Raw genomic sequence first — 72,089 nt, forward strand, 5'->3', positions numbered from 1 at the left:
GTCTCCTCAGAAGTGGCATGGTTTCTTGCTCTCTGAACCATTTAAGCTATTAGCTGCTGCACGGCCTCACACACAGATATATTTATTTTTTTTCTCGGGACTGTGGTTGAAACTGAGGAGCCTGAACTTCTCAGGGAATGTGTTTTGATGGAACTGGTTTTTGGGGAGAGTTTTGTGACTAACTTAATCTCAGCTGCTGGAGAGATGGGTGCAAGCGCCAAGATTTACAGCGCTGTCAGTTTGGACGTTGGTCTCACGCTATTGCATCAGCCCGCCTGCAGCCTGACCCCGCTACAGCTCATCGTTTAGGGAGACAAACAGGCAGGGGGTTACTGCAGAAACATTTTCCACCTGACAAGAACTGTTGCCGTGGATAAAGGAGAAAAGAAAAATCATTTCCTCTTGTTTTGCCAGGGAATTCAAATGCTTTAAGATTTAGTGTAACACAGGATCTGTTTAAGCGGTAATTGTTCTTTGTTTCAGACTACATCAATTTACAACTGGAACACTATGGCTGTCACTGAAAATGCTTTGTAAATTTATTTACAGGCTGCAGGAAAGTGAAGAAGCACACAGACTGCATTTTAAATACAAATTGCTTCAAGGTACAATTTGCTCAAATTGCTGTAATGTGCATTATGAATTTAATTTTAGTATATTTCTGCTATATAATAACCTGATTTGAAAGTATAAATGCAAATTAAATTTAAATAACCTATAATTTTTATGTGATGTGATGTTTCATAAATATTTACTATGGGCTTCTTATTATTGAATCAACTAGTCCTTAAACTGTGTAGATAGTAATAAAGGCAAGGTCATCTCTTACTTGTATCTATTAAACGTGTAATCGGCAGTATCTGTTTGTTCTTCAGCTCATCTGTCTGAAAAGAGATAATCACGTAGCATCTGAGTGCCTCGCAGTCTTTAATGCATTTATCTTTCTGCTTCTCCCTGGGATCGGGAAGTGCTTTTATCACCATTATACTTACTGGGGAGGGAGGCACGGGCAGACGGCATTTCAGATCATTTAGGTGCCCAACGATCGCGGGAATCGATGGCAGTTAGCACTAAAATATATGTGAGGAGCCGTGTCCAGGTACCCGGGCTTGGATAAACAAGAGGAGGGACGCGGCAAATTGCCATCGATCCCAATAGCAGCTGAAGGCTTGCGTGATCTCAGATCAACACATTGGCTGCACGGATCCTCACAAACCTCCCCGGCCGCTGGTGCTGGCATCATCTGAGCTTGCACCCCAGCCCTGACAGCGCATGCGTTGCTGCTCTGCACCCCCAGTCCAGACAGCGCATGCGTTGGTGCTCTGCACCCCCAGCCCCGACAGCGCATGCGTTGCTGCTCTGCATCCCCAGTCCCAATGGTGCACGTGTTGCTGCTCTGCACCCCCAGTCCCGACAGTGCATGCGTTGGTGCTCTGCACCCCCAGCACTGACAGTGCACATGTTGCTGCTCTGCACCCCCAGCCCTGACAGCGCATGCGTTGGTGCTCTGCACCCCCAGCCCCGACAGTGCACGTGTTGCTGCTCTGCACCCCCGGCCCCCCCGGCATCTGACTCCTGCAGGCAGCACGTTCCCGGCGTGCCTGGGCTCTGCGCTGGGCAGGACTTTGCGCAGGCGTACGCACAGCAGCCAGCGGTCACAGCACCTCCCTGGGGAGCAGGAGTGGGGCAGTTCGGATCCCTTCTCCCCCTCCCCAGGAACGCGGTCAGATATGCAGAAAGTGATGTCACTGAGCCGAGAGGTGATCCTACAGCCGCGTGCGCTCGCCTCGAGCTTTGTACAACGCTTTTCACCGCTTGGCCAGACAGAGCAAGCAGGTCCGGGGCTTTCTCAAGGTGGGGATGCCCAAGAGAGGTTTAAACGAAGGGCAGTAAGAGTTAATTGGTATTAGATAATAATGCGAGGAAACCTAACCTCGAGGGTGAGGCAGGATAATATTGACTAACCTGGGGTTTAATATATGATAGTCTTCTTTAAGAAAGCTTTTATTGAGAGCAGAAGCTTTAGCATTATAGCACTGTTTAGACTGCAAAGAAGTTACTCGGCCACCGTGGGTTACCTTCTGTCAGGGACGGTTGCCCACTTCTGCTGCGTAGCTGCTAAGTTACACTTTTCCCTACTCTTAATATAAAGGCTCTTGAAAGAATCTTAAATGGAAGGTCAGCTTTGATGTAGTGCCTTTTAAATGAATGAGACAACTTTGACTGGTTGAATATTTAACCTGTGATTGAACAACAAAATGGAAGAATAAAATGATAAATTGCTTACTACAAACAAAATAACAAATGTTTCCATAACAGCTGATTTAGCAGACCGGCGTTATCCTCTTTGGCTGCAGAGGGAGGGCACGCTTTCTCCTGACCCCCCATCATTTCTAGCAATGCAACCACGCAGCAGTTAAATAAGATTTATCTTACAGGTGATGTTTGCAAAAAAGGGCACAATTTGAAAGAAATTGTGAGTGTTTTTCTAAACTTAATGCTGACTTTTCAGAAATGACAGGAATCTTTTCTGGGGTTTGTGACTGGAAAGACTTTTCTGTCTTGCACTTTAAAACGTAATCATATCAGGCCACACGTTCTCCATGGGAAACCTAATGTTTTAAAACAAGGCTTTTTTGTCTCTTTTTTCTTTCTTTTTCTTTTTTTTTTTTCCCCTTTGTGCTGTATTCCCATTGCAAATCTGGGAGTGGAATTAAAGCCGTGTAAAGAGAGAATAATGAAGTCCAGTGACCAGATTAAAAACATGAACAAAAAGCCCCGTGAACTGCCCCTCCACTTCTGCTCATTTCTCCATCAGCCGGCAAGCCTTTGTTCGGCCCGCTGAGAAACCCAGTTGTCTCTGCTGAAGGTACCTGCAGGACAGGAGCCAAAAAGGGGATAATTCCTAAATCCATTGATCCGCCCGGGACAGCGCTGCTCGCCTCGCTGTCTGCAGGGGCCACGTCCCCCCCCGTTATCTCCCGGAGCAGCAGCCCGGGGTGCGCGCGCGACATTGTGCTGCAGCCGTGACGAGCGCTTCATTAGCATTAATTGCAATCGAAACAATCGGGTGACAAATGGTGCATCGCGCTGGACGAGCAGCCTGGTCTCGTTTGCTCAGATAACAGTCGTGTTTGTGTAACCAGGCAGCCTAACGTAAAGAAATACCTTTCCCCAAGCGCCCAGAAGTCATGAAGTAGGAATTATCCAAGAGGGTCTGGGTGTGAGAAACGCCCTTTCTTGCCAACAAAAATCAAGGTGAGGAGAAGGGCCAGGCAAAGAGCGGGTGGGGGTCCTGCCCGAGCAGCCCTGCGAATAGCACTCGCTGCCCGGAGCGTCCAGCCCGGAGCTCCCCTTCTCTCGAGTCACAACGCTGTAGGTACAGGGAGTACTTTGAAGAGGCCACCCACAGAAATGTGACGTCCACTCCATCAAATTATTACAGCAGGTGTTAAGTGCTACCTAGAACATTTGGAGTGTTTCTGTAGAGAACAAATAGAGGAAAATACCAAAGGCGTATGTTTTGTGTCATCATGGGCTAAATGTGTCTTTAAATAACGCACAGCCATGCAGGAATAATGAATGACATAACCTTTCAGCATTTTGGTTAAAAGGGACATGTTTTTCCTCCCTTGGAGTTGGAGGCTGAGCCTTATTGCCCCAGATATCCTTTCTGCTGGAAGCCGAGAAGAATTAGAAGCGAGAATGGGAGTTCGGATGAATGCCGGGGCGATGGTCTCCGTTCGAGCAGAGGTGATGACCCCTGCAGAGGACGGAGCAGGAGAATCGATTTCCACCGTCCCCAAAGGTTGGGCACTGGCCCTTGCGGCGGCAGCAGTGCCAGTCTGGATGCTGATGGCTCTTGTTTGTTTTGGGCTTATCATCCACAGATTCAGGAAACTCCCTCAGGCAACAGTTACTGCATTCGGTGATCTGGCCGGTTCAGGAAAACTGCTGTATTTCTGTATTTCGCTCAATGTCTCACTCCGGTTATGTCTGCCCTCCAGCGAGGGCTCCTCTCTTGCATTCCTTTTTTTGTTGTTGTTTTCCTTTTTTCTTTTTCCTAAATGTATGCCCAGGAAATTTAGTTAAATATTCACATTTGTAAATTCCGCAACCTTGATCTCATCCAGCTATAATTTCTTACCAGTCCTCTTAGTCTCTTCCAGAACCCAAAGCTCTAACTGCCTTCGCCTCAGTTATCTTCCCCAGTGACCGCGGCTGAGCTGTCCCACGGTACCGCCCTCGTTGCTGCACAAAGACAGACAGAAGCTCCACTGCCAGCCCCCAAACTTCCCGCTCTTCTGGGAGAGGAATGAGAGCAATAATGGAATTGGTATAAAATGTCAGCTTGGGGGACAGGCAGCGTTCAAGGAACGTAGTTTAATTGCTGGCTCAGATGTCATGATGTGGCTTGTGTATGGAAAAGAAATATATTCCCTGAAAAACTGCAGCACCTGCAGCACCTGCAGCATAAAGCAGCACCTTCAGCACCTACAGCACCTACAGCACCTACAGCACCTACAGCACCTACAGCACCTACAGCATAAAGCAGCACCTACAGCATAAAGCAGCACCTGCAGCACCTACAGCACCTACAGCACCTACAGCATAAAGCAGCACCTGCAGCACCTACAGCACCTACAGCACCTGCAGCACCTACAGCACCTTCAGCACCTACAGCACCTGCAGCACCTACAGCACCTACAGCACCTACAGCATAAAGCAGCACCTGCAGCACCTACAGCACCTACAGCACCTGCAGCACCTACAGCACCTTCAGCACCTACAGCACCTACAGCACCTACAGCATAAAGCAGCACCTGCAGCACCTACAGCACCTACAGCACCTGCAGCACCTACAGCACCTTCAGCACCTACAGCACCTGCAGCACCTACAGCACCTACAGCACCTACAGCATAAAGCAGCACCTGCAGCACCTACAGCACCTACAGCACCTGCAGCACCTACAGCACCTTCAGCACCTACAGCACCTACAGCACCTACAGCATAAAGCAGCACCTACAGCACCTACAGCACCTTCAGCATAAAGCAGCACCTGCAGCACCTGCAGCACCTTCAGCACCTTCAGCACCTTCAGCACCTACAGCACCTGCAGCACCTGCAGCACCTGCAGCATAAAGCAGCACCTACAGCACCTACAGCACCTACAGCATAAAGCAGCACCTGCAGCACCTACAGCACCTTCAGCACCTTCAGCACCTACAGCACCTACAGCATCTGCAGCACCTGCAGCACCTGCAGCACCTGCAGCACCTACAGCATAAAGCAGCACCTACAGCACCTACAGCACCTACAGCACCTACAGCACCTTCAGCACCTTCAGCACCTTCAGCACCTTCAGCATCTGCAGCACCTACAGCATAAAGCAGCACCTTCAGCACCTTCAGCACCTTCAGCACCTTCAGCACCTTCAGCATCTGCAGCACCTACAGCATAAAGCAGCACCTACAGCACCTGCAGCACCTGCAGCACCTGCAGCACCTACAGCATAAAGCAGCACCTACAGCACCTACAGCATAAAGCAGCACCTTCAGCACCTACAGCACCTACAGCACCTACAGCACCTACAGCATAAAGCAGCACCTACAGCACCTGCAGCACCTGCAGCACCTACAGCACCTACAGCACCTACAGCATAAAGCAGCACCTTCAGCACCTACAGCACCTACAGCACCTACAGCACCTACAGCATAAAGCAGCACCTGCAGCACCTGCAGCACCTGCAGCACCTGCAGCACCTACAGCACCTACAGCATAAAGCAGCACCTACAGCACCTACAGCACCTACAGCACCTGCAGCATAAAGCAGCACCTACAGCACCTGCAGCACCTGCAGCATAAAGCAGCACCTACAGCATAAAGCAGCACCTACAGCACCTTCAGCACCTTCAGCACCTACAGCATAAAGCAGCACCTACAGCATAAAGCAGCACCTGCAGCACCTACAGCACCTACAGCACCTACAGCACCTACAGCATAAAGCAGCACCTACAGCACCTACAGCACCTACAGCACCTGCAGCATAAAGCAGCACCTACAGCACCTGCAGCACCTACAGCACCTACAGCATAAAGCAGCACCTACAGCATAAAGCAGCACCTTCAGCACCTTCAGCACCTTCAGCATCTGCAGCACCTACAGCATAAAGCAGCACCTTCAGCACCTTCAGCACCTTCAGCACCTTCAGCACCTTCAGCATCTGCAGCACCTACAGCATAAAGCAGCACCTACAGCACCTACAGCATAAAGCAGCACCTACAGCACCTGCAGCACCTGCAGCACCTGCAGCACCTACAGCATAAAGCAGCACCTACAGCACCTACAGCATAAAGCAGCACCTTCAGCACCTACAGCACCTACAGCACCTACAGCACCTACAGCATAAAGCAGCACCTACAGCACCTGCAGCACCTGCAGCACCTACAGCACCTACAGCACCTACAGCATAAAGCAGCACCTTCAGCACCTACAGCACCTACAGCACCTACAGCACCTACAGCATAAAGCAGCACCTGCAGCACCTGCAGCACCTGCAGCACCTGCAGCACCTACAGCACCTACAGCATAAAGCAGCACCTACAGCACCTACAGCACCTACAGCACCTGCAGCATAAAGCAGCACCTACAGCACCTGCAGCACCTGCAGCATAAAGCAGCACCTACAGCATAAAGCAGCACCTACAGCACCTTCAGCACCTTCAGCACCTACAGCATAAAGCAGCACCTACAGCATAAAGCAGCACCTGCAGCACCTACAGCACCTACAGCACCTACAGCACCTACAGCATAAAGCAGCACCTACAGCACCTACAGCACCTACAGCACCTGCAGCATAAAGCAGCACCTACAGCACCTGCAGCACCTGCAGCATAAAGCAGCACCTACAGCATAAAGCAGCACCTACAGCACCTTCAGCACCTTCAGCACCTACAGCATAAAGCAGCACCTACAGCATAAAGCAGCACCTACAGCACCTGCAGCACCTACAGCATAAAGCAGCACCTACAGCATAAAGCAGCACCTACAGCACCTTCAGCACCTTCAGCACCTACAGCATAAAGCAGCACCTACAGCATAAAGCAGCACCTACAGCACCTGCAGCACCTACAGCATAAAGCAGCACCTACAGCATAAAGCAGCACCTACAGCACCTTCAGCACCTTCAGCACCTACAGCATAAAGCAGCACCTACAGCATAAAGCAGCACCTGCAGCACCTACAGCACCTTCAGCACCTGCAGCACCTGCAGCACCTACAGCACCGCTCCCCTCCATGCGCAGCAGGGAGACCGGAGCCCTTCTGTGGAAGGAGGACCTGCCGACACCCATGTTACATGAATCCGGAAAACATTCCGCTCCCTGTTTCTCTATGGCGATGTTTGTTTACCTTCTGGTTGCTGCTCAGGGATGGTTTTTTGCAGCTAGTTTCTTTACCATATTTAAAATGCTTCACTGTCTATAAACTCCATCCAAGTCTACTCTTAGCTTTGACCCTACCAGGCTGTTCGAAGCTCATTAAACAATGAGGTTTGCTGTGCAGAGCAAATCATTTTGGTTTTCAAATTCCTCTAAATAGTGTTAAAGCAGCAGGGGCTCCAGTAGCACATTGCATGCCACTGCTCGGATTTCTACGGCAAGCCACATACTTCAGTGTGATAGCCTAAATAAAACCCAGCCCTGTGTGAAGCACACAAAATCTTTGATATTATATTGATGGGATTGACAGTGGCTGGTATTAGGCAACCAAGAGGTCTCCAGAATTTGAACTTTCATGTCCCCGATCCATATTGCTGCCTCCAGGACTTTGGGAATATTTCAAGAAGAGAGTGATTAATGAGCTCTCAGTGACTCATGCCGTAGGGTCATCATTCATTTAACCTGATGCATCTTCAGGCCGGCATGGCATGAGGGTCTCGCCATGCCCCTAATCCCAGCTGGGCATTCCCCAGCTCTTACTCGGAGCTGGCTCTGGCACGGGGGCTGTCCTCGGGTGTGCTGAGCAGCGTGCATGGCCCCCAGACCCTTTATGGGTTGCGAGGTTAGTTCTCTGTCCGATCGGCACCCGCCAGCACCTAGCAATGGAAAATGAAGGTGGTGGTGATGCCCCATGGACGAGGAACTGGTCCACGGCTTTGGATGCTGGTCCCTGGCCCAGGCACAGGCACGGCTTGGATGCTCAGCCCGGTCTGCCCAGCGCTCCATCCCTTCCAGCACAGACAGGTGACTTTTCTGGTACAGCATCAGCAGCTCAGGTTTAAATTAAATGCCCTAAAAATGGCATGAAGTCATGTATAATAATGTAATTTATATATATACACACACAGAGTATATAATAGACCTTCCTTATAAATGGATCATAGTCCAGCATAATCTTAAAGAGTTTTGTCGACAGACCCCCAAGTTTTGAAGCTGCTCTCCATGTTTGGACACGACAGATTCACACCCACACAGGACAACTTTTTGCCTGTGAAACCCACTGTAATATGTAACTTTTTCTACTATTTCTCCTTTTATTCCTAATATTATTAGATGTTTTATTTTCTTGTGCATTGTTAGAATTCCTGCTTCTGTAGTTTCACTCCTTTGGGGACATTTTCTTCCAGCACAGCTCACCGCTCCTTTCTACGCCAGCACCTTCAGTCGTACGGCGGTGCTGGCGTAACTGTGCCGGGTCCTTGCACTTTTGCTGAAATCGCGTTCTCTTGCCTGCCCCTTCGGCACGTTCATTAAGATTTTGCAGCGCTCTTCCAGGCAGGTAGCTGTTCTCACTTTTGGCCTCTTCTTTCACAGAGGAAAAAAAAATCTGTTTATAACTGTCACCTGTTGTTCAGATGAGCTTTACCTTGGCAGGTGAGGAGAGAAAATTGCCGAATGCAGCAAAGGTAGGAAGAGCAAGGCAGAAAAGGCTGGAGGATTGGTGGGATTCTGGTAAAACTCTAGATGTGCAGTCAGGAGCTCAGGCCCTTCACGAGGAGGACAAGGGATGTGGAGGCAGGTGAAAAAAATTCTAATTTTCTTTGATTTGTGGCTTCACCTGAGAGTTTGTGGGAGAGGTTCGGAGGCTCTGGGGTGATTCACTGGGGTAGGATTTGTCTGCAGGGTAGACAAGGAACATAAAACTAACACGGCTGATAAAAACCACACCAGAACAGATGTTACTAACCAAATGACATCACCGTCATGGTGCAACGAGTGCCAGAGAACTGTCCCTGCTAATTCCTGTGCACTGCCTATAAGCACACCTTTTTCAGAGAGCGGTCCCAGCCTTGTTGTAAAGACTTTGGGTTATCAGAGACTCTACTAGACCCCGAGTGAAACCAGAGTAACAATCACCTCTGCGGTGGAAGCCCTTCACCTCGAGGCTAGCCACGCTGTCCCTACCCTACAACTTCCAAATCCTGCCCAAGAAAACTACTTTGAAAGGCAGGTTTTCCACACCTATGGTGATGGCAGCAGCCCTTTCCTGAACTTCTGGTTTGTTGACATTTTTCACGGTTTAATATCAAAATTGACCTTATTAATGCTGCTTATGATAATAAAATTCCCCTCTACTCTTCTTTTCTGTTCATTATTCTAACAACAGGGGAGGCCATATGTCACACTGGGAGCAGCAAATGATGTCCAAGCAAGCCGCGATTACCAAGCTCTCTACCTTGTTTTATATGGCTGACTTGCCCTTGTCCTTTTGCCAGAAATAATTCTGCGCTCTTCCGTGTCATTGGTAAAACACTGAAGAAAACTGGTCCAACATCAAGCTTCTGCTGTAAAGAGAAAGCTTATGCCGCACAGTGATTTTTCACTTAAAATGACTGCCAGCTGGATATTTTTGAATGCGTTTAGTATATGATGCAATGATTTGAATATAAAAATTACAATTTAAGAGAATTAAATAAAATTATAATAAAAGATAATAACATTATAAATATTACAACATTTATAAATTAATATTTTTTTAATTCAACTATATTATTGCCAAAAGTTAATAATCCAATAACAAGTCAGTTACACAATAGTACTATTAATCAAATGAAACAACAACAGTAACAAATATTAATGCCTACAGCCACACCCCCAGGTCCCCCTCACTCGCACACGACCCCGTGCAGTTCCTGCCATCCGCAGCCCACGCTGGCCCGCAGGGCAAGGGGACAAAGATTTTATCTTTCGGGTGCAGTCAGGTCATTTAAGTGGATTTGAACAGCTCTGTCTGTGCATTCAGTATTTCATCTATTTCTGGGCCTGGAGCGAGCGAAGCCCAGCCGGAGGTCTGAGCTGCGAGGTGGGGAGCTGCGTCTGAAGGGTTCTCTCGTTTATAAACCTGGCCTAGAAATCCTATCGCAATTTCCAAATTCCAGATTTCCCATTGAGTTCCTACCTATCTGTCTGTCTGTCTGTTCATTTATTTCCAGATGCACACGCGCGCACACACAGCTGATGACTCAGGAGGAGGACAAGCGCGTCCCTAGCAGCCAAAGCTGCGTAAGCGGATTCGTGCGCAGGCAGATAGGAGGAGGACACCGGAGCGCGCGCGCAGAATGACCCGAAGCAAGCAAGCTGTCACGGTGTTTGTGGAAACAGTGCGCTACTCCGTACAACGCATCCCAGCGGAGGCGTGAGTCTCTCCAGGGAAAGGCCAGAGACGTCCATGTGAACAGAGCTAAATAAATCAATCACAGGAGCGCTGCTCAAGACGGGGAAACAGAAGCGTGCGCTCCCCTCTTCCATTAAGCAGGTATGGTTTAATGGACTGGAGACTTTATCCCTTGCTGTAACTGCAGTGCCAACAATTTTACCATTTATTGTTGCATTACAGCGCAAAGAGACTCAACGTGCCCGTGCAGAGGCTGTGGAGATGCTGGAAGCTGACGCAGTTCCCATCCTCATCCCTCAGCCCTGGTAAAGCCCATCTGTGCCCCAGTGACTTTAACAGAGTGCCCTCCCTTCCACCGCGCCGTCTCCTCTCAGCTCCGTCCCGAGCACGGACTGATCTGCGCTGAAGCTGAGCACTGACACGCTGACGCGTGTCTCGGACGAGAGGGGGGAGTGGGGCTCGTGCAGCCCCGGGTGCCGCCCACGCCGTGCTGCATCGCGCGGTCGGTCCGTGCAGCGTGGAGCGGGTGACACAACGTGCTGCCCGCAGTCCCAGGGCGTAGCCAGAGAACGTGGCCCTGGCTTGTTGCAGTGGTGACCACGGCTTCATTATCTCAGGTACCTGAGTCACCGCTGTCCTCGGCTCTCTCTGGGTTTCTCCGGGAGCTGATGGTTTTGCCCGGAGCCCAGATGCGGGCTGGCAGGAGGGAGGTCTCCTCGGGACTGGGACCGGTCCCAGGCTCCTTCCAGCCTACCTTATTCTGGAAATAATGCTGGATCAAATGATGGTGAACTCAGAGTTGGTACTTTGATTTTGCTCCCGCAGCTGATAGAAGAGAGGCTGAGGACATCCTTGATGCCACAGGCAGCATCTGCAAGGACCCATCCTGGGGTACATGGGTGGGATTGCAGCTGTAGGGTCAGGGGACTGCTCTGTGGGCACTGACTTCACAGGCACCTGGAGTCCTTTTATTGAAAAGACCGAAAAAAGAATGAACTGTACGTACTGAAGTGGGATATTTTCCTAATTTCACTCTGAAAGTCTGTTCGTTGCAGCAGTTAATTAGGTGCCCTGGCGCAGATTTTGCACAGGGATACGTGCAAGGAAGTCACTGCTGGTTCACCCTCGCCACGTCCAGGCGGGCAGACTTCAGACACAGCTAACAGCAGACGTGCCCCACTGGTAACAAGCTCCCTAATAAGCTGCTGACGTCAATCCCATGGGACCATCTCCCAGTTTGCTGTCTGGCTGCCTGCAGCCCGGGGCCTGGGTGCCTTCCAGAGGTCTGGGGGATGGCCATGGAGGAGATGGCTTCGTAGGGGCTAAAGGACCACGGGCAGTGGCTTGAAATGCGTGGTGCCTGGCGTGAGCAGGCACGGTCGTTTCGGACGCAAAGGGACGCTGGGTACAGCTCACAGCAAGGCAGCTCCTCGCTTGATGTCCTGGCGTGGTGCAGCAACCGTTTCGTGGCAGGACAGTGGATGTCGAGGAGATCAGACGTCAGTCTTCAGCCCGACTTTCACTGCTTCAACCTGGGTCTGGAACAGAATTACAGTAAAAAATCAAATGCAGGTTTGGAAACCTAGGCTGGAATATCTGCTTTCCAGCTTCTCAATGCCCTGACAGCTGGGTGCTTCCTGGGGAGGAGCGGCTGGTAATTAGATGTTAGGTAACATTTGGGGGAGTTTGTTTTTCAGATTTTTTTTAAGCTACTGCAGTTAAAAATAAATAAATACTGAAGGGCAATTTTAGCAGCGTGATTCTAATTTGTTTAATCAGATTATGTTGTTTTCTTCTCTGCTGCCTTCTAATTTGGATATATGAAAATGAAATTAATATTAAATTCTCATATTTATTCAGACTTAATGAGATGACTGGAATGGCTTGCCAGCACTTAGTTGTCTTTTAAATGTGGCCAAACATTACTTCCTGAAAGTTGTCTTTCATAAGGACTTTATTACCATCTGAAGTTTAGGAAAATGACCCAAAAGATCACTTTTATTCCTAATCATGTCAGAATGATGACGTCAGCAGTTAAGACAGACAAGTATTAAGCAAGATCTAACAGGATTAAAGAGTAGTACAAGGAGCAGAGTTTAAAAATAAATAAATAACTTGCTGCCACACGTCGCAGCAAGGAAGAAGAAAACCTTGTTTTCCCCAGGGCTTGGCTGCGGATGACTCGGAAGCAGCTCACCCTGCGCCCCCCAACCCGGCCCGCTGTCCGCTCCCCGCGCTTCCCCCAGCCCCCGGCCCGCAGCCCCCAGCCCCAGCTGCCCCCAGCCGCCCCCAGCCCGCAGCCGCCCGCAGCCGCCCCCAGCCCCCAACTGCCCCCAGCCCCCAGCAGCCCCCAGCCCGCAGCCGCCCCCAGCCCCCAACTGCCCCCGCAGCCCCCAGCCCCAACTGCCCCCAGCCCCCAGCAGCCCCCAGCCCGCAGCCGCCCCCGCAGCCCCCAGCAGCCCCCAGCCCGCAGCCGGGACCCGCGGACGGGCAGAGGTCCGAGGGGCTGGGGCCCGCAGCCTTGCAGGCTCCTGCTTCCCCGGGCGTGCCGGGGGCTGGGTCGTGTCGCCGGGGGTGCGGGGCTGGGGCTCTGGGCGGGAGTCGCCCCCCCGGCTCTCACGGGCGAGCCCTGCCTTTGCGCCTCTCCGCCCCGCCCCGCGGCGGTGTGCTTCCCTCCGCATCGGGCGGTCCTGGGGCAGCGCTTCTTCCTCCCGAGCGGGCATCGTCCCCACCGAGCTGCGGAGCGGGGTGCTGCCTTGCTCCCCGTTTCTGACACTGACCCTTCTGCCGTGCGAGGTACTGAGGCCCCGGGACACGGGGACCCGGCGCTGGGCGGCAGGTGGTCCTCATCTCCATCAGCCCCTCTGGCAACCTGGCACAGGTCTGGAGCTCTGAGGGAGAACGTTTAAGTTCTTCAAAGATGTAAATATCTTGAAAGCGTGTTTTCTGTTGGACACGAGAGTTTTCTGTTTCCTTTCTCGGGACTGAAACCCGAGTACCTGGCGAGGCAGAGCCACCCAGGCAGTGGAAATTCTTGTTCCTGGAAGTCGGACAAAACAGAGAGAAGGGGAAAGTCATTAAAGCGGTTTGCACATTGCAAAATTAAAGTGTACCTGCTGGTAACAACTGTGTTTGAATTTGGCCAACTGCTTTAGACTAAGTGATAACCAAATTATACCTGCTTCAGGCTGATGCAAATTCTGCTAGTAGGGGGTAGGCTGTAATGGATTAGCTTACATCCCATTTTGTGTGCATCATTAGAAGGTCTGGGTTCTCCAGTGCTGATTTCATCTCTCTGCAATGCAGCCTTGAAATCAGGAGAGAAAGATGCTGGGTTTTCTTCAAATGATTCACTCTTCTGTCACGTTTTCTTATCTCTGGGTCTTGCGTGTTTAACACTGGCAATATGCAGCCATAAACAGCAGGTTTATAGCTGCAATCAGATTCTTCCCGCTGGAAAAAAATATTCCAAAACTTCAAGGGTTGAGCTCTGTCCTCCCAGGCATGTCCTTGGCTCAATGATTTCATTGCAAATGGGCATATGGAGCCAGAGCCTGGGCTGGTACATCCAGATTTATGTGAAGCACTACACATCGTTCTCCAATTTCAGCCCGAGCGCTGCAGATCTTGGCACAGAGCGTCCTGAAGCAGAAGGTGGTGGTGAGTGACAGCTTGATGCATTCCCGTCATGGGCTGCTTTTGCACATAGGCTCGATTTGGAGGAAGATTTGTTGGTTAACTCTGGGTATATTGTACCACTCTGCAGACACACTGTGGTAATTATTTTGGGTATTCAACAGACTTTTTCTTTTTAAAATCATTGAGTAGTACTTTACCTGATTATCTCCATTGTGAATCCAACCTTGTCTATATGATAAGATTTCCCACTCAATCAACACATGCCTCTAACTTGTAATTATCTTCGGAAATGTTTTCATAATGTACAACCCTTAACCTTTTTTATGTGTTGATTTATTGCCTCCGAGTTAAACCTTGATGTTCAATTTCCTGGTGTTGTTATTAACATCTCCTGCTAGAGAAAATAATTTAACTAAAATTTCATGGGCAAATGAATCAAAACATGATGATATTTACATGCGGCCTTTTAATCATTTCAAACATGGAAATTTTTTTTTTTATTTAAAATTACAGTAATTTTATTTCAATTGTTCTTGGTATTCTCCTCAGACATAATTAGGAATATCCACATAATTAACCAACTGGCAGCTCCTTCCATGAGCAGTAAATACCTAAGATATAAAAAAATCTCAAATGCCGTTTCAGATACTAAGTTTTTACAATATTTTAGTAACAAAGAATTTGGATCAACGTCCTTCGCTTTTTGTTTGGCGTCACGAGCATCTGCAGAGGAGCGGGGCTCCCAAGTGCCGCTTGGCCCGCAGCAGCGTGCGGGGTGCCAGCACACATCCTAACCCCCGGGCTGGACACTCTCCACTTCTCTTCACGATGTTCCTCTGCGTGAAGAAAGATTTATAACACACTGAACCCCATCAAGGGAATGTTATTCTGTAGGCTGACATTTACGCACCTAAAATATGCGACAGGAAAGAGGTATTGGGGGTCTGAAGGCACCAAAGGACATTGCTGGCCCTGACCCATCTCCCCTGGGACCCCCATCCCTGTCCCGAAGGGCATTTTCCTGATCTTATCTGAAAGATCCTTCTTGCAAGTAGGCAACTGTGCTGCCAGTGGTATGGAAATCGGATTTTTTTTTTCCATTCAGCTGCTTTCTCAAGCAGCGTTCTTTGCCCATCCGCTCTGCTCCCCGACGAGGTCTATCAGGTCAGGATCCATCTATCCATTTGTCTGTCTCCTGGGTCTGCTGTGCATTTAGAGTTTGAGTGCTGCTCTGTGTGCAGTCAATGTAAACTCAGCTGGTAAGGCTTCATAAAAACTGAAACATGCTCAGCTCATCCAAATCTCAATCAGCTTTCATCATTGCTGCACCAGCGTGCTAAAATGGAGCCGGCGTAGGGCCCAGTACCTATCAAAGCAGAGTTGGATGGATGACCCTCATTTTACCATCTACGAATCTAATAAAAAAAACGCTGTTACACTTTAACACATTATCTGTCATGATAATGAAGTTTTATTTACCATTTCCAAGAACATTTTCACTTTTAGAGACATTATCAGAACAAACAGCTCAGCCGAATCGCTGGTGCCCAGTGAAAGCTGCCAATCAGCAAAGAAAACTCTCCGGTATGGACGTTCGTCTGCTGGGATACACCGTTCCTCCAGACCCACTGTGCTATGGGTTTGTTGGTTTATTTACTTCCCGGTATGCAGCAGGGCCTGCTGAAGGTTCAGGGAGGTGGTGCAAAGCTGTCCTCGTGCATGTCGTGCATGTCCTCGTCTACACCCCGCGGCTGCTGGGGCCATGCCCTTCCCAGGATGCGTCTCTGACATCCCGATCCCAGCACCCGGGGCAGGGTCCCCACCGCGCTGGTTCTGGGTGCCACCACAGCATTTCCCTTCCCCAGAGAGAGCTTCTCCTCTCCAAACCCATCTTCTGGCAGGAGCTGCAGGAGCACACTTGGCAGCCCAGGTAACTGGGGCTGCTGATGTCCAACGAGACTTCCCATGGAGTCTGTACGCTTCCCAGCCAGTCCACTGCCTCCCACTCCGTCCCATGCCTTCGCTTTCCTGCCATCCTTTTCTGTCTTCTCCTCTTCTCCACCACCAATTCCCACTCTGTCTCTGCCTAAAACATCTACTGGTTCGTATGACAAGTTTTCCTTAACTCTGCCTGGTGCCCTTTAGGATGTGCTTTTTCTATTGCGTCTCCCTTCCTCCCCCAGTATTTCTGTACCCTTTTCCCAGTTCCAGCCTCTTACTTAATTTACTCCATCGCATTTTTAAATAGCCCATCATGGTTTGTGTTTATACAGCACCTAACGTAACGCACCATCCCCTGGGCAACCTCCAGATGGTACTGCGACGCAAGTTTATGGTCATAACCGATTTTACCCCTAACGGTTACAATACTGTTCAACAATTTATCCTAAGACACAATTTACTCTTCTTCTTCCTAGTAATCTGCCGACGCACTGATCCATAAAACTTATTAGAAATATTTATAAAGGTGACAGCCCTGACATGGGGAATTAAATCACAATACAAGAATGTGCCAATTTAGTAGCTTATGAAGTTCAAGTAAAAAAACCCCACAAAAACAGATGAAGAACTGTCACAGCTGAGAAAAACAAGCATATGAGAAAGAATTAGAGCTACAGATTTCCTATATACGATAAAGAAAGAGGATAAATTTGTGTCAGGTGACAGGTAGACAAGAAGTGAGTGGTAAGCACCATGTTACAACATCTTATACATGAGCAATCCTTACTGCAACAGCTGTTCTTTAGGAAGGGAGAAGTGCTTCTGTTGTAGCACAGAAAATAAATGATGAAGCAGCAAAAACAATGCACCAGAGGCACTTTTTTTTTTTTTTTTTCCTGGCATCAGATAGTATAAGGATTTGGTCACTTGAAAAGATAGGCCCAGCAAAGCGTCTGTCTCGCATTCATGATCAGCCTGTGCTCTCCTCCCATCCTTGACTGCACAGACCTTCTGCTGTGGTGAACGAGGTTCATTCTGGTAGCGCTGTAGCAGAGCAGCATTTACACAGAGATTTTTACCAAAAGAGATACGAGCATGACAGACTTAATACCAGCAGTGTGGTCTTCAGCATACCTTTTATCCGGAGTCCTCTACTTTCTTCGGTAGCTGAGACACTCTCTCAGGTTTCCGTGATTTTAAATTGTTTTTATTCAGAGTTGTATATACAACAGACCAGAGAGCCCAGAGCACATTATAACTCATGTGAAAATAAAGAATAATGACTGATAACATCTTTGGGAGAAAGCGCGTGTTTCCACTGAGAGGTTCTCCATCAGTTACCCCCACTGTGAGGTACCAGGGAACAAAGATCTCTTTGGTTTAATATGTTGTTTGCTTGTGATGATGCAGCTAAAAGGACTGTGAGTTCTTCAAAGGTGGAAAAATGGTCATCGCAATATCAAGGTGATAAGTCTAAGGTGGGGGTATTTCTACAATGCATTTTCCTTTTTAAGAAAAAAAATGTAATTAAGCCATTGCATCATGCCAGGGCTTGCAGCCCTTTCCGTGCTGTTTAGCACCAGCCCCCCTTCTCTCCTCCCCCCAACAGTTCGGTAACTCAGGGATCAAGTTATGGCCGGCAGCGAGAACCTGAGTTGGCACCCCTTGGGCAGGATGCTCCAAGCAGGTAGCAGTGGCTGTCCCACGGGTGGGGAAGCACAGGGCGACCTCCTCCTGGGTGGTGCACGTCGTGCTGCGAGGCAGGGCAGGAGATCAGCAGTCAGTGCCATGCTTGTAGGGCCCAGATGTTTATTTTCTTTAACTCTCTTTTTTTTGTTGTTTTATTAAATAAAACCACTCTCAGTTCCTACCTGGTTTTTAACCCCCGAATGATTTATAATGTGTATGCTGCTCCTGCACTGCCCTTTCCCCTGTAGAAGAACAGATGTGCATGGGCCTTAAACACAGACAAGATTACGTGTGTGACCAGCTCGGTCTTTGCTTAAAACTGAGACGTTTGATAATTCCAAGAGGCAGTTTCTTATCCAGTGCTTGGCAGTCTAAAAATGGGGAAAACTTTTAAGCTACTTTAGAAGTGTATCATTACCACTTAGGAACGTCATTCTTTTTATCCTTATGTGTCTATGGAAAAATAACGCAATGAAATAATTGAAAATGAGACAATTAAGAAACCTGCAATAGTCTGCTATTTTTTACTGGATTATGATCTCTGGAAATGAGTGTCTCTCACTCAAAATCCCATCAGCAGCTATGGAAGAGAGGTCGGGAGGGCACAAGGATCTGCTGGTGTAAACAGCTCTCCATGTGGCAATGGGAAAGGTGATGAAGAATAAAGTAAACCCACAGGAACGAACCAGAAGTGACATGTCGGACACCAAGAAATTAGGAAATGTCAGGTTTGTAGTTCTCTGTTAATCCCCTCTCCTTTATACTGTTTCTGTGGGTCTCATTCAAAATTTATTTATGTCAGACTTTTAATCAATTTCAGTTTTAACAATTACTTAGTCATCCTCTATTTTCTCCGTATAACTCCCTTTCAGGGGCAGAAATGTGCCTCTGACTCCAGGACTCCAAAATGTTAATTCATACTCTGAAACTCCGAAGCATTAACGCTATTAAAATGTGCAGGGCCAGGAGTCAACGGGGGGCGAACAGAAGCGATGAAAATTGCAGGGCAGAAGAGCAGAGTTTGCCCGGTTTTTGTCAGCTGAAGAGGTGCTGTTAACAGAAAACACGAGGCCGCCTTAACGACAGAGCCGGCTATTCCAGTGCCTAGAATGAGTCTTACCATCAATAGTGTCTTCCTCAGGGTTTCACCATCCATTTTCCCCCAGTTTCTCAAAGTGCTGGTGGTGACGATTGCAGCAAAGGCTTCCCTGCACGCCACGGTATAAACCCGGGGCCAGAGAGATAAAAATGTGGAAGGGGTGAGGAAACACAGGAAAGCAAATCCATGGTAGGAGAGAGCTGGAGTGATTTAAGGCTCTTTCTCACCCAGCTCTTTCCCAGCAGCATCATCTCAGGTTGCAGCTGCACCACGTCGGTGCTGGCCTTCGAGCACGGGCAGCCAAACGTGGGGTGCTCGAGGTCCTGACAGCTCTTGGTTCAGGACCATAAAGTGAGAAGATCCCAATCCTTATATTCCTTTTGCTCATTTTCTACTCTTTGCTCTTGTTTTGTCTCATAGATACGAGTGATATAGTCCCTGTTCCCTGTTTTGCTCAATTATGTTCAGAGGATGACAGCTGTATCTATCAGACGGCTTACGATGAAGAAGTTCAGACTTGGAGTCTCTGGTCCAGAATTTACAGTCTTTCCAAAATGGCAGGGAGTTTTCATCTGGCACCAGGCAACGTCTACCAGCTGTCCGCTAGGATGCAGTTCCTTTGACCCAGGATGGGTGCCCTCTTCACACCCAAGGTCCCGTAGACTTACAGGGAACAAGCTTGCTACCCTGCGAGCAACTGGTTCCCACTCTTAATGCCCTTGTCCTTCTCTAAATATTAAGGACATTCCCCCCTTGCAGTTTTGAGAAGGCTTCCGAAGTAATTCTGACAGGAAATGATGAGGAACTGTGCAGTCCTAAAAGTGGCCCGGTGACAGGAGGCGTTAGCTCCCTGCGTCACAAAAGCGCGGTGATCAGCAGGGCAAGTCCGTTACGCTGTGCAACGGCCATCCCACCCAAACGCCGTACCAAGAAGGGATGTGTTTCTGGGATCCTTGGGAAGGAAGAGCTAACTGCTGCTGGAAAGCCGCAGGACGGACCATCCCTGCAGCATCGTTCCATGCGAGAGCAGCGGGAGGCAGATGAGCGGTTTTGTCCCTAACTCTCTTTTTGCCCGTACTGATGGCGATGAATCAGTGCAGAGCAAAGCACCTGACTAGCACTTGCTTTTCTTCAGGCACAGGTTAGGAGCCAGACACGCTCTGAGGTATGTTTGTCCTGGTACTGAGCACTATGGACTGTAATTGTGCAGGCTGTAGTGTTCATTTAGGAAGCCCGGGAAAGCCCAATTAATGTTCTCAAGGGGTTCCTATAAAATGCAGTTGCATCTGCTGGAATTGCAAGGAAATAAATGGGTTGGTTCTGTACCAGAGGAGCTGTCCCCACATCGGCTCTGCTTATACCAGCTGGTACGGATGCAGTTGGTAGCAAATTGTACAGAGGATTTAGGGCGACATTTACAATATCCATCCAGGAATTAAATGTAAGGCTGGTATGTGTTTACTGCCAGACTCAACTGCATATTGTGTGTAAGCACAATTAACAGAAATGAAGGGCATCCTCCCAAACTTGCTGATCCATTAACCACTGAATAATAGAAAACATAAAAAGTGAACAAACAAACGGAAAAGCCTAATTCACTTGTGAATAGGGGTTGTTAAAAGGTGACAGTTGGTTCCTCCAGCAGAAAATTGGTCCAATACACCAGTTCTGCTCGTGCTGCTTCACAGATACCATGTTCCATGTGGTGAAGAGATGCAGCACGGACTTCAGATTTGTTTTGTGTGCTTACTGCTTCAACCCCTTGGAGAGTTACAGATTAAATAATTAGACTGATAGCAAAAGGGTATGTTTTAAAAGAGAAAAAAAAAAAAGTCTGGACCAATCTGCAAGTTTTTACTTATATTACTGATTTACACAAAGGTACCGTTCTTCATGAGTTGCTAATTGGGGCCTTTTATCCCCAAACCTCCCATATAAACATCGTACCACGTTGCAGTCCAGAGGAGATGCCCAGGGAAAGTTTTTCTGTAACTGCAGTAGCACCATATGCTCAGCACCTCCGAAGGTGCGCAGCACGCGGTGCACAGCCGTGCTCTGAGCCCGCTCCTCAGCGTGCAGTGCTGGCCTCAGCTTCTGCCAGCCACCGGCACGTGAGAACAGCAGTGGGTTGCATGCGCCATACGGACCGCAACGCGTGCTTTAAAACCCCCGCAGCCCCAAACTCATCTCACCTTGTACACCATATTAGTTTTATCTGCAAGATTTTCATTACAGAATACAGTTGCTTGCACCGAAATAGAAAGGTCGTGAATTGAAAACCACTGGAGGACTTGACACGTAGGCAGTGCTGCAGTTTTCTAAAGCACACTCTCTCGCAACGAGAAGCTGTTAAAGGGGTCAGTGCCAGCTCACCCAGTCAGCAGCCCCATTACCCCCGCTCACCCCCAGACCTGCCAGGGTCAGCTGTGCCTCTGCAAACAAAAAAGGGGTGACCAGGAGTCGGGGCTCCAGGTGCTCTCTGGAGAGCACAGGAGTCTGAAGGCAATTTTAACAGGAAAGAAAAGCAGAGTCTAAGACTGAAAACTCTGCTTCCACACTAATATCCTTGGTTGGGGCTTTTGGGTTTTTTTTTTGTTGTTTTTTGTTTGGTTGGTTTTTTTTAAATAAATACTCTAAATGTACTAAAAGTTGCTTTACAATTTCATGTGATAGAAATGTGGTCATTGAGGCTAATTTTGGCACTAGAAGAAAGAGTGTAAACCAGCTGTGAACACATGTGATGGTTATAGATGAAGGTTTGTAACTATCAGAGTTTCTGACAGCTGGGCTTCTGGAAAAGTTTTGTACTGGAAACTCATTTGTGCATGAAATTTGATTATTTCTTGGAATAGTCTCTCTGACAGAGTGAACTGAAATAACTGACCTGAAAGATTCCTAAAGGTTGTGCTTCAGGAGATGTTCCTCAATGTTACAGACGAAGAAGTGGTACGTACATTCCATCCTTTATTAGTCACCAACTGAAAATAAGAAGCTGGAAAAGGATAAACAATTTGGAAGGACTTCAGTGGTGCAGCAGGGCTCCACTTGGTTCACTTTCATAATTGGGTCTAAAAATTGCTCACCCTGTACCTGTGTTTAACAACACTGCCTTCTTCCCCAGAGCTGCAAATAAATAACTATGCAAATCACGCAGATTCACAGACTGGTGGGGGTGGGAAGGGACCTCTGAGACCATCTGGTCCAACCCCCTGCCAAAGCAGGATCACCCAGAGCAGGTCACACAGGATCACGTCCAGGTGGATTTGGAATCTCCCCAGAGAAGGAGACTCCACAACCTCTCTGGGCAGCCTGTCCCAGGGCTCGGTCACCCGCAGAGGGAAGAAATTTTTCCTCATGTTCAGGTGGAACTGCCTGTGTTCCAGTTTGTGCCCGTTGCCCCTTGTCCTGTCACTGGGCACCACTGAGAAGAGTCTGGCCCCTTCCTCTTGATATCCGCCCTTTAGATATTGATAAGTGTTGATGAGATCCCCTCTCAGTCTTCTCTTCTCCAGGCTAACCAGCCCCAGCTCTCTCAGCCTTTCCTCATACCAGAGATGCTCCAGGCCCCTCCTCATCCTCACAGCCCTCCCCTGGACTCTCCCCAGTAGTTCCCTGTCTGTCTGGAACTGGGGAGCCCAGCACTGGACACAGAACTCCAGATGTGGCCTCAGCAGGGCAGAGCAGAGGGGGAGGAGAACCTCCCTTGACCTGCTGGCCATGCTCTTCTCAATGCACCCCAGGTACCATTGACCTTCTTGGCCACGAGGGCACACTGCTGGTCATGGAGAGCTGCTTGTCCACCAGAACTCCCAGGTCCTTCTCCACAGCGCTGCTTCCCAGCAGGTCACCCCCAACCTGTCCTGGTGCTGGGGTTGTTCTTCCCTGGGTGCAGGACCCTACACTTGCCCTTGTTGAATTTCGTTGGGTTCCTCTCTGCCCAACTCTCCAGCCTGTCCATGTCTACTCCCCTCCCAGAGGAGCAATGTTCGTCCGCGCCATGCTGTGGCTCGCGGTGGTTCACCAGGATCTCAGTGAGCCTCTGAGCACACAGCTGGAGTCTGCTCATGTGGCATGTGGGCTATAATCTCAGGGTGGATGGACTCGTCATCTACAAGGTTTTATCCATTAAATTAACAGCTGTGAATGGCAAACAGAAATTGGAGAAAGGGAAGATTTGCAATGATTTTATCATCAGCTTCTGACTGAAGCAGTCTTAGTGCCCTCGTGGGTCAGCCTCTGCTGCCCCTGCTGAGGAGGTGAATAAAGGCTCTTTTTCCCGGTACCATCAAGTGGTGCGTCTCTGGGCTGTCCCTGTGACCCCAAACCTTACCTACCCTGCCCAGGTGCTAAAGTAACCCCTGCCTGCAGAGGTGCACAAGCCACTGCCCCATAACACCTCCCAGGAGTCCTCCAGCTGGCCACCAAGAAAGGAGCAAGAGAAGGAGTTTTGGTGGTTTCATTTAGTATGGTGAGTGTTTTCCATTTCTATCAATATAGTGCTGACTCAATATTTGGGGAAAAAAGAGACGTGCAACACTTCATGTGGAAGCTGAAAGTATAGATAATGCTAATGGCAGAAACAACTTTCCCACAAAATACTCTAAGAAGCGATTATGTCGGAAAAGTGACAAGAACAAGAGAGACACTCCTGAAAAGGAAAAAGCTCAGTGTTTTAAGTTTTAAAGGACCCAAATGGACGTTGTAGGGAAAGAAAACTTGAAGGACATAGAGAAGCACAAGATGCAATATAGTCCTAGGGCAAAGGATGTGCTTTAAAGAACAGCGGATGTTTTCTTCCAGTGTCAATAATGGAAAAATAATTAAAGAGAAAAACAAGATTCTGAACAAGAGAAAAATCTGTGAGAACAAAAGAGATAATTAAAAAGACATTGGAAGTAGTAATGCCATCAGTAAGTAGAGTAATACTTGGAAACCCCAGTGCGGCACTTGAGAGTCTATAGGTGTTACAAATGCCTGTTTGATAATGCGATGTAGAAAGATGCAGCACCAGCAGCATTGTCTGCAGCTTGTACACGGGCAGAACAGAAATCGCGTTTGCAAGCACATTCTTTGGCACCAGAAAAGAAACAGGCAAGAATGAACTCAACTTCGGCTCACTTTGTAAAATATTCGGAGATTTACTATCAGAAACATGAAAATGGCTGATGATGGGCTGTTATTACTAAGACATATATTTACCAAAGTAAAACTACCTAATAGGCATCTTCATTGAAATCTCCAGTGAATTATGTCCAGTCCGGTTTGATGCTTTAACTACAGCCGATCCTGACAAAAGCTGGCAGGAGAGGAAGGAAGAAGTTGCCTTCTGAGCACCACAGCTTACTGGCACAATATTCCTCAGGAGTTAAATAAGCAAAAACGCCCAAGGACATAAACGTTCCTCAAACTCCAAGAAAGGGCTGTCGCATTAAGAGGTCTGCTGTGTTAGTGCTCTTATGTTCGGGTGCTGCAGTTCAGGCCCATTATTGGGTCGATTTGTTGGTGACCTCTCCTGTTGGCAGCCCCCGGAGCTCTAGACCCCCCCCCCCCGGCCCACTCTGGTGGCCTCCAAGCTTGGATTTTCTGCGTTTAAAACCTCATAAGGGTCTGTTAAATAAGGGCCAAAACTGAGACTTTCAAATGAAACATGTAACCCCAGGCTAGAGATGCCGCTTACGACATTGATGTCAAATGTCGGGGGGAACCAGCGAAACGCTGTTTCCTGAGCACGCTGACGTGCGGAATAGCTTCCCGTCTGTATCCTGTGCTCTACGGACATGAAGTACATCACAGGTTCCACAGCATTTTCCACTGATGATTGCCTGACATGTTTTTTTTAAACATTTTAATCCAATTACTAGACAATTAGAATTTAAAATTTTGCAATTACTATTAATTTATATCTTAGTCTAGTCATTCTGTCATACGCCACTTTTGAAAGAAAGAAAAGGAAAAAAGCCCTTGTTGACTGCTTCTCTACCTAGCCAATTTGTCTATTAAGAGACTAATAATCTTGATATGTAGACACTTATCAGATGTAAAAATCTTATGATTCACAAATTAATGCAGGAATATTAACAAAGAGCATCATGTTTTATCCAGGCTCCTATTGTTTTAGGTGCTGCAGGTTACCTGATTTTTATGATAAAAATCTTTCTAGTCAAAACAAGTGGGTAAAAGTAAATGAAGTTTAAAGCATTATTACATTTTCTATTCATCTTGCATGATGAGTGTTCCAGGAAGAAAATTGAACTATCAGTTCTTTCCAATTTCAGGGAAAGTGGTGTATTGTGTGAGAATACGGTAAACTTGAATAGGAGTTAAATTGACTGTTTACGCCAGCTTTGTGTTCCCACTGAATTGAGAATCCTCTGCTCCATTCCACTGTGAACGGAACTTCTCCCAGCCATGTTTAAAATTACATACGCATTCTATTTTACAAGTAATCCATATTGAAATTGTATTTCTGAAGAAAAATGAGAACATGAGATACAATTTAACATTGATGCATAATGAAGTAAGACTCTACCACATCTTTAATGGCTCCTGATTCACTGAGTGCAGATTCAGGAATTACATCGCATTTTGGTCTCAAAGCTACTTGGAAATTGCTTAAATCCAGAAAAGATTTGCCAAGTAACTAGGAAGAAATATGGACCTCTGCATTAACATTATTCCTATTTGACTGTTATAATACAGCTGTGACTCACATGTTGAGCTCTGAGCAACTATTCAATGAGCGTATGTCTAAAAATTCATTTAATCTGAGTCTATTTAAAAAGTTTCTAGGAAATGGACTCCAGGCAACAGATTTCGCATTGGCAAGGAGATGTATTGCATGACCTAATACATCTTTCTACTTCTAATTCCTCTGGTTCTTTTACATGAAGTAACTCGTTGAAGTGATGCAGTCATTAGGAGAGGAACTGGAACTTGATATGGATTAGAAACTCATGCTGGCTCTGTCTGGGATGGAGCTAATTTTCTTCGTAACGGGTCCTTTTGCACTGTGCTTTAGATTTGTGATGAAAACAATGCTGATAACACCAATCTGTGGGCAAAAGGGAGGAACGGTCGCTGGCGTTAGGTAGCTAAGAGGATCGGTGGGTGATGAGTAACTGCCAAGTAGTGAGCAATAAGCAAACCGCCACAGCTCCCAGTGTTTAGAGGGTGAGAGCATTATGGTAAAATCGTGAGTACTTTGGGGCTTTTGGCAAAAAACTTTCGTTACACGCTAGACCAGAAGGTTATGATAAGCCTCTTTATTTATTGGTTAAACCCCCTGATTTACATATTCTGTTTGTACAGAGCACTCTGTCTTTGCAGAGAGAAGATGAATGGGCCACAAAAAAAATCTCTATAGCGGAGACAGGCTTCTGGCAGAAACCTCTGCTCCCATGAGAGGCCGCTGGCTTCTCTGTCCTTGCATTGCCCATGGATGTATGCATGCAACACAGTGGAAAGACAAGCCAGACAACTCCTAATCTTATTTGCAGTGATCAGGCAAATCTGGCTGCTCAGGAAAATAAATCCCAGGACCGACCCAGAAGCTGTTTCCTGAGAATGCAGCATAGTGCTACGGTGCTTCGGATTTACAGTTGCAATGCTGAGACCAGGACTTCCACTTTATTTTTACAGTCTCTTAGATACAGCCCTGTCTGGACAGCGTGCACATTTCCCACTCTGTTACTCTCACCTGCTCGGTTGTGTCCAGTCCTGAAGTTTTGCAAGCAGGTGGAGACAGGAGGTTCACCACCAACTCCAAATAAATGGTAAGAGCTGTTTCAGCATCCGCTCTAAACACCGTTGTCTGTGGAAGCTCCCTCTTTTAGGTTTCCTTCAGTTCTGATATGCTAATTAAAACAATGTCAGAGTGAAGATGTAGCAAATGAAAAAAGCAAGGGACAAATCTTACGTCTATCTAATAACTGATGGCAGGAATGAACGTCCACCAGTTTGCCCCCACACGGCTGCTGCCCCCAGCCCAGACCTGCTGTTGTTGTACTGCTTCTCCGTATTCTTTCCAAGGTAAAATCCATGTTCTCGTAACTCCTGCCTCCACACACCAAGGTAAGGGGAAGGGGACCTTTGAGGATTCGAAAGCTCTGGGAGGAACATCTGGCCAAGGAGGCTCTTGGTCACAGGGCCACAAGCTGCAAGAGAAAGTTCACTGTACATATGGACTCCTGGAAATAGGGGTCTTGGACAGATGGACCGTCTTTTTGACCCACTGTAATAGCTCTAATGTTTTGCATCTCCAGTGCACTTTCACAGTAAAGTTTCTTTCTCTGACTTCCAGAACAGAAGTATCAGAGCATCTCATGGTCTTCAGCTCATTTAGGTCACAGCTCGCAGTCCCCGGCTGCACATACAAGGCAGGTGCCACAGCCGCCACCACAGAGGTGGTCTGGGACAGGGAAGACCTGATCCTGTCTCCCAAGATCTCATGAGCTCTCTGGCTCAGTGAATGTTTCTTCAGTCCATGCGAGATGAAGTAAATCTAGGAGACTCGAGACAGGCTCATGAAGTAACATCTCCTGACCTCCAGGTCAGGGCAGTTCTCTGGGGCTGGATGTTTTCATTCTAGGTCAAGCAATGAGAAGACATGATGTGGATAGGAGGCTTCTAGAAATACACTCACTAATTTTTCAGAGATGCCTGAATCTGAATTTGAACCTGACACTGTGCTTTTATTGAATGGAAAATTAAATACATTTCTTACAGGTAGAACAAAACTTTAAGTTTGGATTCGGATAATTTTGCCAAATATTCTGAATCCTCAATTTTGAGGTCAAAACATAATTTTTACGTAATTTATTAAAGTTACTTGTGGGCTGATGCCAAAGTGGAAGATCGTTGCTGGCATCTTATTGCTAATGTCCAGCTGCTCTGTGCTGCTCTCCTGACAGAGAGAGGACATGAATGCTGTTTAACTGGTCAGTCAATCTACTGGAGTGGAGCACATCAGCACCACCATCCCGCTTAATTGGATCCTGCAACCACACTGACACTGAGCAGACCCCAAATCCTTTATTCATGAGAAGCTGTGATTGAATTTTGCCTGAGGGATGAGTGAGGACAGCAGCTGGTGGGTAGATAATGACACGTACACTCATGACTTATGAGCGCAGTTCTGGTAAAATAAGCAGAAGAACATTTTTCTAACATGACCACAAATAATAATACCTTTTACAGCACATAGTGAGATGTGGCTTCAGTCCCAGTGACTGGAAATGCTCCCACCATCTAACAAATGAGAGGAGGCAGCATTACTCTTAATGCTGTCAAAATTAATGTAAAGCTATATTGGAGCTTACTGTTGCTTTCCTTCCCCTCCTCTGTGCCCGTCTGTCTCGGAGGAAGAGTGAAAGTCCTAGTGCCATGTAAGACACGCTCGTTGCATTGCTTGGTGCATTTCTGGAAAGCACTCTGGCACTGCGGTGACAAATGTGCCATGAGAAACTATACGGTGCAGCGTAGAAAGTGCTGTTATTGCTTTATTTTGTATGACACCCATACTGTGGTTGCGCTCATAACCTTTGCAACTGAAAATTGAACACCACTATAGAAAGATAGATGGAAAAAGGAGGAGAAGAGAATTACAGTGAAGTTGTACAACTGTGACTGAGGTTTGAACCCAGTAACTAAGTCAATATTTTAAATAACGCGTCAGAAGGCAAGCCATAGGATTGTAATGGCATGTGCAAAGCTAAAAACGTTTATGGTCCTGCTGCAAAGAGAAAGAGGTTTCAGACATAAGTTCAGAAAAGCTATTACAGGGATGTGGAGACAGAGCGCTGCGTGTCAGTGCACCGAGCGCGTGGTCTCTCAGGCTGAGCGAGTACCATCGGCGCTGTCGGGGAGCCTGACCTCCTGTCGCTTCCCTGCCCGGGGACAGGACCTGCAGGGGGGCAGCGAGCGCGGTGCTCGGCGAGGGACGCCCACATCTTCCTTCGCAGAAGGGAAATTTACGGTGGCGGAGCCGACCTGCAGCGCGTGCCGAGGCCCTTCGTAGCACCAACTGCAGCCGAAGGGGGTTGCCGTCCTTACCAGCCCTTCCAGCCTGCGGCAGAGGGGACGCGGGCTTCACCCTGCCCCACCGCGCTGGTCTGAGCACAGCACCCGTGGGCCCACGCACGCCCAGAGACCCCGCGGTGCCGAGCCAGGCTGGACGCGCTGAGCGAGGAGCTCTGCCTCCCCCCCAGCCGCTGCTCACCCTGCCAGGGCTCCTGTTAACCGGCGCTCAGCTGCCCGAGGAGCCCAGGAGGAAGCGCTGCCCTTTTGCCCGAACGGCGAGATGCTACATGGGCCACATCGGCAACATAAAACGTTCTTTTTGATGTCCTGCTCAAACTGCTTTTTTTCCCAAAGTTTAGGTGTCGTTAAAGGTCACGGAAGCCTCTTCTTTCTGAGCAGTGGCTGCTTTACAATGTTATCTTTATTATTATTATTATTATTATTATTATTATTCTGCATCTGATTTTTGCATAGACTCTTGCACTGTAACTTTTTAAAATGTCATTTCTGGCATTATATGTTGGATTGAAAATATTATTTAAATTTAAATACATTTTCCATGCACACGGCCATTTATAATCAGACTGGAAGGAAAACATTTTCTTGGAAGTTTAAACAAGTTATGAACTTCACATTTGTATTTAATAGCTTTCTAGCATTGCATTGTGAGAAAACATTATAAATATGAGAAATAAAAAATATTTCTAAAGGCATTGTGTAACCTTCTGGATTTATCTTCCTCCATTTACTCCTTTGCTCTGAGGGTCTATTAAGGTGGCAGCAATCTTGTCCTGAAGACAGCATGTCATTTGTTATATCTGTATTCTGCTGCCTTCCTTTAAATGGGCTCAGAAGATCCACAAATGGGAAAAGACAAAACAAAACAAATCAAAGCAGCAAAAAACCAACCCAGAAATGGTGGTTAATCTCAAAGTGATTTTTTTCCCAGGCTTAATCCCCCCGCTTAGGCACCAGCCGTTCTCCTGAAGAACCCTGTGTCGCTTCGCTGCTGTGCTCCCCGGGCACGGCGCTTGGGAGGAACCGTGGGGGTCCCTCTCCGGTCCCCCCAGCTAGGACAGCCCCTCCGACCCACGGCGCACGGAGCTGGGTGGTGTGGGCCCGCAGGACACTTGGTCTCGCCCCTCTGGGAACACCACAGAGGACAGCGTGGACGCCGCCTTTGAAGTTCCTCCAGCAAAACTCTCTTCAACTTCTTTACGATGTGGGTGAGCAGCATCTCTGGGGTCGATCTTTCTGCCTTCTCGACAGTTTGCCAGCTCCCTCCACTTTCTGTCTTTGTATCTGATTCTTGCCTGGCTAAATGACTCCTTCTGCACAAGTAATCAATACCAGAACGATGCAAACGTAGATTTCGGCACTTATAACTCTATGCTACCTCGCTTGTACCCAACAAGCAGCTTGGAACGATCTTTAGACCACTGATGAGCTTCAGTCATAATGATTTGTAACTGATTAATGAGATTTTAGATTTGATGTAGCATACCATATCACAGCTTTATGCAGATAAATTAGACCCTGCAGTATGCCCTATTATGGGATAGGAACATGTCCAACCCCCGTTTATGCCTAGTGGCTTAACACAGAAGTAAGCCAGTAAAACAGGAGCTCATCATCCTCTGGCAGTGGTTGTAACACTCCCTAATTAATTACAGATCATGTGGCGGCACAGGTACACACAGGATATACACAGAGCTGGGACTGGAGCTCTGTCAGCATGGTCATTGCTGCAAGCAAAATGGATATTTGCCATTAGTCTGAACTTCACATTAATGAACACATTTTAAGATAACGCTTTGAAGAATAGGATGAAGTTAAAAAGTAAATCAGCAGGGTTCCTGGGAAGCCAGGAAGGGAAAGGATCTGTGTAACCTGGGTGGCACATCAGAAAGGACTGCATTTTTTTCTGCAGACCTAATTTTTTTCTTCTTCTGTGAAAAAATTCAGCGTAACTTCTAGTGTAAATTTACCACTGGACAACCCATGTCTGTCCACTGCAAAGCTAGCAAGTGGTGATTAGTCCCTGTTTACAGCAGCAGAGACACATGGTCCAGCAGGAAGAGGGACCAGATGCTCCACCTCTGCCAGGACGTGCGCGGTGCAGAGATGAAATCAGGATTTCTTTGTGGGCATCAATGAGCCTGAGATGGGAAAAGATGGGAACTTGGGAAATCAGACAGAAACCATCCAAGGCAGCAGCGATGAGGGGGGCGGGGGAAAAGAAAAGGTAGTGCACTGCTGGCATGACAGGTTTCCAGGAAGTTTCACTAAAATCAGCATTGTTTCTGCTGTGGAGCTGCTGCTGCCCGGCTGCTGTTCCACAGAGCCCAGAAAAGCTGCTCCAGAGAGCAGCTTCCCATGGGGCCAGCGCCTTCGCAGCGACGTGCACCGCCTGGCACAGCCCTTACGCTGCCATGGGAGGCACTTGTTGAGGGATATTACTGCTTTAACACACTGCCGTGACCCCAGTTATGCGCCCCTTTTGCAAACTCTTCTACTGCTTCAGCAGGTAGCAGAAAAGCTAATCCATTGCTCCTTTTTTCTTTATGTTCACTATCAAGAAGTTCATTTCTATAAGCACAGATCTCCATGTGCCTCCTCCCTCGTGAGAACACACCGTTCCCACCACTCTGCCTGTAATCCAGCATCACCTGAGGATGCGCTTCAACTGGAGCGTTGTCTGGAGGGCAGGAGTCGCTCACAGAGTGCTGGAGGCAGCCGACTGCAGGGTGATATTTTTGGAGATCCAGCCCTTGCTCTTACACAGCCATTACTCCCGCACCAGGTATAGATTGCTATTAATTTCACTTTCCATAAATTGTGATTGATTTAGTAACAGAAGATACAGAACTTCCTCCTCTTCTTCCCATAAGCTACTGCTCCCTGGGACTTGCACCCTGATCCCAATCAGCTGCATCTTTTGAAGCAATAATACAGGTCATGGCATGTAAGCACAGAAAACTCTCCCCGCCACGTCGACACAGAGCTAGTCATCATCGTTATCACTGTCAAACCACAGCCCAGCAAGCCAGCGCAGTGTTTGTCCCACGGAGCCTCGGTTCCTCCCAGATTGCCTGTTTTTCCCATTGCCTGCCCCATCACTTTTGCAGTGTTTCTTAGAGTTACATTCAGTGTTTGATTTATTCTCTGTTCGTTTAATAACAAATGATTATGTGTCTTCTACCTGTGATTTATAACGATGAATCACCTTCTCCCTGAAAATTCTTGCATGGTGTGTGCAGCCCTCCACATTTATAAATCTGAAATGTTATTCTGCGCTTGGCAAGCCAGCTCCAGATTGTCAAGTCACAGCCGTGGACGTCAGAAAACCCAGCAAGAAAATAGGTAAATGATGTGGGCTTTGCTAATTAGGGAGTCTGCCAGAGGACCTGAGGTGACCGGATGAATCAGCATCAGCAACATGATAACTGCTCTGTACTTCTACTAGAAGGCAGAGTTTGCTTTCAGGAACCTTTGGATGTTCTCCCCTCTTAGCACCAGTGCATTCGCAGTCCTTTGCTCTCCTTCAGTCCGGCAGCACGGAGACCTTCTCTGCACATCTAATCCGGGAAACGCTGCTCCTGCCTCATTTAGAGCAGGATCCCCAAGAAAGCTCACGCAGGACGTTGCTGTCTCCGAGGAACCTCCCTTTACCAAAACCTGCAGAGAGGTCTCTCAGAGCCTGTCCTGCCCGCTGACCCAGAACTGGAACAAGGAGGATGCTGCCAGATCCTCCTGCAGTTCTGAATTGTCTCCTTTAAAATGCAACGGGGTGGATCCAGGTGCCTACGCAGGCGCCTCGTTCTGTTCTGGAAATCCCAGGGCACCCGAGGGGGGGGGCAGCAGATCTGGCAGAGACCTGGGGGGTCCCTGCCCTGTGGAAGGGCGGCTGGTGGCACTGCAGGTGCTGCAGGGCTTCACCGTGCCATCGATGCCTGTCTTCAGGCACTTCAGTCCCATCCTCTGGTTGCTTTTTAACCATAAGAAAATTACTTTTGGCAGATTGTGCACCTGTCTGTAGGATCTTACCACAGAAATATCTTTACTGAGCTCATTGGCTAAATGTAAGCACTTTGGTTTTATCCCATTACGATTTTTTCATATCATAACCATTGGAAAGAGTTTGCATCACTTTTATATATTATTTTCCTCCAGATATTGATAATTGTTATCTCCCTTTTAAAGAGAGCACTTAAGGGTATTTGTTGCATCTCCTTTCGACCAGTACTCTCAAGCCCATTTAAGCATTCACCATTCAAAACCAGCACTTTTAGAATACGTGGAAATAAAATAAAACCCGACACAATTCAAGAAACCAAGATCAGAAAGATACATTTAAAAGCTGGTTATTTGTAGTTGTCAGTAGCTAGGGGTTTCCAGGTGGTTCTGAAGTGTAGCCCCCGGCATAGCACAGCTTAAAGCATCCCTCTCGCCAGGGCCGGAGCGGGGAAAGGGTTTGGGTTTGTCAGGAGAAGCACAGAGGCTGGGCAGGGAGCACTGACACAGCCAGGTCCTCGCGTCTCAAATGCCGGTTTCTGCAAGTAAAGAATAATCCAGAAAGAATTTCTCTTAAAAATCCATAACGCCGAGAGGATTTCTCTCAGCGTCTCAGTAATTAACACATATTGCTCCCTTCAGTTACAGGTCTCACACCTGCAACGTCTGTTCAGCTCAGGAGAGCCGTGGGACACGCGCCAAGGTGTGCCGGAGGACACGGGTTGGGAAGGAGCTCTGGACCGTGGCCGTGGGCTTCGTCTCGGGCGCAGCGTGAGCCGGATGCTGTTGGCACGACTGCTGTCCGGCTGCCGGCTGCCCCTCCCCATGCTTTGCAAGCACCTGCCTGGAGAATCGCGGTGCCCAGGGCGGCGTGGGCATTGGCGACCGAGCTCGGAGGGGGCTGAGCGCTCGCTGGGCCGGTGCTCCCCTCTGGCGAGAGCCACGCGTGGCTGCGCCCGGCGAGACGCTGAGTCTGGCGGCTTTCCGAGCACATACCTCTGCTTCCATCGGACATCCTTCTAACAGAGAGCCCTGCCTCCTGGCCGCCCTGCAGGTGCCCCAGCAGAGCTATAAATCCAGCCTTCCCTTTTCTCAAGCCTCCCTGGAATGCATAATGCATCAGCTTATTCCAACTGATAAATAAAGGCACACTTCTTAGAGATTCAAGTTGCTTTTTTTCTCTCCTGACTTGAAGCTTTAGAAGAGTATTTGAAAAGTGTGTTTAATCCATCCAGCACACAGTCTCGAGAGAACCAAGGCTTCGACTTTAATTCTGCGCTGATGCTTGCCTGAGCCTGTAAAGCACTGAGACTCCTGATGCAGCCCAGAGACAGGAGCTTTGATACTTGAAAAGTGTTTGCAGTACGAACCAGGGATAAAACGATTAATCAGTGCCGCACACCCAAGGCAGAACAAGCCGTGCCATGTACCAGGGTGACCCTTCGCCGCCGCGCGAAGCCGAGACGCTCAGAGCTGGGCCCTCCAAGGTGTCGGTGCAGGAGGCAGGGCTCTCGGCCGCCCGCCGTGCTGGCACACGAGCCCTGGTTCCCCCAGCAGTTCTCCTGCTTGCTGCCACGTCTCTGCGAAGTCGCACGCTGAATGGCATCCATTCTTTCATCTCAGGAAAATACAAACATCTGGGGAATAGTTAATTACTGGCACTGGTAATTAATTAGCTCTATGTATTGCTTTTCATTTTGGGTGGAACTCGGATGATAAATGGTATGTTTGAACCTACAAATCCATTACAACTAATAGAATTGTAAAAGCTTTTTCTCTCTAGCTATTATTCTGTACCGAATAGCCTGCTCACAAACAACACATAAACGTAATTTATTTTCACCACGGTGGCGACTTTTACTATTGCAACAGTCACGAGTATCCAGGCTTCTTATTACAGCATCCTTTTTTATTTACATTTACATTTATTTGTAAGCTAGTTATTATGCTCACTATGTTCTTTGGGAAAAAAAAAAAAAGCCATCCTAAATCACATTTTATTTGAGGATTTTTGGCAGCTATTTTAATTAGAAGTTCTCAGTGACAATGTCTGTAGGGCAGTGGTCCTTTCATCATCACTCTCTTGCCAGGTACTGTCACCAGCAAGAAGGGACAGGTTCAAGTGTACTTGGACTACGCTCAAAATTAACCAGAACTCCGTGGGATGACAGAGACGGTAACTCAAAGGAAGAGAAATGCAATTTGGGTAGGAAAGTACAGTGACCGTGTAGGGAGAAACCAGGATTATAGCAACGAGCCAACACAGAAGAGGAAGAGATCTGAAACGCTTAGGCTGTAGGTCTTTGGGACGTGAGACCCTGTGACCCTCTGGGGACCTGCAAAGCTCTGGGAGATTGCAGCTGAAATCCATTTATTGTGGTATTAAATACTTTCTCTATACGGGCCAGTTCCCCAGCCCATTACAAAGAATCTTGTTGTCATCAGCAATTTGCTTCGAATGTTATCACTGACAGTTTTCCGTACAACTCCCCGCAAAAGACCGTAGTAAAGTTACACTCCCTCTTCTGTATAAATTGGAGCTGTTGTGTTTATTACCCAAGTCACACTGGATTAATTTCTTGTCATATCTCATTAGAAATTCATCTTTAAACAAGGTTTGTTATTTCCCTTGACTCATTTTCAGCGTTCTAGATTTACACAATGCTGCTCCTGCTTTATTTTTTGTTTTCAGGCTAAAAAGACTCATATACTTAAATATGATTTGCTAATTCCACAGAATCATAAATATCTATGAAAAATGCTGAATATCCTTGCTGGGTTGATTGTTGAACACTTTAACGCTGGATAACACATGCTTAGCTACCGTGGCTCTCCAAGAGGCTAAAATGAATTCTCTCCAGTTTTTATGGCTGACATCATGGTCTGATGACTGCCCGACCTCCAAAGCCCCTGAGCAAATAAATATGCAAAAACCTCAGGTAGAAGAATTTCTGAAAAATGAGAAAGACGATGCACGATGGATAAAAATACCGAAAAAAATATATATATTGTTTTGTGATGTTAGAGATTGTGCTTCAGGAGGAAATGCAAGGCTGAGAGTAAATGCATGTTCTGGGGACAAAAGAGGAACGCTGCAGCGCGGTGGCTGCAGCCATTGACATTCAAGGCAGACGTCTCGCTCTGCTCAAGATCCGAGGTCACATACTGAACCCTTCCGCGGCACAACGCTCGCCCTGTTAACCTGCTCTCTCTTCTGCGGAAATGCCACTTGCAATTGAAATTCAGAGGGAAGATGACATATCACCTGTTATTCCTCAGTGTCCTGGAAATGTGTTTGTGGCAAAGATCAAGTATTCCATGGTAAAATGATTTTTTAGATATACTGTTTCCCTGAGGAATATTTAGACCAGAGGCTTTTAATGGAAACATTTATAATAAGAAAAAACGTGTCTGCCAGCGTCTAACACTGTAGCAGAGGGGGGGAGAAAGAGGAAAAAAAATGTCAAAACATTAAAGGAATGACTTGCACGCCTAGTTCTTGGTCTGGACGATAACTACAGTCACACAAATTAGAAGGAAGAATAGTTTGCTTTGGTTTTAGTTAGCTAATACTGACAAGCTGATCCCAAGAATACATTTTTGGGGAATTACGTCATCATTTTACTTCTGTGGAGGCAAATGGCCGTAAGGTGATGGTTAATTCAGGCTCTGACCTGACCTCAGAGCTCACGTCTCTGCAGGAAAGTGATTAACGCTGACATTAGTCACATACCATCTCCTGCGCACCAGCACACGTGGCAGAGTGAGCTGGGGGTTTGTTTGCTGGACCCGGCCAATACAGACACCCCGCTCCTTCTGCCCGACGGCTTTCTGAGCCGTGGGCGACGAGAGCACGGTGAGCCCAGCACGCTGCGCTGGAAGGGGAGGGCGGCGGGACGCGGCGGTCCGGACTGGGATTAGGAAATAAAATGAAAAAGCATCCTTTATTTGTTGCCTCATTTTTCTGAGGAGCCTTTGTTTTGTCGGATGCTAAATGGTGTTGATGCTGGCGGGGCTGTACTTTGTCCCCTGCGACAGACGGCTTTCTCCCAGCACAGAGCACGGCTGTGCTCCCGGTAGATAAGGAGGCAGCCGTCCCCGGGCGAGCGCGGCTGCTCCCTTGTCAGCGCGGTCGAGAGAAAGGGAGCAGCGGTGCTTCTCCAACACCCCTTCTCCCCTGCTCACCGCTCCTCCTTCCAGCGCGGTGCTTGTTCCCGTGTTAATTAATAGGTGCATCCTCCGCATCACAAAATATAGTAGTAAAGCTGTTGAAGCAGGAAAACAAGGATTTTTTTTTTTTTTTCCCCTTGAAGATGTCTTCCTGGAGCAGAGGGAAATTCAGTCAGCTGCTCAGCCCGTCCCTGAGGCTTGTTTGGAAACACCCAACCAGAAAGGCCGAACTGCGGAGCAGCTCCACTCGCACCGGGTGGACGTCCTGGTCCGATGAGGGTTTGGGGTGGAGGCTTTGGGGGGCACGCGGCAGCTCTCGCACAGGGATGCAGTCTCACCCGCGGCGGGATGCAGCCGTGCACATCGGCACCCGGCGGGTTGGTTGGTGACCCCGTGGTGTCACACCGCCGTTCTGGCCGGTGGCAGCAGCACGGAAAGGCAGGAGCGGACCTTCTTTGGCCCAGCCAGGCTCAAAGGGACAGCCGGCGTCCCGGCGAGCGGAGGCTGGAAGCGGTGGTCGTGGCAGAGCTGCTCTGCCCTGCGGGTTTGCTGCCTCTGCCTCCCGGCTCCTGGCGCGGGCTGGGACGTCTGGGGCACGGGGCTCTCGGCGTGATGCCCTGGCAATCAGGTGTGAACCACAACATGCCGCTCGCGTGCCTGCGGTGCTCCTCGGGTGCGGAGGACGCGGCGGCTGCAGTCCCGGTTGACCGCGATGCTCCCACAGCTCAAACAACGAGCTGGCAGCTTCTGGAGGGACAAACGCGCAAACCAGTGTCCAGAAATCACCTCCCTCCCTCCCGTTTGATTGTCATTAACATTTGATTTAACCCCGCGTAGAAGGCATTCATTAAAGAGTAATTAGTTGGGTCAAAGGAGCGTGCACCGTGCTGTAGAGCAAGGTAAACGTTAACAGACCGGGCATCTAATTTCCCGTGTCAGTTGTAATGCTGCTGCAAAGTACAGCTGAGCAAAACCAGTGTTAGCCAAATATTTAAAGAAAGAAAACACATTTAGGTTAATCATAGCTTCTGTGGAATGGTAATGAATGTGTTAGATCCTTTTGACTGAAAAAAAAAAAAAGACGAGCAAATAAATAATAATTGAAATGCTTTATTTTTACAGTGGTATGTGTTTCAATTTTCAGTTTAAAAATGTTTGGGTTTGGTTTTTTTTTTTTTTTAAACCGTTTGCATTTAACACATTTAAGTGGGGAAGGAAGCGTTTCCTTTAGGAAAAAATTAAACCTTAAATATCTGATTAATCAATTTTGTTTTTCCTTTTCTTTTTTTTGATGAAAGGAAAGTTGTCCTTTTTTTAATCTGGCCAGAGAACTGAACAGCAGTTACCACACAGCTGCAACCTGGAGAGCAGGTTCGCTACCAACCCAGTAAATTATCCAGTTCTTCAGAGTTCTCTGCTGAGTAATGTGACTGTTTAGCCTTCAGGTGAAACACAGTAAACAAGATTAAATTGCCTGTGATTTTATAGGCTTCAAAATAAATGAATAATAGCAAAAGATGACTCTAAAGCATGCAGGAATATATAAAATTAATTGGGTTTGAATGTAGTATTTTGAAGTAGCCATCATGACTGAAGTCATGCATGCCTATTTTTTATATATTCATTTAGAATGAGCTATATGGCTTAATTAGATATTAGAGGTAAAATCCATAATACAAAATAATACACAGACAAAGAAAAAAACACAAAACAAAATATGCCACAAAACAAAAAAATAAAACTTTTCTCCTTAAACCTTCTTTTCAGTTCTTTCCTTTGTAATATACTTGTGCTTTCCAGCTTACTTGTTCTGCCTACAATTAATTTCATTTATGTAACAATAACAAATTCTCTCAGGTGCCATTGTAAAATGCAAACTTTCCTTTCCAATGCAAAAGCTAAAGTCAAGGTCTGAGAGGAGAGGTCATAGAATCACGGAACCCCAGCCTGGTCTGGGTGGGCAGGGACCTCCCAGCCCACCCAGTGCCACCCCTGCCATGGGCAGGGACACCCTCCACTAGCCCAGGTTGCCCAAAGCCCCATCCAACCTGGCCTTGAACCCTGCCAGGGAGCCAGGGGCAGCCACAGCTTCTCTGGGCACCCTGTGCCAGGGCCTCAGCACCCTCACAGGGAAGGATTTCTGCCTCACATCCCATCTCCATCTCCCCTCCTGCAGCTTCAGGCCATTCCCCCTTGGCCTGTCACTCCCTGCCCTTGGCACCAGCCCCTCTCCAGCTTTCCTGGAGCCCCTGCAGGGACTGGAAGGGGCTCGAAGGTCTCCCCGCAGCCTTCTCTTCTCCAGGCTGAAGAAGAGCCATGAAGAACAAAGTGAGTGGAGACCAGGTTCACCCAACGGTTTGGTCTGTTGAGTCCCAGAGCATGAGCCGACACAAGTCAGTCACCGGGGCTGGGGGCCAGCGCATGGCTGGCATGGCACCCGCCTCCCACGGGCTCCATCTCCTTCCCTTGGGGCATCTTTTCAAACTCTTCCTTCGGCGTGTTGGTGCCACAAAGCCAAGGGAACCGAGGGGGTAAGCGTGGAGCCGCGTCCCATGTTAAGCACGCTGCAGCCTGCAGGGCAGCACTGCTGGGGGGCGCAGCCGTCCAGCACCGGTTCCGCTGTCACCAGCCCCTGTTTGTGTGCACACCGTCTGATCAGCACCAAAGCCACGCTCTTTTGAGAGAGGTTATTCTGCACGAGGTACACTTCGAAGAATGGGACCAGCCATTTTTATAAACAACTTCCACAGAAAACTGATAAAAATATATCTCTGATGTGTGTGGTTATTTTCATTAAGTATCTGGTTGTTAAAGTCAAGAGTTCAATAATAAAACGTCTCTCCAACGAGTTTCTTCAGTCATCCTGATGTCTAATCCCAACGTCCCATTTTTCAGCGACGCTCGCTATGAATGGTGCTGCGGCGGTGCAGGTTAGCCCACGAGCAGGGGAAAGCAGCCTGTGGCCCAGCCACGTGTCTCGAGGAGCTGCAGGAAATGCTACGGCTTTCACTGCTTGCTTCTGACAAAAACAGGCTTTTTTTTTTTTCCCGTCTTTGAAGAATTCAGCATTTGTGTGCATTGACATGGGGCCGCCCTGTTCAGGGTTGGACCTTTCCCTGACGCTTGTGCCTGCTGCATCCCCAACTGCGTAATACAAGCGACTCAACGGTGAAAGTTTCCAGAATCATATGTGCTACCAGTTGCTTTCCATTGGTAAATAATATAAATTAAACCAGTCTCTCAGCAACTCGCAGAAATGCGCACAGCTACTCAGGAAGCTCTGGCGTTTCAAAGTTATTTAAATTTTCCTAGATTCAGAAGTGAACTGTATTCCTCTAGCTTTCGAAGAATGATTTCTCCTTTCCTTTCTTTTCCCAAGTTCAATAAAAGAAATAACTCAAAGGATTTTCCTCATAAATTTTTTTCTATTTCCAATTATTTTTTTGTCACTTTGGAGAAATTAAAATTTAGACAATACAAGGAAAAACCCATGACTAGATAAAAGGAAAAAAAAAAAAAAGAAAAGAAAAAAGAAGAATCTTGTTAGTGGGCAGAAATGTAAATAACAATGGGAATAGAGTAAAATGGGAAGAAATCAAAAGGAATGCAAACTCTACCTTTGTCTTTGGTTCATTTTCAAAAATGGAAAAAAAGTTCAGGTTGGAATTGTAGCTGCAAGCCCTGTCTCGTTTCGCAGTGAATGCTTCTGTCGGAGCCACAGTCTTCGAGGGAGGCTTTCAGCAGAGGAGAACCCAACACCTGAAGCAGGCAGCTCCACCTCAGGGCGTTTCCCCGGCGCTGTGGGATGCAGGCGATGCCCGAAGGACCACCCCTGCCATCCCTTTGCCTTCGTCCCACCCTGTTCCCAGCGTCTCCGCGGTCTCTTTGGCCAGCAGCAGGGTTATTTCGCAGGTATAATGTCTTTTAGAAAGTCCGTTTATTTTCCTGACTGTTGCCAGGGGCACACGTAAATGCATGGGAGCAGCAGACTGCAGGTCCCCACTCATCCTTGTTCCTGGGACACAGCAAGGGGCACGTGGACAAATCCTGTCTCCATCAACAGGGACTGGTGGATCAGGGACTGTTTAGGGACGAGGGGTGAGATCCTGCGTATACGTGCCGGGCTCTGGGAGCATCCCACCAGCAACGCTCTATTCATTTGAACCTCCACCTGCAAAGTTTGACCCGCACAGAGGCCGAGCTCCTCATTAAAGTCCGTCCTTGGTTTGTGGCATGTTTTATTACTTCACCGTCATTTTTCCAGAAAGGCAGAATTTCACTGACATTACCCTAAATGAGGCCATCATCTCTAAACCCAATTAAAGCAGAACGGGCAATTCGACTCAATGCAATAAATGCTTTTAAGCTTATACATTTTTTTACTGGGCTCAAAGGTCTCTGGCCTGTTCTCTCCACGTGCACAGGCTTTCTATAGTGTTTGGTGATCTACACATCGAAGGCTGCTGCCTGCTCCTAAGACCTAAAGAAATGGTTACCTGCCCAGAAACGCACAATCCACACCAGTCCGAGGAGCCACAGTGTTTTCAGGGAACATGCACAGCGAATTCTGGACACGCCTGTCTTTGCACTCACAAACCAAACGTCCTGGGACCGTTCTCTGGTACGAAACCTCTCACGCTCCAGCACAGCGGCTGCAACCACACGGTCTGTTGGGCTTTTCCTTTGCCCTGATCCAGATCCCAAACCGTGCCTGGGGTTTCTGGAACAGTATTAGCTGGCACGTGCCAAACCCAGAGTGGGGACACAAACTAGGGAACCAACCCTTTCTCCTGCTATTAAATAGACCAGGATTAGGTTTCTAATCTCTGATTTAATTTCCAAGAGGAAAATGGATTTTGAAGAAGATATCCTTATCACTTAACCGGTGCTTTGATTTAGCAAGTGAGGAGATAAGAAACAGCAGCACACCATCAGTCCGTGCACGCGGGAACACACCAACGTCTCTTCATCCTAAACTCTCCCGCTGCACTTACCCCCCGTTGTCCCAGCGTCACACAAGAGGCTCTGCTCAGCTGTTGCCAAAATCAATTCAGAAAGGTAATACTGCCTCAACCGTGGGAGTGCCTGAACACCCGCCCAGGTGGGGGCACGTTCAGTGCCTCCGTTACTGCAAAAAGCAGCTGAAACGCCTTCCCTCGCTGCACGAGCTGCCCTTCCAGGCGCAGGATTTTGTTTAAAACCGGACCGTCTGTCGTCCCGCGGGAGCTGCTCCCCGGCGGTGTGTGCCCGGGCTGCGGGGCACAGGGCTGGGCACGGCCGACGCGACCGCGGGTTCGGGATGTGCCCCGCCGGGCATCTCGGGGAGCCAGAGCTCATTCGGGTCTGATTTATTCAAGTGACATTTTGTAAGTCTGAAACAATAAATTGTTTTAACAGCAAACAATTTTTTTACTTAGGACTTTCCCAAGTGTTTTGTTTGATGGGGCAACTGGGGTGCATACCAGTTTAAGACTCATAACATTTGTGCAAAATAGTGTCACATCCATAAACACGGCAGTATTCAGTACATTATACACAAGGGTCAGCTGTATAATTTAGCATCTATTTTGCTTGTATTGAACAAGTGGTGACCATTTGAAGAAATCATATAAAATATTTGAAATTACTGCTGTTGGGAAATTAATGACACGTTTTCCTACGCCATTTCAGCAGCTATGAGACTTCTGTTCTACATTTCACTGACAAAGGTTGTTGGATTTAACAGTCAAAATAAAAGGCAGAATAGGTAATGTATGCATGAAGGTGATTGTGTTCATATGATTTAGGATAATCATTTAAGAGAAAGGGAATAAATTGTGACACATTGAGCCTGTAATTCTGCAACATAATTTTATTATTGCCTACTGAAATTGGCTTCATCTCAGTTATTTTAGCCCTTAGAAAGTTTGAACAGATGGCATCTCTTGCTTTAACTGTATATCTGATTTAGTTTGCATGACTTTTTGATTATGTATATTTGAATTAATGGGCTTCTCTATGTTTGTTACCTCATCAGGTTAATGGTGTTTAAAAGATGGTCGTATGTATCAATTCTCCATTGGTCAAGAGTCAAAAGCGAATGAAAGTTACTACGAAGAATTGGTGCTGAGCAGTGAAATAACTCCACTAGGGATAAATAGATTTATCCCTGCTAAATTAGGCACAGCTCTTTGCTGCCTAACCTACGTAACAAGGGAAATGAGCGGTGACTAGGGGAGTGATTAATCACTGTATCACGTATGTCATTATTGCATCAATGCGATAGGAAATCAACGTTCTTTGAATCTTTAGAAAGAAATATCTGAAGTCAGATGTTGCTTTTTAGATGTTACAGAAACAAGGAGTCAACCTTCTTGTTTTCCTTTTGAAAGAAAATTCTTAGGTAAGAAGTCCTTTATCAATCACGTGCAAGGACTTCAGCTTAGGCTGATACGGCTTTGAAAGGAGGAGAGCATAAAATTCGGAGATGCAGCGTGGGAATACTTGACGTTTTCTCTGTCTTCCCAAGGCCCAAATGCTCTGGTTGATTGCCAGAGTTGGTCGAACTGCACAATGGTGTTCCCGAGCGGCTGTTTCACCCAGGCTGTTGTGTTTGAGCCTGACCATCTCTTCCCCTGTGCAGTAGTCACAAACACCCATAAAACTAGGTCTGTCTTCCCAGAAATGTCTAAGGAGCGGATTATTTATATGCAAATGCCCATCCGTATCTGCATGCAAACAAGGAGTTTTGTGGCTAATGAGTATTCCTTTATGTTATTTTTGCTGCAACTTAGAAGTAGGGTTGAAGAAACATAATCATGTGCCTCAGCATATATCAAGAGCAGTGAGCTGTTAGTGCAGCACTGAACAGCTGTCATGAGCAAATTTCACTCAGCTACTTTATTTTTGTTGGTTTTCCACATGTTTTTAAGACTGTTTTATCTCTCCGCACTTCTACGTATGTTACAGAGAATTTCAATCAGTCATCTCACAATGGTTATTCAGCAACACATTAAACTGATACAAAATTTCTCCATTCACAAGGTCCACAGGCTCAAAGCTGTCACAGTCTGAGAGATTTGAGGGGGCAGGTTATTTTATTGTATGTGGCAAAAAAATGGAAAGATTTTTTTTCTTTTTTTTGTTTTTCATTTTGGCCAATCTGGCACCATTCCCAGCTGTAGTTTCTCTGAGTCTTACACCTCTGGAGAAGTGGAGACCTGTAGTTCAGTGACACCGTAGCCCAGAAAAAGCATTTCAAGGTTAAAGGACTTAAGAAACCTTTCAATTATTGAAGCTTTCTCTCTCTTCAGTGGGAAAATAAGAGCTGCATCCCACAGCACAAAGAATTGCACCTTGCACAGGACTCCCAGTGCTCTCCAGTCTGCTGCTTTCCCACCGCCTCGCTGGGCTGCGCTCCTTGCCTGCACTCCTGCCCGACCCGCGGCTTGGCTGGGGACCAGGAAGCCTTTACGGATCAGCATCCTCTGGCCAGGTAAAACTTTGTTGTAAAATCCTGTCCGATGTTCCTCAAATGCTTCCTGTGTCGTGCTACAGATGTAGTCTCTGGCATCACCCCCATCGTGTTTTACCACCGTTCTTTTGTGCCTTTGGCAATTGTGTCACCAAACATCTCGTGTCCTCTGTGGATGGCAAACAGAGGTGACGCTTTGGTAATGCTGCTGGGAGGGGGGACCCTTCGCTGATCCCCGTGTTCCAGCTGCTCTCAAGGCCCTTAGACAGAAAAACTCAGGTACATGGAACAAATCTATAAATTCCCAAATGCAATTGGACAGATTTCCCACTGTTTTCCCATGTTTGCCTTGGAATGTTCAAAAAAGCCACTAGCTTATTTTTTTACTTTTTTTTTTTCCCCAATAAAAAGCTGTTAATTTTGTTTCAAAAGGTTAAACTCTAAATGAGGAACAAAGGTTTGAAATGTTTCCAGATGCTGGGACTGTTCTGTAACCCTGCAGCTTGGAGAAACGTGGTAGATCAGAAATGGTTTTTCAGTTCATTTTAAATCAAAGCAGAATGGCAGCACTCCCCAGTGCAGCTCTCTTCTGCTGGATACTACCTGCAGTATGCTACAGGCTTTCTGAGACAGCATTTTCACGTACGCTACAGAAATTTAGGATTTGTACATCATTGCTATCAAAATTTTACAGATATTGCCTAACAAATAAGAGTAACAAGACAACACAATAAAAATAAGCTATAATAGTAATTAGTGTTTCCACAAGACTCGCCTTTCAATGTGAATTATCTAAAGGTTTAATTTTACAACAGCATCTCCTATAAATAAGACTAAAATTGGGTTATAGTTAGCAGTGACTCTGCACTACGTTTCTTTCTTATTTTGCATTAAGTTTTTTTTTAAAAAAAAATCTGTGGTTTTTTTTAATTTAAATGGCAGTATGTCTTATGGACAGAGTCACTGCTGGTAGTAAAGGATGTACCATCCAGATAGCGGGTGTCGTCGTTTTATCAGTCCTCACAGTCGAGAACGGCGGTGCTGGAGCGGGCAGAGGAGGAGTTGGCGTCCGTGGGCAGAGGACAGGCAGCTGTACAGGCTTCGGGCAGTAAGGAGCTTTTATTGAACCATTTATAATCCCTCCCAGACAAACTGGAACTTGTGCTACTGCTGCCACCACAGAGACAGTTGCAGGCACAACGTGGTGTGTTTCTTCGCAGTCTCTGGAGAGCTTCCTTGCCTCCTGACATTGCTGTTGTGTGAACAGGAGATGCTGATGAGATCCCGCTGAGCCACGGGGACTGGACCATCATCACTACGGTGCTGGAGGAAGGCAGCCCGCTCGCTGCGGGCAGTTTGCTCTGCTCCTCTTCCCATGGAGCTGCAGGTGCTGCAGGACCAAGGGGTGTCTCTGCAGGCACCTCCCCAATCCCCCACGTGTCTTCTGCGCCCAGGCAGGGCCACCATGGCCACCGACAGCCGAGGGGCTCTGGGTCACCTGAGAACCCCCTGACAACAAGGCTCTGCTGCTCGAAGCTGCTGTGACTGCACAGACAGTCCTGATGTGCGTCCGCTCATGAGTGCCAGTAAATTTAACTGCTCCACGGACATTGATAATTGCAATTCCTTCTTGAAATCTGTATCAACATACTTCTCTAGTAATACCACGTAAAACAGGCCAGAAAAGATAGTCTTGGTACACATCACGCTCGACATCACTTGTCACAAGTGTGATAGGATTCATTCCAACTTTTCTCTCCCAAATACGACATCTCCAAATTGGTAGGATTTCTCTCAGCCAGGCAAATCTCTCAACGAAGCTCCAAGTTTATCTTCTCATTATGCAGGAGATTTCCATCAGCTCAGTGAAAGCGCTACAGAATTTGAAATTTTGCTCTTGACACTTGTCCCGAGGCGGCCACGTGGAGCAGTCTGGCAGTGCAGCAGTTGCCCAAGCGGCTGCAGGAGCATCCCCCAGGTAGGACTGACAAGAAGGTTACCTCAGTCTGCTACAGCTGGATTATTTTCTGTGTCTCCTGCAGGCATTCACAGTGGTTTTACCTGTAAGGTTCTGTGGGATGATCCTGCAGCCCACAGCCAGCAGAGACCCTGGGGCAGTAGCCTTGCCAGTGGCATGGAAACCAGCCCGTGGCCATGGGATAAATGCCACCAGCGTTCACGGACACAGCTTCTTCAGTTTTGGCATCAAGAGCTGCCATCCATAAGATGCGAGTGAGCAGAAGAAGCACCTTCAGGCTGGAGTTTAAAACTGTTTAAAACGGTTGAATTACACAATCTTACACTTTCAGCTACAGGGAACCAATATACAGAAATGGACACATCGCAGCCTGATGAGTTCAATAACTTTCCTTGTTGTTTCCATCAAACGATAACAAAAGAAATACTTTTCTTTCAGACAATATATGAAAAAGACTCAATAACTGCTTACCCAGGAAGTTACTGAGTGCAGCAATTTTGTAAGGTTTTTACCTGTCTTGCTCATAGTGGCAGTTAACTACCCCTCATTAATGTTAGTGATTTTTGGGAGCAGTATTTAGCACCCTTCTTCTTTTAGGGAGTTTAAAGTAATATCCGTGTACATATGCACACAGTTACCCTTTTATCTTATATCCTGTGTTTACAGGATCTTACCATTTGACTCAAGCAGTGAATCCTGATGCTGCACCTCACAGGGTATTTCCTTAAACAGATCTCAGTCCCAGCAATTCCTGCGTCGTTTGCTTCTTTGTTAGCCATTGTGGTTAATTTTCTATCCTCACGCTGGCTTGAATAGGCAAAAAAAATAAGCAAAGTAGCCAGAGTCTTTCCTGCATGGCCAGAAAGCGATGGAATGAAGTTAGTGGCATGTTTCTGTTGTTCTTCCTCAGTATTGAGCAGATTCGACAGCAGCGGGTATCTGTAGCTCACCACCCAGACGAGCTGTGCGGCAGGCTGTGGTGCCGCTGTGCAATGATTCTATTGGCTTGACCTTGCACCCTGTTGAGAAGATGTCCACAAGAAAAAGCAGTCCCATCAATAATTCAGCACAGATGCCGTGCGCACTATGTGCACGAAGGAAGCTCCAGTGACGGATGGGCAGAAGCAGGAGCACATCTTCCTGCAGGATGCACCAGGCCTGCCAGCCAGAGCACGGCTGCTCACCGGGCACCGCGGCCCCGTCTCCATCCCACCCCCAGCACCGCTGCTGCACTGGTGCCAGCACTCACACCTTCACGAATACTCGTTAAAACACATGGGGCAGGAAGAGCAGAAACCCACTATTTCCTTTGCATCTGCCGGTGATCGGCAGGCTGGCTGGCACCTGGCACGGCGGGGCTGCGCTGACCAATTTATCTTGCCTTAAAGCATTTTCGCATTTTGACGCTAATGAATTATGAAACCTGTAATTAGTCTATATCATTCATCATTAAGTCTGTCTTTTAGCCTTTAAATGGAAAGGTTCTATTCATTGTATATGCTATGTATGTAATGAGTATTTATCTTTATTTGATTATAATTATTTTATCTAGACGGTGCCCCTCTGTTAAGGCACTTGGGAAGCTACGTATGCAATTAAGAAGAGCATGAACCTGTAAATGCAACTCCTAAAAGCACAGCATGGAAGAAGTAGATAACAACAGAAGTGGGAAATTTGCTTCAGAAAAAAAAGCTGACGACGTAGAAATATGAAGGAAGTTGGCGAGCAGCTGCAGAGCTGTGTGGAGCAGCGGGCTGGGAAGGCAGTCGTGTGCTGCAGAAACCCGGCAGCAGGGTCACGGCCGCAGGCAGAATCGGAGACCCAGGAGTCCGGTTTATTTGCACTCCCTGTACAACTGAAACCTCTGCTGCATTGCTTTCGATTTCCTCCACTGCACTAATGCACACAAGAAAACTGTAAAATAAAAGTCTGCTAGTTCGTTTGTTTTGGAGGGGGATGGAAGGAGGAGTTCATGCTGGGAAAGGATCCTACCGCGTCCCTTCTTAAGTCGGCAGCTTCAGCTCCCTAACAGATGCTCAAGGTTTTCCGTGGTGCCCCGGTGTTTATTCAGCACTCTGGTACGGCTGCTCTGAGCGAGGGGGGGCAGCGAGAGCGTTGGCTCTTCCCGGGTCCTGGCCAGGAGCCCAGGGCACTTTGGGTGGAAATTGGACATCACGGGAGCTCGCCAGCAAGTCGCCCAGAAGTTATTGTGCTGGGTTTGTGCTGCCACCGTCTCCTGATTTCTGCAGTATCATTTCTACATCTTTTTGCTAGCAGCTGGTCTGCCTTACAGTGAAGCTATTCCTTCTGCCTACTCCTCCAAAATGTTTATGGGGAAAGGGAAGAAAACCCCAAACACCCCAAAACCAGACAATATTTCTACTACAAGTCTCGAGACGAGATGGGAGTGGCATGGCTCATAACACCGGGAGCTTTGTCATGCAGGAACAGCTGCAGTAATTGTCTTCTGCCTTGATGTCCTGTAGGAAGGAACTGTTATCTCAGCTGATACGACCTTGGCTATGTGACAGGGTATTGGATTTCAGCACTTGCCCTGTATCACACTTGACAGGTTGAGTTTAGATCAAATGTATCATCTCAAAGAAAAATCTGTCCTGATTTAGCGATGCCAATGGGAAGATTCTCCGTCATTTCCATAGCAGTTTGTTCTGTGTTTGATCAACTTTGCTATTAAAAATGTGTTTCTAATTTTGAACATGAATTTTGAGTTGGTTCTCATGCCTTTTCCTGCTGGAATGAAGTCGCCTAAATCTCTGGAAAGGTTTCTTTCTAAAAGTACTGAGGCATTGTGTTCAAGGGGTGGTCAAAGCAGGGTAAAGCACAGACTTTAGAGAGGAATGCTGTAACAGTGATCTTCTTGATGGTGTTCTTGATCTTATAGTGGCTATCATCAAAAACTATTGCTTTTTTTGAGAGACATATGTTAATGGTGACCCAGTCAGTTCTCCCTCCTGTGTAACAAGAACATACCACTTGCTTGAATAGAAACGGTTTTTTTTTTCTTTTTTAAATGACAACAGATCAGCAAGTAGAAGGAGAAAAGATGTGAAATCCGCTCCTGTAATTGCCATTTTCCAGGATTGTCCCTGCATGTACGCTTGTGGGTAAACTCGGGTGCCCTCATTCCCTGCCAGCACAGCTCAGTTTACAGGCACATTCCCCAGATCTTCACAGCCTCACCTCTAGCAATAACGGATGAGTCCTGGGTGGAAGGAAGCACCCACAACCTCCGTTCCCGCCCCTGAGAGCGCAGGCCCTCCGCATTGCACAGTTGCAGGCAGTGACCGGGGACTGCTCAGTTGCTGGGCGGCACGGCCAACCCAAACTGTTCCTGCAGGCTTCAGAAGGAACCGCTGTCCAAACTGCTGGAAAAGAGCCACTGTGGGGGGATGAGAAACAACCGTACTGAATAAAGGGAAAGTATAGAAACCCCAATTAAAACTGGGAAAAAATAGACTATCCAATTTCCACTCAGACAACAGGCTTCTGGACAGCTAAATAGATAACTGCCATACATCACTGCCAGTAGAGGAGCTGAACCACACACAAAAATGAAAAACACTAATTAATTAAAAATTGCAGTTATATTGTTATGTTCTTTGAAATATCTCAGGTAAACTGCATTGGTAGTTTTTCTCTGTTATTAGCTACCCGCTTCTTGAAAAGGCAAGTCAGTAGCCCCCAAATATATAACCCTGAATTAAGTGCAATAATTGTGCTGCTGTATTTTTCACTTCAGCAACTGTTTGACACTTCCATCCAGTAGTACATGGCCATCATTCTGAATGGCATCCATGAAGGAGAGTCATTGGAAATGTCTTGACATCAAAAGCTTCTACTGGACACCGTTGTGATGGGTCTGAAGCATGGTGGAGGAAGGTGAGAAGAATGTTGCCTTGGGGCAGGATGCTGCTGAGGGAGAGCCACAGGGCATCGGGCAGGCCAGGCAAGCAGGAAAGGGCTCTGGAGAGCTAACGATGATTCCTGGTTGCACTTGGCCTTGCTGGGGCAAGTACAGAGAATGGGAAGACCTCATCTCACTGAATAGATGACAGTGAATCTGTGTTCAAAAGGACGCAGCTCAGACACCCTTCAATGACTCCTGAGAGATGACAGGGGTGGTGGGAGCCTGGTGAATGTGCACAGTGCCGCCTGCCGCTTCGTCTTCCCGGGCACAGCCAAACCATCAGCACAGGGCTGGCAGACCTAGAAGAGACCTGCACACTTCAGGAGCACGAGGGCTGCTGGGGAGCCTGTGGATTGGCACTGGATGGTTGGTTTGCACCTGAATTTCTCCCGGGACTCGCAGGATTTAACCCACGCAACCTGAGGAGATCGGTCTAAGCAAAATTGATCAGCCTCCATTTTACAGGTGACCATCGACCCGATCTGGGGGCTTCCAGGTGGTCCCCACCCTGGGCTCACTGCAAGGCAAGGGAAGGGCAGAGGAGCCACAGGCAGCGCTGCCCTCAGGGGAGGACTTGTGGCTGGGGGTCCCTCCTGCTTTCCTCAGGACCACGAAGCAGATGGAGACAGTGCCAGCACAGTGCCAGAGAGGCGATGGATGTGTTTTAAGTTGAAATTGCACTCTGAAAAGATAAGATGGCAGGCCAGAAATATCTTCTTGTCCATCTTCTCTAAGCACATGAATAGAACAGAAAGCAAAGAACAGAAAGGGGAAAATGTAAAAACAACTAATCCACATTTCATGAAATTACTTGCACTCCCAGCTCCAGGTTTCACCTGAGCTGAACCGCAGGTTTCAGGAACTTCAGCAAGAACTGGGATTTCAAGCACATCCCTCTCTGCTATTCTCATCTAGGTGAACCTCAGTTTTTTCTCCTCTTAAATTGCTGCCTTCCAATGTCAGCCAAGCCCCGTCCTGGGGCAGTGGCCGGGCCAGGTGCCCTGCAGGAGCCGCATCCCCACTCCGGGCAGGGGCAGGGGTGATGGACATGCCAGGGACTGGAGATCCAAGAGGACACGAGAAATGGGCGTCACGGACAGCCCGGGCAGAGCAGGCCACTCTGCCGAGGGCAGCGCTGGCGTCCCGGTGCTGGTGGTGATGATGGGATGAGAAACTTGGGAATCTCATCCATTTGACCTGTCCCTGGAAACCTGTGATGTTCTCCAGGAATGATTTCTGCATTCTACAGCACTAATTATGGGATCCCACAAACTGGAATAAATCTCTACTGGTATTTAAGGTGATTTAAAATACTCTCCTGGTAGAAAGAATAAATTTGTTTTTTGCCATTTAAGAACTTTAAATCATGAATGCACTGATACAAACTGAACTAAAATCACCTGCTGTCCTTCAAAAGTAGTTTGCATTGTTATAACAGTCCTCAAAGGGAAGAGTTGTAAAAATCATTTCCATCCATTCACAATGATTTACTGTGCATCACAGCATAAAGCAGCCCTATAAATTATTCTTGTATCTAGGTTCTTCAAAATTTTCCTATCCTTTTAGAACAGTTAAGTCTGGGCTAAAAATAATTTAAACTCTGTTAAACATATTCAAAATATTTAAATCAATCCAATGTTGACAAAAAAATGTTTTATATTTTTCAGTCTCTAGTGATAAATTATTCTGGTTGTCTGTTACTTAAAATCTCAGATCTGAGATATTAGTTGTTTAATTTTATGTGTATCATTTGAAATGTCACTCTGCAGGAAACCAACATTAAACTTCTGCAGCACTGGAAGGTGAAAGCACTTGGAATCAGGGATTAAGTTCTGCTCTCTGCAAATACTGCAGCCCAGGCTCTTTCAGGATCAGCTGCATATAATAGAGCCTTTTAAACATCCCATCGCCTGATACTGCACATGCTCTCCACCAGTGCCATAATATTTCATAAATATTACTGTCAGTGCATGAGTTAATAAAGAACACCGCTATGTGCAGCGTGCTGTGATGCAGACCCCTGTCCTACCAAGGATCGTGGCAAATCATAGTGACCTAACGAGACAGTCTTCACCAGACTGGAAATCAGTGCCAGATGTCTCAGCACCTGCGCAGAGACAAACCAGACAATTATTTACCTTTAACGGCGGTCATTTTAACTTCACGGTCCCATTCCAGCCTCCCAATCTCCTTTTCACTGTTCCTGAAGGAAAACAAGAAACAAGACTCGAATGTTCTGTTGGGTTTTGCCCAACGCCTCCCGGAGATGTTGGACCTCGGGGGTGATCTGCCCCTTGGGCTGTCTGGCTTCCTCACTTGATTCCTGAGCCCCCTCCCTCTCTTCCTCTCCCATGATTAAACCCCTTCATTGACAAAAATCTCACTTTTTATGCCTCTTGAGAGCACCTGGCTCTTGCCTCTGCTGCCTTCCCTCCCCCGGGAAGCACCAAGCATGCTCTCATGTGCCAGACTCCTTTGACCAGATAAAAAGAATGAGAGATGTCAAAGTTTCTCATGAGATGTTATTATAGGCTTGAATCCCTTTGTAGTTCCACTTTGCAGTTTTTCTGTTTCCTTTTTTTTCAAATTTGGACGTTTAACATACTGTTTAGGTTACAGTTTTCCTGTATTTGCTTCATAATTTCTGTGCTCAGAGAAAACTTCTTGAACAGCCTCAAATCACTGAAGCACTTAAAAATCAAGAATAAAGCCTTTGAAATAAGATGTTTAGACACAGGGATACGTAAAAAATACTTGTGAGTGAAAAATTTGTGAAAAAAATAAGGCTGTGTTTTTATTTCCATTTTAGGTTCTGTATTAAAATTTATGACATTAAACAAAATAAAACTGCAAAACAGATATTAAAGTGAAAGAAAGAATTGAAAGAGTATGTTCCCAAAGTATCAGCACCAGTTGTTTCACCATTGCTAGGCTGCTGTAATTTTCTCTCTGTAAAACAAACTCCCTGTGGAATTTACAATATTTTAACGGTTGAGTTCCAATGAAACCACACTTTATGAGGTGAAGAAGATTGAAGTTTGCATTGATCAAAATCTTCCTTTGGCAGCCTGAGCTGCTGGGGCGGTGTGAGCATCCGCGGGATGGGCGCGGGACGGGGGACGGAGCGAGCAAATGTTGGGGGAGAAGGGGGACGGCCGCTTGGCACGAGGAGGGGGGGCAGAGGGGGGGCAGAGGGTGGGCATGGGCATGTCGGCCGGCGTGGGTACTCCATCCAAGATGAGAGCGGAACAGCCACGGCTGCCCTCGCAGCAGGAGGCTGGGAGGGACGGGAGGCCAGCTCGGGAGGCCCTGCCATGGGGAGAGCAAGGCAGCCTGGTTCTAGGAAACGGTGCGGGGATGGGGGGAGAGGGGTGTGGGCAGCAGGAGAGCGATGTCTGGGGAGCCCGGACTTCCACCGCACGGCTGCTGCTCCGGGGGGGGACAGCCCCCTGCGGCGGAGGTAAAGGACGTACGACTAAATCAGGGCTTCCTCAGTAGCCTCAACTTCAGCAAGGGACACAGAAATAGAAACCGGGTGATGTTACTAAGGAAAAGCACAGATATTGCTACAGCTCACTGAGATAAAGCCTGGATGCTTTGGTACCCAGGAAAATGCTGCAGGAAGATTCCAGCAGCACACGCACGGATGGGACAGGAGCGGTGGGCTCATGTCTCATGACCACGGCTGGAGCTTCACAGGGTCTCCCGCGGCTTTCCCCCGACACCGTGAGGACATACAGGCTATTCTGCACGTGACACTGGAAAAAGAGACTCCTCAAAAAGTAATTGTTTGTTACTTTTTGATCCTTATCAAAATGTTCGATATGATGGGCCCTGTCTGGGTTGGGAATAAATTTTAACCTTCTTTATAGCCATATCTTCTATGACACAATGCAGCAAAAAGCAACTGGTCCAGAAAAATGAGCAGTTAAATAAAAGCTGATGAACTCCTGAGAGGAATTATGAGACGTGGCAGCCAAGAACATGAGGGGGCTTCCATGGCTATGGACACGGCTGTTCAAGTAGAAAAATCAATAAATAACTAGGGTCAATAAAATTAGAGCATTATACAAAAAGTAACATTTCGTTTTTACTTTCTTGTTAATCAAAATTTTATTAATCAAAACTTTGGGAACATAAAAAGCATTTGTAATCAATACAATAAAAATAATTATTGAAATTAGTTCTACTGTGTTTCCTGGAAAGTGATATGCTTAGAAAATAAACGTTAACAACAAAAACAGAGGAAATAGCGGTGTGCGAAATCTCATTGCCAACATTTCCGTAGAGCTTGCCCGGGACACGGTAGAGGAAAGCTTTGACGCAATCATTCCCTCGGTCTGGACGGCGGTCACCCCTGGCTGAGGCAGGGAAGTCAATGTGCTATACAGACTTTGTCCTCGTTTGAGCAAAATTGGAAGGAACTAATCTAATAAGCAAGAAAATCTTACACAGCAACCTGCACGCTCTTACGAGTCGTCTGGCTTCACTCACCAGGTTTCACGGCAGATGGCTTTCAGCTTCAAGGGGAAACAAAAAAGGGAAGTTCAATGCGTGTGTGTGTGTGTGTGTCTTTATTTATTTATATGTGCGTGTGTCCACGTACGTATATGGTCAAGTAGGGTTTTAATATAAAAGTTCTGAAAAATGGTCAGTATTTTGCTAATACATGTTTTCAATATTTTGCTAGATGAAGAGGTCTAATTACATAACCTAATTCATTTCTACATTCCTGTTAGAAACTTTAAGATTAACAATGAAAAAACATCCTTAACCAGATCATGTAGCATCACATTGCAAATAAAAAAATGTCTAGAGAGTATTTCAATAAAAGTAGGAATAAAATGGAATGAATTTTTCTACAGCATTAAAAGATATTATTTTTCCATCAGAAAAAATATTTTAGGGATATATTTCCCTAACTGGATATTAAAAATAATCATAACATAGAAGATGACTGGAGAGAATGCAGGATCTCTCAAAACACATGCTAAAATGACTTTATAATTTTATTTGATGTTTTCTACTTCTGTTTTTTAGCTTGGTTTGCTTTCCCCAAATACAAAAGAAAAACAATTCATGGAAGGCAAAGTATCAGCCAGCTGAGTCCTGAATATGAAAGAGACCAAAGCCACTAAATTCCATCTTACAATGAATTCCATGATTATTGAAAAGTGACAAGTTCAGGTGCCTAAAAATAAAGATATGATCATCAGAGGATATACAGGGTTGAAGTATCATCCGACTAACTACAGTCATCTTTAAAGTCAGTAATTTTATACAGAGCATAGGCAGCATTTCTTCTCTGTAGAAGATTTTTGAAATTTTTTAAGAGTGCAATTAGAGACACAAATCCTTTTTAAACTGTGACCCTCTGGGAATGACAGTGCTGCCTTTGTGAAATGTTTAACATTGGAGGCTTTATATTAATCTAGATAACTATATGCATCAAAATTATTTTGCAGAAAGTCAAATACAATGTGCAGGATTCAACTAAATAAATGCTTAGGAAGACGCTTAAGCACACAAGCCTCCTTCTCTTCCCCCGCCCCACTCAATACAGCAGAACACTCCACCGAATTAATCATTTTACGTATCAGCGTAACTGAAAAATGGTCAGGTTGATTTGACAGTCCTCAGAACCTTCGCTCAGCTTGAGGAAGATGAGCCACATGCTTCACAGGTGAAAACTTCTCAGGGCAAACTCGGTCATTTCCAATGCAGACCCGGCAGCTGCCAACGCGTCTGCCCACTCTTGGCTTCTATCCGACGGCGGCGCGGGCATTAGGAGAGGAAATGTGTGAGAGGGAGGGGAGGCGTCTGGAGACTGCACAATCCCTTGTCTGGCTTCTTCCATCCTCCTGGATTTTTCTTCCACCATCGCCCTCGCCTGAGTTGTTTGAGAGGAAAGAGAAACCCCCTCCTCCGTCTTCTGCATACTTGCAGTAGATATTCAGCAGGTGTAACTCTAGCAAAACAGCTTTACAGAGCTTCTTACAGATATATATACTATAAAGAACTATTGCTGAGCAGTGTCTTCCTGCAGGACTAATCCTAGGTATTCGGGGAAATCCTCAAGTCTCAGAGAACGCTGAGCCCTTTCTGCCTAAACTTGTCAGAAACGTTAACAGTTCGTCCTCGCAAACTCTGGTCCGGCACACCGAGGCAGGAAGGTGCGAGAGCTGGCAGTGGGACCGGGGCTTTCGTCTGGATGTCCTGTGGCGTGGGAAACCACAACCAATAGTTCACTTGTCTTTGCATCGGGTTTCCTTGCTTTTTTTTTTTTACAGTATCAACTTGGCAGGACTGACCCAGTCTCTTTCCCCAGTTTCCAGAAGTTCTTGGCCCCCTGAATCCACAAATGCTCCACAGGCAAAAGGTAACGTTAGAGGAGGAAACCTTACACGCAGGACTGGGTTACCGCTCTGTGCAAACTGCTGCTGCTAAGTCACTAAGCAAAACCAAAATGAAATGAAATAGCTGTCACCATTGCAAATTCGAAATAAAAGTCCCAAGAGACAGATTTTTTAAGTGACGCTCACAAGGCACACCATTCAAATGCAATACAGGAAGCTGAAAACAAATTCTCCTGCCCCTGAGGAGAGCGATTTAAACTCTGGAAAGGCGATGGCTTTAACAGCTCGGTCAGAGCAGAGAGGAGCAGGGTTCCGCCCTGCAACAGCCCTGGTGCAAACACAAAGTGACTTGAAAGTAGAATGTAAACTTCAAAAAAAATCCGCTACATGGCTGCAAGAATGTGAATGACAAAACCAAACTTGGTGTTTTCCACCAGTCTTGTTATACATGCTAAATGTACTTACACACAGACATGTTACGTTTAGATTGTCCGAATGTCTGCATTTCTAGGTGCCGTAGCCCAGAGCTGGCTTTCTGACAGAGAACACCAGAAAGTGAGCCACATAACTACCACCAAGAAACACAGGAGTGGATTCCCCTTCAGAAAATACGGTTAATACTGTATTCGCAAGATGCTATTTTTTCAGATAATCCTATTGCATAGTTAATCTTAAACCATCAGCATTCATGATATTTATTATCACATCTACATATACACTAATCCTCAGTCCTATGTCTTCCCCTTGACTAGCACAATATTAGCTCTTTTTTCCTCTAATTTTCATTGCATTCCCTTTTCATTCTTTTCATGAGAAGAACCAACTACTAGTTTCTTTTTGCCTTAGAACTTCATCATGGTAATGGGAAAAGTGTCAGTAATATTGAAGAAAAAGATGTGGCGAAATGTCACACAAAAGGAAGAAGTCTTTCATCCGGTGAGTTTGTCAAAAGATGCTATTTGACACGTAACTGTTTCATTTATGGACTGTCAGATTAGAAAGCAGCATTTTTCTCCAGCAGAATGTCAGCAGATAGTCGTGAGTGATGCCACGTGTACCAGTCGCACAGCAGAGGCTTTTTGGGAGCTGGAAATTAATACCTTGGCTAAAGAAACCTTGTCGTTTAAGAAAAGGTTAGAGGCGAGAGTGATGGAAAATAATTACGGATAAGGAGGGAGCTGGTTAACTGTTACCGGAGTCTGGCCCGGCTGCTCTCGGGAGCGTGTCACCGTGCAGCTCGGGGACAGGAACGTGCCACGGCTGGGTCTGTAACCTGCATCCGAAGGGAAAGTGAGCTCAGGTCTTTCCATGTGGGATCCCAAGTGGGTTGTGCTGCCCGATAACTGAGAAGGGCTGGCCCAAAAGGGCTGGCCTTGAAGGCAGAAGGATTTAAGTCACTTTGGGTGCAATTCCACTTGCTGCCGAGCCATCGGCAGGCGTTGGCACAGCGCGATCGCTGCTGGGTGCTCCGCGATGCGTTAGTGCAGGGAACCGGCACGCGGGCACCGGCACTGCCTGCTAATAAACCTGGTCTTTCGGGAAAATAGCCTGCTTTACTCAAGGAACAGCACTGACTTCTCTACCTGAGAAGTACAGCATTTCTTTGCAAAAGTGAAGATCAAAATCATATCTTTTAAAAAAAATAAGAAATCATAAATAAGAAATCTATAGGAGCAGGGAGACGCTGCTTGTTGCGGCAGTGCGGGACCCGTTCCTCGCCCTGCTGCCCCCGCAGATGCCCACCAGCACGTCCGTCAGACGGAGATCAACAATACCCAAAGCAAAACAAGAGGTGCTTCCCGCAAAACAGCCTGCACCTTTAAAGCACACAAGCAAACAAAACTCTTACCGGCTCCTTGAAAGCACATCAACATCAGCAGCAGTCGTGGTGGTCGGACTTGCTGGAGCTGAGAAGGACCCTGAAGTAGGTGGTTAGTGAATATACCACATGAGAAACACTCCTGCTCTCGCTTTTTGAAGATTTTGAAGAAAACAGATCAGTGACTGAGGTTTCAGGTGGATGCCAGGAGAACGTTACTGACTTTTTTCCTCCAAAAAGTTTGTGAAAAATGTATATAAGAATACACGCAAAGTATTTTGTAGAAATATTTGTCTATGCTGGTTTGCATAATGAACCCAAAGATTAGCAGTTTCAGAGTGGGTGTTCACGTTTGTCCTAGTGTTAGAAATGTGGGCTAGAAAGGAAAATAATATGGTAGCTAGAGGGCTGGAATGCTTTAGGAGAAGATCAGATAAAGCTCATGACACGCTGGACCTCTTCTCCCTTTATTCTTTTTAAATCTATAGTATTCATTTTATTCCCTTCATTTTATTTTATGTGAAATCAATTAATAAGAGACAAAAATGCTGTAGATACCCATGAGCTAAAAAGAAACACTGGACATTCTCGCACTGAGAAACCTGCAATTTCACCCAGGTGCTGGGTCAAGCCAGGATTCTGGTGTCTGTGTTTGACATTTAACCTCTGCAGCTAAGAGACTCGTAGAATCACAGACTGGTTTGGGTTGGAAGGGACCTCAAAGATCATCTAGCTCTGTCTCTCCGTTACAGAAAATAGTTGCCGCTGTGCTTGGCTACAAAGCAGGTGTCACCCAGGGTTTGGTTTCTTGTTGTTCATTTTGGTGAAGCAAGGAGTCAAATCCGGTGACTGACTGCCCTGCCAGAAAGCGCACAATCCTTTTGCTGAATGCTACGGATGTCACAGAGGTCATTGAGGTCGGTCTCCATTGTCTGGGTTTCTGCCTGTAAAACTCCCCAAGGCCTCCTGACAGCAGCCTTTCGCGTTGGTAACAGGACCCCAGAAACGTTTTTAAGCTAATGGAAGCAAATCAGAAGAAGGATCAGATAAAATATAAGTGCTCTTCAGCAGCATGGACATTGTTTAAAGATGCTGTACTAGGGGCTAAAAAGCAATTCAAACTTTTTGCCCCAAAGAGTACCTGAAAGTACCACAAAAGAAGAATAAACCCAAAGTCAGTGTCCCTGAAAGACAAGAGTACTGCGAGGACACTAACAATAGAAATATCTCCATCAAAAAGGGAAGTTTTGTCCAAACAATAAAAAGACAAAATACCACACATCTTCACAAGGTAAGCAAAATCATAACAACACAACAAAAAACTGCTTTAGGAATCTACTGAGAACGACTCTTTCTAACAGATGGCGGGTGGGAAGTTTCCCAGGGACCTGATCGGGTTGGTAAGAGCCCGGGCAGACAGGAGGAAAACAGAATGAATTCTGTGCGCTGGGTCCTGCCTAATCACCGGTGCGAGTAACCCCTCTTACACCAGGGTTATCTGTCTTCGTGGCAATCTGCTCCCAGTTCGGATGACAAACAGAGGGGGGGTCCTGTTTCAAAGGACGGGGAGCACGTCTGTGCACGGGCGCGGCAGAGGCGGGTGGCAATGAAGAGGCATGCAAATTTAACAGCCTTGCGGACTATCACCCATATATCTGTTCTTCCGCATTTCCTGATGGGTAATTCGAAGAATGTGATTGACTTGCATGCATTATTTAACTACAGCTATTGGATACTTTGCATTTTCAGCAAGAAAGTAACAGCTTGTGCGTTCCCAGGCCGACAGACTTCCTCTGCTCTCTCCAGTCATCCCAGAGGAAAGCTTTCCAACGATCAGTCTTGGGCATCCTCAGCATATTGCTGGCCCTTCTATCTTACACATGAATTCCTACTTCAGGAAACAGAGAGAATAGTAGAAAGATATAATGACAAGTAAAGGAACTCATCGAAGGATAATAGAAGTTGAGCAGGAAATTGCCCCCATGTAAAATTTGCCGTCTGTCTCAGAAGACTTTCTCGCTCCTTGTCCAAAGGATTGGATTTCACAGTAAGCTTCACACCTAAGCTATTAAGCTGCTGGCTTTCTTTTCTTGCTAGAGCTATATGGAAATCTATGGCTAGGCAGAGCTCAAAACAGGGAGAGCGTTTTCTAGCTTCCCATGTCTAGTACATGATCCACCTCCATCTTCCTTCTTTCCTCATTTTTCCAGACAACGAGCATATCCTGCAACCTGGCCACCTCCACCCCTGGCTTAAGAGGGCTGCTGGGCTGCCCTGGGAAGAGCTCGGACTGCTGGGCTGCAAGTGGGGTGAGAGTAGCAGTGGTGCACAGGGAAAGATCGCAAAGATATTCTGGGATGTTGGGCTGGTTTGGCATGGTTTTATAATTTCTACCATTGATCATCCGGAAGAAACAGCAAGAAATTTTCATGCATGCAGACCTTGCTTCCCCTGATTCACAGGGCTGGGACTCAAGACCGTGCTGCACTTTTTACCTCCTGTGGGACCTGGTGCAGCCAAACACTACAGAATTGCTGCATTTTTAAGCCCGATCCGTATTCAACAGAAGTGTTTGGGGGGAATGAATGCTACCTGAAAATCCCAGAGCAGGATGAAAACCGAACGCAGTGTTACAGATGTGACACCGGTCAGCACCATCACTGTGTGCTGAGCACCAGCACACACCAGGTGTTGGATTTCCAGTGCTTCATTGAGACATTCCAGAAATACGATGTTCTAAAAATTAGCTTTCATTTTTAAAGGAATAATCTCCAGACCTGTGTCTGCATTTAAAAAGTATTAACATGATTGCAAGGGGAAAAAGAAGAAACAGAAAAATAATCTCAGAAACAGTTACTTTAGCTCATGAAAACATGGGGTAGTGCTTCACTTTTCAGCTGACGTTTCCCCAGCTAACAGGTCCAACCACGACTACAAACAATCAAGCTTCATCAAAAGAGAAGTCAATTTTTCTCCTGCTCTTCATTTTCAGCGTTCTCCCTGACCCTGGTTGCTCTGAGGCTAACACCTGTTAATTTGCACTCTCCAAATAAATTCATAGTCACGTTACACTGATCTGGTTTTAGCACAGCAGTGTCCCTTAATTTAATTCATTCTGCTCCCTCTTTAATGCCTGTTCCACTGAAGCGTTTATAGAGAGGAAATACATCTCCTCGCTGTTACTTTCCTTTGCTAAACCACTTCCCAGTGCCAGCACACCTTCACGTGGCTGCCCCTGCTCCAGGAGCCACCGTGATCGGCTGGGCTGTGGCACCTCCGCGGCTGGTGGTTGCACGAGCACATTCGTTATCACCTCTCAGAAGGGAGTCTCTGAAACACGTATTTGTCCGCGCAGTGTTTTGTAGGTTGTTCACGTCTGGATGTTTCCCTGTGCTGATCAGCATCACATCTGGTGAGACTGTGCTGCAGAGACACATGGTCTGCAAGAGGACAGCAACCCGGGGGCAGCTGCGGAGGGAAAGCTTTGCAGCAGGGCGAGCTCGTACTCACCAAGATGCGTTTGCAGTTTCCTTCTTATCAGCTCTTCTCTTCTGTCATGTTTTCCTCCCTCATTACACTTCGCTTTCCTTGGAAGGAAGCTGAATTGGGTTTTTTTAACCTTACACTAAAACTTTCCAGGGACATTAGCTCATCGTGGTTAGTTCCAGGAGACTCTTCTGCAGTGCCCTGCACTTCAGGGCCACCTGGGAAGCACAGAGTAAATCATGGGCCACCCTTGGGTGTGAAAATACAGAGCCCACCAACGGCACTGCTCGTGTCTTCAGGAGAACGTGGTGGTTGATGTGCCAGCTCGCACAGACACATGGGCAGAGAAGCTCCATATTGCTCATGCCTTAGACTACACATTTTTAAATTATGTCTTGTACTGTATTTTTCATGTGCTAAGAGAAAGATTTTATTTTTTTTTTTAATGTGTGTGTAAAAAATGAAGTGACATAGGCTGTGCGGTGTGGTGCTGTGATAAGTGCTGGAGATCCAGTCTACCCCTCCACTTCAAGAAATGTATTGTCATCAGATTAGGTCCGTAAACAGCTCGTGGTTGCTATGACTTCATTTTAGTTACTGAGCATCTATAAGACTGGTAAGTAATCATAAGACACCCTCAGACCAAACAATTTTTTTGTCCAGTTTTTGTGAAACCAGAAAATCCAAACAATCTGTCCAGTCATGCTTCAGTGAACTCATTGACTTCAGTAACACCAGGAATGAAAATAAAATCTGCGTAGAAAACGGATGAAAACAAGACGAACTGTTGGGACTGAACAGGTATGCAATCCTATAACACACTAACAATACAGAAAAATCAATACAATCTGCAGCAGAGTAATTACCCCCTCCCATGAACCAGCATTGCTTAAGGATGAGCATCCGTCAACAATGTATAAAATTAATTGAACGTGCAGCTGATAAAAAGTGGTTTTTTAGGTAAATATACAGAAATGTTCACTGAAAATGAAAGAGATTTTTCCTGCATTATAGTGTGCAAAGTAACAATTGCATGTGCAATATTGGGAAATAGAGAATTTAGCAAACAAAATTGGTAAGACATTCACAAGATGTATACGTTCATCAGACAAATACCTCAAACTCAAACCATTGTTATTAACTTAGGCTATTTGATTAACTTTTTTCTAGCTTTTGGCTTTGCCCCCCACCCCCATATTCTTAGGAAGAAAATGTGTGTCAAAAATTTTGCCTTTTTCAGAGTTCTACAGCCCAATCTGGCTACAGATTAGATCTGTCCTTACCAACCTCTTCTGGTTGGGGCTGAGGAGCTCTGAGCACGTATTTCCCCCACATCCCCACAGTAACCCCTCAATGCCTGTTTGTGCTCTCAGCCTCTCTCGAGCGTTTTTCCCCTCTCTTTTAATCTTCCCTAACGAGCGTTCACCTCCTCGCGCGTTGCACACCCGCCCTGGGGGACTCAGGGCCCCGAAGCCCCATCTGGTGACACCGCGCTGTCTCTTCCTCCCAACACCCTCCAGCGCTGGAGCACGGATGGGCTCTGCCTCTTCTCACCAAAGTCTGCAAAAGTTGCAAGAGACAGCAATAACCTGCGAAGCAGCAGCCTGGGTGGGTCCGGGCACGTTCAGGTCCATGTCAGTCACCTACAGCCAGGTCTATCCAACGATTTTGCAAGTTGTTCTGCAGTCCGGAGCCTCCCTGCATCCAGCTGGGAGAAAAAAAATTAAAATATTTTCTCTTCCAAAATGTTTGATCTGCCCACAGACTGCAGGTTTATTAAGAAAGGGGTAAGTAAGACCCAATCTCCTAAAAGAGGACTTCTGAGTACCAGGTACGTCCTCTATGGAAGAAGTAGAGGCATTGAGAAGTGCTAGAGCGTCGTTAAATAGATCGGCACCTGTAATGTGGACTCTATCTCTCAATAAGTACAACACGGTGCATAACGACAGCGTATTCTGAAGACCCTTCCGATGACTCACGTTACTGCGCTGCAGCCACAGGATCCGAACAGCAAAGGGCGCTGGCATACGCAAACACAAAATCACTGGGGATGTGGTTTCGTTAACACAGAACTCAGCACTTCCCCGCTGACGATAATTGACATGTGAGTTTAATTTCACATCAAGAGATACTGTAGGAAACTTAGCAAAGGGAACGGCCACATACACATTAACATGATTTTATCCAGCCATCTCAATATTATTAGAAATATATTCCCATTTCAAAAAAGAGGAAAGGTTTATATCTGAAAAATATTGTATCACCCACTAGTCATTTGATAAATTGTGATTGCAAATACAGGTAACACCATAACACAATACTGAGGTTGCATTGGAAATGCTTAAAATTACTAAAAAAATAAATAAAATTACTGGAGTTTCTGCTTCCCAGTGGATTGGTCCCGGCTCATATTCAGAATCAATAGATTCTGGAACTAGTTCACGTATATACCTGCAGAATTGTGGTAGGTGCTCTCTCCAAGATGTCTGCAGCAATTTTTGTCTTCAGAACTACACAGTGAACATCTCCCTAACGGTATCTCATGCCCAGTTCAGAACAAGTTTCACTGACAACGCTTAGTGAATGCCTCATACTTGTATGTATAAGAAAAGCCAAAACCCAACCAGATTTGATTTTTGCTCTTACCTGAAGGAAGAAGCAATAGTTACAAATATGATAGAGCTACTGAACTGCACCACAAAATACTCCTGGCAGGAGACACTACAGGTTCTCACACATGTGCACACCAGGTGTGATATTAGCTTCATATCTTGTAACAGCTCTTCTTGGTGTTTTACAACTGCAAGTTTTTACATTGAAATGATTAAAAGAACGAAGAGCATTTTGAATTGCTAAAGATGAAAGAAAATAGCCTAAATTTTTATTAAAGCTTTATTTTTTCTCATTTGGTTGGAGTTTTTCACTGGCTTATAAAAAAGCATTAACACTAAAAAAAATTAAACCGATGATCATTTTGATGGTTGTTTCAATTAAAATTGCAATAAAAAGATGCAGCAATAACTCCCTGCTTACGTGAACATATCATTATTGGTTCTTGACTTTGGACACCAACAGCAGACTTTTAGGCAGTTTGCTGTACAGAACGCCCACCCCCTGAGCGTGTCCCCACGGGCACCCTTGGCCCCGTGGAGGAGCTGAGCCACGACGACGTGGGATCAAGGCAGCATCGTCAGCCCGCGGGCCACTGCCCCAGAATTGGTCAAATTGGTCCAGTCGGATGGACGCCTTGTCTTTTACTCTTCCAATCTCATATAAAGTATGCTTTTAAATTAAACCGAAAATTGGAAAACTAGCTGGCCCAATAAATCGAATTGTAGCCACCTTGCAGTTTCAGATCAAGTCTCCGTGCCTCGAGCCCTGTGTTTCTTTCTCTATGAAAAGTCCCAACAGCGGACGGGAGCGGGAGCAGGCAGTCGGGGCTGGCCGTAAGTGAATTGCGCACAGCTGGCTGGGGAAGGGGGTGCAGCAAAAGCAGCTGCAGCTCCGCACGCCCATGGGTGCGGGCATTGGCAAGGGACGCGGCTGGTGCACGTGCGGGGACGAGGACAGACACGCGCACAAGGACAGACATTGCTGGGCACATCGGTTTAGGACAACTTCAGCTTTATTTCCTATTCTTCATGTGAATGCCCAGATTTCTTCAAAAACTTCTTTTTTATATTCTTGACAACTTCTTCCACATCTTCAGGTGAAGACAAAATTATTCGCACCGTTGGGTTGTTCTGCTCCTTGGTGCACGCTGTTGTTACGAAGCTGTTGGGCGAGAGCCGTGCCTGCAGTTCTCTCGCAGAGCACACCCCCTGCGCCGTAAGGAGAGCTACGGAAATACACATCAGTGTGAGACTTCCCTCTCACTACCCAAAGTAAAACATCTTCAGCCAATGCACGCGTTGTTTCTATTTGATAAGAAGCCTATGAATGAGAGATTGCTTGTGACAGTGGAATAATTGCTGACGTCTGGAGACTGCTTGTCCTTTCTTCACATCATCATGTTCATGCTCTTTTGAGGAACGGTCTCACACTGACCCACATCTCCAGGAACGAATGACCTCTGCCAGGGAGGCAGAAAAGGGCAGCATGAAATACAGTTCCAGGGCTGAAGTCTCCCAGATTCCTGGTTGCCAGCAGAGAATTTCAGGCCATAGCCTGATGGGCAATATTAGGACATCCAATATTAGGACATCGGCTGGACAAGTAGTAGTTTTTCTCTCTCTGCTTTGCCAAATTCAGCATCTGGATGATGATGTGTGCAGATTTCCCCCTCGGCTGGCTGCGACAGCCACGCTGCTTCCATCGCACTGTACACACTTCCAGCCACCTCCTTACAAGAAATCTTGGCAAGGCAGCATAACCGACTAGCATAATTCATAACATTTTCTCCAAGTAACTAAACACCCTCGAAAGTGCTAAACATTGCTTAAGATGATGTTGTTACCAGGAACAAACAAACATAAACCCACAACCAAATCAAACCAAACCAACCCACCAAAAACCAAAACAAAAAATCCCCAAACTGATAAACCTGAGAGCACTGCAGTGCTGACCAAGGGATATTCCTTCCTCTTATGGAGGGAGATCTGCAAGACAAAGCATGAAGAGACCTTACACCCAAATTGGAAGACTCACGTTAACCAAGAATGCAATAGGGCAGCTGATGGTGCTCCTCTTGGGGAGCAAAACCAGCGACAGAAACAAGATAACAACAACCAGCACCATATTTTGCATTTCACTCTCATCTCACAAAGTACAAAGGCGCATCGCTATTGCTCTGTGAAATACGGCACAGCAGACCCTCCGCTCGGTGCTGCAGTCACCAGGTTCATCTCTGCTTTTCAAAGCACATGAGCACTAAATATCATTTTTTACCCTTTTCATTCTCCTGATCACTTTGAATTCTTGTAATGTACCTCGGGTACAGAGAGGGAGCTGCTTTGCTCTTCTCACGTGTAAGTCAGGGCGGCTGACTGCTGGATGAGCTGTTGCAGAAGTACTTCAGATAAAAGTGATACTGCAAAGGCAGTAGCAGAAGATCAGGCCTCCATTTTTCAGATTACTCTTAATCACGTGTTTTCACTGCTTTATGTGAGACAAAGGGAAAAAAAAGGAAAAACCCACTAAATCTCCTTTCTTCCTTACAGCTCTCATACTTCTGGCATTTTCTACTTTATCAGTCACTTGCAAACTACCAGAGATGAGCGTACATCTAGTAGTGCTCAGAGCTAAGGTTGAGTTTGGCTAAGCCCTCTAAGGTTGAAATGCTGCCTAAACCTCATCCAGGCTGTCCCAGACCAGAGTCTCCAAAGCTGAACTTGAAATCTTGTGAGAACGCAAGATTTTCATCACATCTGCTCTCTCTTGCATTAGGTCGCTTGCACTAAACAAAACAGTCGAACACAAAACGCACCCTGCGATATGAGCAGAGGGCTCAAACCCAGGCTGGAGCTGTGGTTAGATGGAGCTCAAAACCTCACACCAGCTGCAGCCAGGGACCACTGATGCTCACTACAGAGCCAAGGGCTTGAGGACTTGCAGAAATGCAGCGATGCTCGCTGGAAAGCGTGGGCTTTAATTCCTCTTCAGTGCCAAGGGTCTCCGTCTCTGAAAAAAGGGTTAATGGCTGCTGGCTTAATTAGTGCAACATGAATGAACAACATTTTTGTGAGCTCGAGGGTAAATTAAGACAACGTTTAGTTCTGCTTCTTATTAGCTCTGCATAAATTCTCCCAGGAGCCTAATTAGCTCTGTCACAGCAAACGTCTCCTCTATTTACACGAGGGAATGTATTCCTTTTCTATAGCTTTTGCCCTTGTTATAAGCCATATTAGCAAGTAACGCACTCTCATCCTTTCCGTACGGGTTGCCGGTGGTGCGGCACAGGGTCCTGTTCCTCCACGCTGCCCACCAGCCCCACGGCAGCTCCGGCTGCAGGCAGCTTCCTACCACCAGCAGACGCAGCGGCGTACGGAAAGAGCCTCCGCGTCCACTTCGAGCTCATCCTCCAGCGGAGGGTCACGGGGGCAGCCGCGGTCCCCGGGGCGCCTGGCACCCCAAGCTCCTGGGGGTCAGCAGGTTTACGGTCAGGCAACATCTCTCAAAGTCAAACTGAAACAAGTTGATAAATTGCATTGCCGGAGTTACCAAAGCAAATAAGTTGGGTGTGCCGAGTCAACCTTATTTCCCACCAGGCAGTCTTAAAAATAAAGCATCTATAAAAAAACCCAATGCAACAGCACGTGAGAACACTATCTGCTCTACAGATATTAGACTGTTTTTCATTTGGAAAGAAGGAATCGACTGATTTCAAGTATTATTTTCAGATCCGAGCACTTTCCTCATGTAAAGTCATTGCGGTACGTAGCTTATCTCTCGGCTTCTCTCAGGCCTGAAGTAGGTTAAATTACTTCTCATATCAATATTTGCCACCCAACAAATCTATCAAGACTCCTGCCGCCCAGCACGGCGAGCAAGCTGCAACTTCTGTTAAACCTGGCAGCGGCAGTGAAGGATGCGCTAGCTCAGCCCTTCTCTGGTGCAGTCTTGCCTCCATCCATTCAGAAACTGCAGACGTCGAGCACGAATGGCCACATCTGCCCTCACTAAGCAAGCATCCTTTTTAAAAACAATTTTCTTTTTTTTTCTTCTACTTCTTTTCCTCCTTTTTAGGAAAAAGGAAAAATAGCATTGCTTTGATTTTTTTGCACCTTGCTCTATAAAAAGGTCACCATCTAAGCAGAAATTGGGTACTGACATTTTTATATGTTTTTCTATTCACAGGCAGCACTTGACCCGCCGTGCCGCAAGCCACTTCCACAGCCCAAGCCCGGGGGTCCGCACCACCCCAACCCTTTGCTGCCACCCAGCACCAGCCTGGGTGCCTCCCCCAGCCTCTCGGTTTGCTTTGGGCCCGATAGCAAAGGCACGCACGTTAGCACCATTCCTGCAAGCCCAGAGGCGTTCCTTTCTCGAATCGCAGCCGCCTTTTCCTTAAGGACATGAGCTTGGCCCCGCCTGGGCTTTGATCTGGCCCATGAAGCGCTGCTGCTCTTTGATCTCTGCACGGGGAAGGGCTGAAGGGGAGGTGCGGAGGCAGAGCAGTGCCGGTGCTCGACATCATTTATCAGCATGCCTCTCTCCTGAGCCTCAGCCAGCGCTTTTCGTAACCGTTCGAGTGATTTCAAGTATCTTCTGCTAAGCCGCTTTTAGCCATCAGTTCCCCAGACTACTCTATACCGCCTCATTTTAAGAGAACAGATTCAACCTTTTTTTTCACTCGTCCTTCTGGCATAGAAGTAGTCTTTAAATAAAACATTCCACACACAATTTATGTTTTGTGTGCTTCGTTCATGACAAGTGACACTCTGGTCATGGTGACTTCTCATCATTTCTGGGATTTTCAGAGTAAAAGGCAGCATCTCTCCCATGTCATCAGTGGTTCTTTAAGCAACCACCATCACGCAGGAATTTTATAATGCAGAACTTTCCTTCCCAAGAGTAACAGCCATACATCTTGAAGGAATAATCACAAGTAAAAATTGTCTCTGTACATTAATTATCTTTAGAGATTTGTTCCGAAATGCAGGTAGTAATTTTTATGGTTTAACATTTGTAGTTCTGTGGAAAGCACATCATTATGCAGAAGGATCTCCATTCAGATAGCTTTTTTTTCTCTAAATTTTATGTAGAGCTTCCGGAACTTGTACTCTGAAGGAAAAAAAAAAAAGTTAAATACATACAGAGTCTGAAATGAGAGCGCTTCAGCTGACAGAACAAGTAGGTGAGGCACGCACCGACTGAGGGGTGACCACCCCAATCTCCGTGCTGGATGCTGCTGGTCCCCCCTGCAGCTCCCATCCCTCCACCATGGTCTCAGCCTGCCCACCCCGCCAGGGAGCAGCCCTACCTCCAGCGCAGCCACCCCTTCTCCTGGTCTTGAGCCAAGACACCAAGAAGAGTTGACCCCAAAGGAGTCCATACTGCTGAGCAGCCTTTTGAGCCCAAAAGCTCTCCCACCTCCGCACAGCCACCTACCCAATGTGCATCTCCCCGGTGAGGCAATGGGGATGCTGTTGGAGACCACAGCAAAGGCTCTCCTGACGGCTGGCTACACGATGCTCATTGCTCTCCCTTTAGTTAACTGGCAAGCTAAAATTTTAAAAGAAAAGTTATGGAGAATACAAAGATTTATTAACTACACAATTGTGAAGGCATCTTTCAAGCATTTTCATCGCTGATTACAGCAAATTAACAGAGAGACATCTGCTGCATCGGTGTTCAGTATTACAATGGTATATTTAACTTCAGACCTGGAGGGTGGGTCACACGAGAAATACAGGGGAAAAGTCTTTGTAATTTGGCTTATTCGCAATTGCAATTTTAATGCCTTTCACTTCTAGAAATACTGTGTTTGAGATGATTTCCACCAAGTCTCAGGCAATGTTCTCTAGCGGAAGAAATGAAAAGATTAAGTTATCTGGAGGTGTGGGGCTACCAGGGAAATTATTTCCTCCCAGGCTCAGCAAGATGCAGAGGATTAAGGGGCTGCTGAGCCGCGGCGTGTGACACCGGGGACATCGCGCAGACTGCGGGCAGGTCGGAGGCACATCCAGCCCCCGCGCGCTCCACTGGGACGAGCACCGCTGGCTCACGAGGCCGAGCAGGTCCCAGCTGCGGTGCTTTGCTTCACCAGCGGCTTTGTCACTGCACAGCTGTGCAACCTCGTTTTGTCTGACTGCGCTCGCGCTAGACGAACTCATAGGTGATTGCTCCAAACTCTGCTACAGCAGCAGATGGGATCCGTGATGGCAGCTAAAACTGAGACGGACGCACGCTGAGACTGCAGGAGGATACTCACGCAGCAGACAGCAGTGGTGGGAGAGCACATCTTCTCTTTTCCAGAGTGGCAGTAGAAAGAGCATTTGTCATTAGCTCAGAAGAGTATGAGAGCTCCCAGGAACCTGACACTTATGTTCTCTGAAGAGTCCCTGCCCTAGAGTGCTCTCCTAGCTCCTAGCCGGATTTCTCTGGAGTCTGATTAAACTCATCATTTGCCACTGAAAATGTCATAAAATATTTATGACACAGATGATATTTAAAGATCACTGTATAAAATTTCTAATAACTGATGTAACTCAGTGGAAGCACCCTAAATTGACACAGTGAGAAAAAGGAAATAATAGAGCAAAGCAACACTCCGACGAGTTCACTAATTAGTTATCCACAATTCCTGGGGTAAAAATCACATCCGTCTCATCGGCGCACACTCACGTCTTATCCAAAGACATTGATGCAGCCATAGCAGGTGTACCAACTGCTGCAGCTGGGCAGCAAATCGTGTCTGAGATGGTGCAGCCCAATGGATGCTCCACCTTAGGAAGCCGGGACACCGGAGGATTGAGCACCCCTCAAACGAGCCTCCCTGGCTGTGATGAATGGAATGGAAATAGGTGCGTATGTCTGTGCTGGTACAGAGGAGAAAGAGATGCAGCAGCAGCTGCAGGAACACCGACCCAAGAGTGACAGAGAAGACGGCCCTGGGAAGGTATCTGCGGAGAGCATCTTCCCCAGCTCTGGGACCTCGGTCTGTCCCCGCGGGTCTGCCCCGAGAAGCACATGCTGAAGTGATGGGGAGACTGTTGAAGGTGCTGCCATGTACCCTCCTGGGGGCCTTTAGGAGAAACTGGATGGGAACTGACGCCTTTCCATCCTTGGCTCACCCATGTTTGTGGGGGGTTTTCCCCCCATTTGGAAGTTCTAGACTATTAGTGTTTTTATCAGCCGGTGGTTCTATACTTCATGATGTTGCCTAATCTAATTCAAATTTCTTAGTTTTGGCCTCCTAAGGTAATAAAGGATCACGGGGGGGCA

Source organism: Grus americana, chromosome 5, assembly GCF_028858705.1.
Source record: "Grus americana isolate bGruAme1 chromosome 5, bGruAme1.mat, whole genome shotgun sequence".
Classification (NCBI taxonomy): Eukaryota; Metazoa; Chordata; class Aves; order Gruiformes; family Gruidae; genus Grus; species Grus americana.